This window comes from Typopeltis vanoorti, unplaced genomic scaffold, assembly GCF_054136105.1.
Source record: "Typopeltis vanoorti isolate ZY-2024b unplaced genomic scaffold, IOZ_Tvanoo_1.0 HiC_scaffold_489, whole genome shotgun sequence".
NCBI classification, from domain to species: Eukaryota; Metazoa; Arthropoda; class Arachnida; order Uropygi; family Thelyphonidae; genus Typopeltis; species Typopeltis vanoorti.
Genome location: NW_028328116.1, coordinates 14953 through 87041, shown reverse-complemented (window position 1 = coordinate 87041; position 72089 = coordinate 14953). Strand labels below are relative to the sequence as shown.

Sequence of the window (72089 nt, the reverse complement as noted above, 5' to 3'; positions counted from 1 at the left end):
ATAGAAGTATTCATAACTAATGACGAAGCGACTGCTTTCCAAATTCCAGGCTTCCAACAACACAGATCATGCCGTCAAACAAAAAGAGGGGGTGGAATAATAATATTTATCAAACAAAAATTAATAGCAAAAGAAACGGCCTATCAGTTTGAGCATGCTGAAACCCTTTGCCTCGAAATCACTAATACCACGAATACACAGCATTCCATAATACTAAATGCTATTTACAGGCCACCAAACCTAAACATGATAAAATTCTTGCACGAACTCAATTGCTGGCTTTCAAGCCAAGAAATATGCTCAACCGAATACCCAATGATAATTGGCGACATAAACATAAATATTGCAAACGAAAACCAGAATAACACTGTACAATACCTAGACACGCTATCCATGTGTAATCTAATACCAACAATAACATCATGTACTAGAGAAGAAATATTAGGAAATATTATCACTGCCTCCTGTCTAGACCATATAAACGTCCGAGCACCACCAAACAGTTACACTGCATCAGTCATAAAATGCAAAGTAGCAGACCATTACTTCACCGCTCTAAACCTGCACACCAAGACAATGTCCACGCAATGTCCCCCAGAAGAAAAACGACATAAAACAATAATAGACGAAGAAATAGTCAACCACGAAATACGAAAAACAGACTGGGAACACCTAGCATCAGATTCAGCAGATATCTTATACAACAACATTAAACACACACTGGAGGAAATATATAAGAAATCTACAAAGAAAGTCAGAATTCGTTCAAAAACAACACAAAAAAATTTGGGATAACACAAAACTTAATCGTAGAAATACACAGAAAGGACGCTTTATGGAAAGAATTAAAGCGATATCCAAATAACACAGCTTTAAAAACTGAATATAAGATAACAAGGAATCGCCTTACAACACAAATCAGAATTGCAAAAAGAAGTTACTACAGAGACAAACTAACCTCTGCACAAAACAACATGAAACAAACCTGGCATCTGATCAATGAGATGCGAGATTTTGTTCCCAACACCATCGCCTCCGAAACCATAAAACACAACTTCATGAAAGACGCAAAACCTATTCAACAAGTAGCAAATGACTTTAACCATTACTTTGCAGACCCCATCCAAGAACTGCACAGAAATATTCCCCAATCACAAAACGAGGCTCTTCACTTGGAACACAATCAAAACAGACATTATGGTTCCCAACCATAAAAGAGGCAGAACTCCTCTCTGCAATACATCAATGCAAAAACAAAGGCCCAGGAATTGATGGTATCAGACATAAAGATATAAAGCAACATGCAACTAGTTTAAGTCCTATCCTACTAAAATTAATAAATAAAATATTTAAAACAGGAGAGATACCAAGTGTGCTAAAGACCACCATAATCACACCCATATACAAACAAGGAAAAAGAAATTCAGCAATTACAGATACACTGAAATCTTTCATATTAACCCAAAAACACAATATGGTTTTCAGAAAATAAAGGGAACAACATCTCTCTTGGAAGACTTTACAGACGTAATTAATACCGCCTTAGACTAAAACAAAATGGCCATAACTAAAACATTCGATACACTTACACATCAAACCTTGTTAGAAAAGCTGAGGCATGTTGGAATAGACGGGTCTCTGCACAGGTGGTTTAGAAACTACCTTCAAAATAGAAAGCATATCACATGTATCTGGTCAAACCGAAGCAGAGAGCTACCAGTAACCTGAGGAGTACCACAGGGAGCTGTACTCTTCCCAACTGAACATTTACACGCACGATATTAATCAGCTACCACTGAAAGGTAAGATATTCCAATATGCAGACGATACAGCAATAATATCCATCCATAATAACGCAAGCACAGCCCAAACAAATATGCAACATGACATAAATCTGATCACAGACTGGCTCACCAAAAACTCCATACACGTAAACTTAGATAAGACAAAATTAATGATGTTCAGGAATCCACTGACTCGACAAGTTGATAACAAATATATAACCATCAAACATCCACTTTCCAACATAAACAACACACACAGAACAGCAAAACAACTACAATCACTCAGGTTGAAACAATACGATACCTTGGAATTTACTTCGATGCAGATGTGAATTGGAATAGCCACATAAACCATCTACACAACAAAATCCGAACAATAAGTGACAAACTCTACAGGTTAAAGACATAGTTCCCCTACGCCTAAAAACACTAATATACAAAGCACTATGCAAAAATATACTAATATACGCTATAAAAACGTATGCTTTCTGTGCACCGTACAAATTAAACAGGTTAATGTCGCTACAGTTCAAAATGATAAAACTGACCTTTTGGGAACAAAGAGAAAATAACGACATTATATACATTGCAATCTCAGAACACAAAATATTGACAGCAAAACATTTATGTCACTATGCGGTTTGCTAAAACATTATTTCGATGCCAACTACAGGACAGTATGAAATACATAGCGCATAACAAGACCTCAGACTTCTAATTATATCACATATAAATACAATAATCACTACGAAAGGCCACTTCTACATCCCAGACATGATAAACAAATTACCTTTTGAATACAGAAACCTTACAAACTACAATAGCCTGAAAAGAGCTCTAAGGACATACTATGAACAAGAAACACGCGCCCAAAATACCATACAAACTTAATGAAACACAATATATTCGTTAAGGCTTCCAGTTCAGCGACGCATCAATACATTCCAAGTTATAGTGTGTGTGTGTTTGTGTGCGTGCGTGCGCGAATTTCTCAATAATAGATTTCGTAGATTCCCAACACAGAAAAAAAAAATAAATAAATAATAACCAGCTGCTGTTATGCTCAGATAAGCTTACATATAAGCTTCGAGGATGAAAGCAAAGATATTAATTCTCATACAAGATGAATCATATAACCAAGTGCATGTAATGTACGCATCATATGTAAACCAACGTATGTAATGTATGTATTATATGTAAACAAATGTATGTAATGTACGTAATAACTGTAACAAAAGTATGCAATATAGAGTGATTATATCCATTGATATTGTATATATAGAGTGTAAAATTGCAAAGAAACATCTGTAATAATCATCATGATGAATATTATAATAATATATGTTGTAAACAGTTATTGTTATTATTATTATTTAAAAAAAACTTTATGTACGAGAAAGTATTTGTTATGCATAATTGTCTTCATATAATGTATGTAATTTATCTGAGAAATAATAATAATAAAAAAAAATTATTATGTGACACCTCCAGGGAGTCCAAAGACTGATCGAGAGAGAGTGTGCCAACAGCATCGAACGATTGATCTCCTTCCAACTATTAACCCCGCTAAAACTTCCTTACGTTTTTGCGAGCGATTAATAGCAGAGGCTCTATCAATCGACCAATCTTCGATGACTGGCTACCTCTACGACGGATCGGAAGGTTGATTGCAAGCCAATGCAAAATCTCCTGATATGTGATCGATCTTACAAGTGCTCTTCTGGGAGAATGGAAAGGAATAACTGCAGAAACCCTAACAAAATCCAGTGGAAAGGCTTAAAGAATGAATGTGCCTTTACTTCTTGGAGGTATCACGTAAGAATGATAATAAAGATTATAATTTGGAACTCCCAACTCTATCATTTTGCTCTTCCCAGTGCACGGTTGACCAATGCACGTTTTTGCCACCAGTGACACACTTAAGAGGAAGTCATCTTCCTCCTTATCATTTCGAAAGACTAGAACCATAAGGACGGCTGTAACCAAATTTGCAAATCTTATGTATGAAATTAAAACAAACTCAGAAAGTAACGATCCTTTTTTCCCCTCTTTTTATTCTTGTAATTTCATGAGATGGTGGAAGTGTCCAGTTAAAAATTAAATTTCCCATATTATATATATATAATCGTCCACCATCTCACGAAATTAAAAGAATAAAAAGAGAAAAAAATGAGAGTTACTTTCTGAATTTTGTTAATTTCATGTGTAGCTGCTGTTTTTTTCCTCCCCTTACAATTTCTTGAAAGAGTTCGCCTAAACATTCATAATTAGAGAATGTCACGTTTTCAGAGCGAATGATGAATATAACCACTCTTCTTAACGATGTAGAAAACAGAAAAAAAAAATATGTGTATCGGTCACCAACCTACGATAAGAGATTCTCCCCAAAACACAAACATATTTTTCAGGTACACTAATTCTTTATTGCAGTACCCTACATGTACATATGTAGTTTGAATATTTTAATACAATTAAGCACGTTTCAGAGTGCAATACCGAAATCGAAATATATTAATATTCTTTGTATGGCAACCATATGCCTGGGAAGGAGTGTCCAGGGTTCGATTTCCGTCGACCACGAAACGAGCTTAAGGATCTTCGTCAGTCATAGTCAATTTAGCCGGTCTTGGGCGTGGAGATCGGGTTTTTCCCCTAGTTAATCTGGGTTTTTTTATCATGCAAAACGGCCTTTCGTAAATACATTTTTGTCTGAAAAATTTCCAAGTTGTTTCACAACCTGTTAATCAACATAAGAATAGAATCGCCTAAGAGGCACCTTTAATACACACCTCATAAGAGAAGTAACCACTAGAGTAAGTCTTATGCAATGAACTATTTCTGGTATCGTATACATATAATTAACAATCCGTCTTTTTGGTTTTCTCTCAATCTTGGAATTCATCATTGAAGTAATGCGTTTGTAGATACTGAAGTCACAGTGTAGTCATAGTGTAGACACTGGCTTTATTGGCATATAAAATGAAATCAGTGAGCTCTTATTGAAATGGAGAATAAAATAATCGGTGGCGTTTGTTATTGATGAATAACAAAACTATTCAAGTAGTGCTTTCATTTTGGAAATAATGGACTTTACAACGGTGTTGTAAACTCCATTATTTATAAATAACTATTTTTTAATTTCTCGACGTTTCGATCTTCATATCAAGGTAATGGTCTGGAGTACATACAAATATACAAGGACAAGCTGAGATGCATCTCGCACAGTGAGCTAGAGAAACAATGATTTCATCACCGGTTATTCTACTGACATGACCTCTAGTGAAAAAATAAGATACAGATAAAATTAAAAATTAATTAAATATTTAGGAACTACATCAAAGCTAAATTCTACTTAAGGTAACATGAGAGAAACATTCTTCCATATTGATAGTTTTCTTACAGTAACAATGATGTCCTATTTTCTAACATAACAGTTTTTATATTAGATTTAAGATTCTGGATTATCTAGCCCTGATTATAGTTAGCTCTTAGGCAGAAACGTTCCGTGGGTAGAATATGTGCCTTCTATGCTTGGGAATTTTTAGAACATCATCATTATTGTTCAAATTTGGATGGTTGATATATTAATCTCACAGGCTTCCTTAAATTTGTGTTCATACCTTTTTTTGCTGTGATGTAAACAACTGGTGCTTTTACAGTTAATTCAGTTGACTGGAAAAGTGTTCAGGGCATGATCAGAAAGGCCAGCTTCACCATAGTTATTATATTTAATGTGTTGTTTATGTTCCTTTTGTCTGAGAGGAATTGTACGCCCTGTTTCCCCTATGTACAGTAGATTACAGGTGCAATAAATACGGTTTACTCCATGGTGGGCCAACGGAGGGAGTGTGTCTTTGGATGACTTGAGTAAGCTTTTTAATTTTTTAAAAGAAAACAAACAGTGAAACTACTAAAATCAATTACTTCATGGATTTGGTAGGTCATTCCACCTACTATATCAGAAACACACAACACTTCATAAACATAATCAAAGACATTACATTAGAAAAAGATGATTTATTAGTCGGTTTTGACGTCTCTGCCCTCTTTACGAATGTCCCAATCAAAGACACGATCCTTCTTTATCAGAACAAATTCCCTCCAGATACCACGGCGCTCTTTGCGCATGTAAAACGCTTTCTACCTACAAAAAGAAGGCACAACCATGGGATCGCCTTTCTCTCTCTCCCCATCCCCCCGTTGCTAACTTTTATATGGTATATTTGAGCAACGTGCTCTTGATTCCTCTCCTTTAATAAAGACTGGCTTAGACACGTTGATGATGTTTTCGCGATCTGGCCCCATTGCCGCCAGACACGAGACACTTTGCTTAGCTACTTTAAAAAGCAACACAAACGCATACAGCTCACAACTGAGATTGAAAAACAGAACACACTTCCATTTCTAGATACACTTGTCACACGTCTTCCTTCTGGCAGTCTATCCTTCATTGTTTACCGGAGATCCCCCCCCCCCCCACACACACACTGGCCAATACATACACAAAAACTCCTACCGCCACCCAACACACAAAAACTGGGTGTCACTAATACTCTATAAATATATAAATTTGCTTCCTAAGAAACACCTCTTTTGGACATGGAAAGAACTCTACTGACGCATGTTCAGAAACCATTTTGAAAATATTTATTTCTTCCTGATTGTATATAGCGACATCTATTGCTATCAATGCAAACTAAAACGTACACGAAGACTAAAATTATCCCCAAACGATCTTGATTATTCGTTGTTCTTTTCATATGGATAATAAACAGAAATACGCAGTGTAATACACGACTTTTAAATGTGACGAGGAATTAATCGAAGTGAAAAATATCTTCTTGTTTGGTAGCAATTGTGAGTCGAGGAAAGAAATTAAAATAATTCTTTCTTTTCTCCATTAAAATATTAATAAGAAATTTTTTATGTTTAGTTGTTATAATCCATCTACAACTAAGAAAGCAAATAAATGATGAGTGAAGAAAATTGAACGAGGCTTGAACTAGTGACAACAGCAGTTAGATTTAAATTAAATCTCGTACAACCACTCTTCGCTGTAGTGTGCCTTTTTTCGATAATTTCACTTGTAGGCGGGAAGTAGGATTGAAAAAGAGCAAAAAAAAAAAAAAAAAAACCGCTGGATTGCATCTGTGGTTCTAGTAGTTCACATGACTTACGAAAGAAGTATCCACTAGACTAAGCCAGTCGGCTGTCTGAAGAGTGATATTTTTTCTACATATAGTATAACATAATTCTAGATTTTCTAATTTCTTTAAGAAATAACTTTTATAGTTATTTAAACGGAGTTTGTATTAATATTTAAACAAAAAAAATTAAGCAATGAAAAAAGGCGCATTATAAAAGCAGAAGCGGAAATATGGGAGGAACATACAAAACGAAACAATATCAATCACATGACTTGAATCACGTGATCATCATGACACTAAAAGTGAAAATCGCAAGAGGGCGATATATTCGTCTGTGTGATTGGCTGATAATTTCATTTCGATATTTCGTGATGTTCTTATCTAAATGAGATATTTATTCGTTGGAAAACTTTTATCGCTGGTTTTTCAAGTTTTATTCATAGTTCGAATTTATATGGACACGTTTTTTCCCTGTAATGACAACTCGCTTCTTATGTTGTGAGATTAAAACTGGAAAAAAAGACATAAAAGTCAAATAATTTACTAATCAATTACTAGTTTCGTTCAACAATGTATCTTCATACTAATACAACAAAGCAAAAACATGAAACAGCTGTTAACATTAAAACAGGTTATATGCCAAAATACAAAGTTGGAAATTATGATTAACTTAGGAGATTACTGTCTTTGATCCCATGGTATCAGTTGCTGAATGGAAAAAATGTGAGCAATGCATGGGAATCTTTGAAAAGTGCTTAAATGATGTGGTATCTGAAAGTATCCCTGGTGTTCCAAGAATAAATAGGTTGGGAGTGAAATCGAAGTCCGAACTTATTAATCAAGATATCCACTAGTAGACGATGTGGAAAGAATATCGTGAGAATAAGAGTGAGAGGAATTATGAAATATATAAATTGCATATATAAAGCTCGGGCCAGAAAAGCAACGAATATTTTGATGTAAGCTAAATCAGAGTTTGAAAAGAAATTGGCCATGCAAGCTAAAGACAATGCAAAAGAATTTTATCCTTATGCCGCAAGGAAAAGAAAGAATGAATGTGGAAGAATAACTTTATTGAATGCAGATGGTACACGAGTGTCGGAAGCTAAGGAGATTCTTCAGTTAATGAGTGCTCACTGTGCTAAGATATATCAACCAGGTGTTTGTAGTATGGTGCACATGCTACTGCTACGTTGGATGAACAGCTAGAGGTTCATGAAAATGAGGTTGAAGAGCTGTTGCATAAACTGGATAAGAATATGACGATACGGACTGATGGAATATCCCCTACAGCTGAACATTCCTTTGTTAAAGAAATGTTCAGCTCTTGGGGATAGGCCTTTCACACATTTGTATAACTTGAGTCTCAGCTCAGGAATGACACCACAGAAATGGAAGGAATTTATGTACTTCCATTGTACAAGGGTGGTGCAAAACCTGATGTGTCTAAGTACCCACATGTCAGTATCTCTAGTGTGGTAGTGAAGAGTTAAGAGAAGTTGTTCAGAACTTGCATACAGAAATGGGTAAACAAACCTGCTATACTCTGCAAGCAACAGCATGGGCTTACTAAAGGAAGGTCATGTTTTAGCAATTTGCTCATATTTTATAACAATGTTAAGGCAGAGTTGGATAAAGGGAATGGATACACTATGATAATGCTGGATTTTTTAAGGCATTCGATAGGATACCACACGAATGGCTGTTGCATAAACTGGGGAATATGGGATTGGTATATAAACTCTTGACTTGGATCAGGAGGTGGTTGACAGACAGATATCAACAAGTGCTATACAGTGGGTATGAATCTTCCAGATTTAAGGTGATAGTGGTGTACCTCATGATTCAGTGCTTGGGCCTTATTGATCAATCTATACATTAATGACATCAGGAAGGATCTATCATAAGATGTGCAATTGTTTGTCAATGATGCGAAGATAGCCAGGGCAATCAGGGATGCCACTGATATTCAGCAATTCTAAAATGATTTGAATAGGTGGAAATTTGGGCAAACGAAGATGGCTGTCAAAGTTATGCACTTTGGTGTGATTAGAGTTCCAGCGGCATTTAATATTAGCAGGGTTATGTTACAAGAAACTGAAGAGGCAAGGGATCTTGACGTGTTGGTGGATAGGAATTTAAAGTTCAAAGATCACATAGCAAAGTTGCAAATACAACTCAGAGGATAATTGCGATGCTGAAGCGAACCTTGATATGTAAGATTACGGAAGTGATTTTGCCACTTTATAAGGCTTTTATAAGACCACCCCAGGATTATTGTGTGCAGATGTCGACTCCAAGGTGCAAAGAAGAATTACAAAGATTATATCTAGATTATGTGATTTATATTATGAGGAGACAAATTTCGAGTATGTGGATTGCAGACTCTGGTTAACAGGAGAAAAAGGGGTGGAATGATAGAGCTTTATAAACGTTTGAATGGGTGTTGTAGGGTAACAACTGATGAAATGTTTCGTTATATGGAAGGTGGGAAAAGAACCCGGAGGCATCCATGGAATTAAATTTATTTATTTGCAGTCAGGAAAGCGGTATATCTGGGAGAAACGCCAGGTGTTTCTCCCAGAGAGCAGTGAGTAGAATAATTTGCCCATAAGGGTAGTGAGTGCATCTAGTGGGAATGAATTTAAGGGAATTCGTGAGCCCTTGACTCCCTGGAAGTCTCAGATAATAATAATAATAATAATAATAATAATAATAATAATAATAATAATAATAATAATAATAATAAAATTTAAAAAATAATAATTTACATTTTTAAAAAAAAATTAAACAGTTTATTATTTCTCAGATAAATTAAATACATTACATGAACACAATTATGCATAACAAATACTTTCTCGTACATAAAGTTTTTTAAAACAATAATAATAACGATAACTGTTTACGACGTATAATGTTATAATATTCATAATGATGATTATTACAGATGTTTCTTTGCAATTTTACACTTTATATATGCAATATCAATGGCTATAACACTCTGTGTTGTATACTTTTGTTACAGTTATTACATACATTACATACATTTGATTACATATGATACATTACTTACATTTGTTTACATATGATACTTACATTACATACATTTGTTTACATGTAATAGGTATATTAGAATAATAATAATTTTTTTTAATATATTTATTGATTGCTAAAATATATATACATACAATAAACATCTTGTGTGACATTCCACCTTATAATTTTACAGAGTTCAGCACTAAATGCTGCAATTCCTACATTGGATTACAATTAAAATTTGAATACTTTTTTTGCCTTTATATTATGTATTTACAACACATGTTCTTCTAATATTAACAATGAAGTTTATACAGAATTTTTGTATAATTTTTTATTTATTTATTTTATTTTTATTTATTTATTTAATTTTTTTTAAGTTTGAGAAAGAGTGATTATACAAACAAATTTCTGCATTTGTTTATAAGGCTTACTTGTAGATGAGTGAGACAAGTTAATCCCACCTACTTCGAAGCTTGGGTTAGCTTTTATGAAGAGAGTGGGATTTAGCCTTCACTATTTGTGTTGTTGCTACTGTTTATGTATGGGATGTAGGCAATGGATGCTAGTGATTTGTGATGTGTATATTAGTGTTAATGGTTTTTTAACTTTGTTGGTATATTTTCCAGAATTCGTTTTTTAATGTTCTGTAGTTATCTACGTGTTTTAACTTTCTTGGTACGTTGTTGAGTTGCGAAGGTATCTGATGTGATCTCACAAAAGAACCGTATGAGTTATTGGAGGGTGTGGGGATGTAGAGAGTTGTTGTAGGTCGTGTTATACGATATGTGTCTCTGTTGTTTCGATAGGTGATGTTGAAGTAATTCCTTGTCAATGTTATGTAGTGTTTCAGGTTTTTAATGCTCAGAATTCGGTGTATCGCCATGTGCTTGTCGGGTATTGGTTGTTGCGTGTAAGGTGTCCAGATCACTGTTGACACGATTTTCCTGTGTAGTGTTTCTAATTTTGTTAGGTGACTGTTTGATGTATTTGAATAGACTGTTATTCCGTATCTGAGTAGGGATTCGCAGATACCGTGATATAAGAGTTTTTTTATGTTGGGTGGAATAATGTCTTTAACTTGGAAGAGTTTTGCTGCGATGATCCGGAGTTTGGTGTGTAGGTATTTTATATGTTTTGTCCATTTAAGGTGGGAATCTATATAGAGACCGAGGTATTTTGCGTGTGTTACAGGTTTGATTTCAGAACATTGGCAAGTATTTTTGTTGTTAATGCAGCGGTATGTGTGACAATGTAGCGATAGTGATGCAGGACATATGATTCTTGGGTTGTGTATTATCAACATGTGTGTTTTGGTGCCGTTGATTAGAATTGCGTTTTGGTGGAAGTATGTTGTGATTTCGTTTAGGTCTTGTTGTGCTTTGTAGAGAGTTGTGTTAATGTCTGTGTGGATTGCTAGTAGTGCAGTGTCATCTGCGTATTGAAATATTTGACTTCTTATGGATATGTTATGAACATCGTTAATGTATATGTTGAATAGAATGGGTGATGATATGGCACCTTGAGGTACACCGTGTTTTACTTGTATACTCCTATTTTTGTTACTTGTGGTCTGTTTGAGAGGTAGTTCTTGAACCATGTATGCAGTGTTCCTCTTATACCTATTGAGTATAGTTTGGTGAGTAGTATGGCATGTTCAAGTGTGTCAAATGCTTTGGTTAGGTCCAGCAGTATGAGGACGGCGTACCTGTTTTTGTCGAGAGCTTTGTTTATTGTGTCGGGATGTCTTCTAATAAAGTAATGGTGCTTTTTGTTTTCTGAAAGCCGTATTGGTTTTGTGAGATGACGTTGTACTTCTGTAAATAGTTCTGTGGTCTGGTGTGTGTTATTTTTTCTAGAATTTTTGAGATGACTGGTAGTGTAGCTATTGGTCTGTAGTTCTGAGTATCGTTTCTTTTACCGTGTTTGTATATTGGCGTAATTACTGCAGTTTTTAGTTGTTGTGGAATAATGCCTGTGTCGAATATTATGTTCACGAGTTTCAAAACTATTGGATTTATTTGTTCAAAGTGTGTTATAAGGTCTGTGAGTCTTATTTTGTCTATTCCTGGAGTGGTCTTTGGTTTTAGTTTTAGGAGTGCTTCTTTCAGTTCCTGTTTTGTTATGGGTGGAAAATACATCGTTTGTTGTTGACTTTGTGTGGGTAGTTTTTTGTTGATCGTTGGTAATTTGTCTTTTTTGAGTTGTGTGATGTTGTTTGTGAAAGCATGGTTGAATGAGTCTGCTAGTTCCTCTTGGTTTGTGTCCTGACCGAAGCTTTTTGCAAAAAAATCTTGTGTTGAAGTTTTATTTTTTCGGGTTACTAATTCGTTGAGTGTAGCCCATGTTTGCTTAATGTTGTCGTTATATTTCATGAATTTTTGGAAGTAGTAGCGTCTTTTTGCCCTACGAATTTTTGTTGTTAGTTTATTTCTTGTGTTTTTGTATAAAGTTTGTAAATGTGTGTTACTGGGTGACTTTTTAAGTTTTTTCTATAGATTTTCTTTTTCAGTAATAGTATTTAGTATGTCGTCATTTATCCATGGATTGTTGTCTATTTGTCGCCTCGTTTGTGTAGGTTTTGTTGCTTTTTTGTATATTTCTATGAACTTTAGTTGAAAATTCTCGTATAATGTTACAGGATCGCCTATTTTAAGTAGAGAATTCCAGTCTGTACTTTTTACTTGGTTATCGACAATGCTCTTTAGTATGATCGAGTTTTGTCGACTTTTGTAGTGGTGGGAGGGGGGGGGGTAGGAAGCGTAATAAAACGAAGTTGAGACAAAGTAGTGTTCGGCAATTTTTACGTTAATTACTGATGATGTAAATGTATGGATTGGAGCCCGTATGTTGATATGATCAATGCATGATTGTGTTAGTGAGTTATTGAGTATTTCTTCTCTTGTTGGGGAGATAATGGTAGGGTTTATGTTGTACTGACTTAGTATATCAAGATATGAGTTAGTGGTTGAAGAAGCGTGGTCAAGAGTATTTATGTTAATATCTCCTATTAGGATGAGCCTGTGTGTTGTACGCGGTTCGATGCCGCTTAGCCATGTTTCTAACTCGTGAATAAAACTGAGTGGATTATTATCTGGGAATCTGTATATTGTGTTTATTGTGTATTTGATACTATTGTGGCTCTTTGTTAGTTCCAAAATTAGTGTTTCCGCCTGTTCGAAGTGAATTTGTTTTTCTGTCACATTGTATTTATCTTTGATAAATGCCACAATGGCACCTCCTCTTTTGTTTGGTCTGCATAAGTTGTAGGTTTGATAATTATTAATGTTGTATGCGTAAATTTCTGTGTCGTTTATTGCAACTTCGGTCAGCGCATCTATGTTTATCATGGTATAATTGAGTTGTGTTATCAATGTAAGCCAGTGTTTTTTTATACTTCTTATGTTTGTGTGTATGATTGTGAAGTTGGTGGAAATGGTTTCTGACCATTTCTTCAAAGAGTCAAAGACCAACTTCACAATCATACATACAAACATAAGAAGTATCAAAAAACACTGGCATTGATAACACAGCTCAATTATACCATGATAAATTCTTGAAAAATATCTGGGAATTATTTGTCCACAGGAACTTGTCGTTTTTATCAGTTTTTGTCTTCCTTGCTTGGTATAGAAGATTTTTGAAGCATGGAGTCCAGTGTTCCGTTATATAGATTGGTGTTGGGAGTTTCTTATCAGTTAAGATCGTTGTTGTCGGCTTTGTTTTCTTGCATGCTGTAAGAATGGAGTCTCTCAGATTTCTGTTGGTAAAACGAGCGATGATTGGTGGCGGACTCTTTATTTTTTTGTGGGCCTCGGTTGATATAGGTGATATCTGTGGTTGCGATTTGAATTCCAATTTTGATGCCGATCAGTTGCATTATGTTGCTTAAGTCTTCTGTATTTTCTTTCGTTATTCCCTCAATTTGAAGTTCTTTTTTTCTTTCTTTTTGTAGCATGTGTTCCATTTGACACTTGAGTGTGTTTACTTATTTCTGCAATTCTTGAATTTCGCGTTGGAGTGTTTCTTGCGTTTCTATCGCTACCGTTAATTTTGTCTTTATTTCTCGCACGGTTCCTAACATTTCTTCAGAGGTCTCGTTATTGAACTGTATGTAGTTCAATAACGAGACCTCGAATTTCATACTCCTCGAATTTTTGGTTAATTTGTTCCATGTGTGCATTTAATAAGTCTTTCACCATTAGTTTAAATGAATCAAAGTTATCTATAATTTTAGAATCAGGAAGTGGCTTACCTTGATGTGTGTCGCTACTTTTCTTTGGTGTCTGGTCTTTGTTCTTCGTTTTCTCACGGCACTGTTGACATCGCCATTCGGTCCGTTTCACAGCTTCTTTTGCTTTCCACGTGCTTTCTGAGATCCCTGAACAGTGGAAGTGTTGTTTTTTGTTACATCCGGAACACTGCAGCCCGTCCCCTTCATCGTTTAATGGCTTATTGCATTTGTTACAGCTCATTTTGCTTGAACTTCATTTTGGTGACCTTTAGCCTTTCTTCCCGTTAGCGACTATAATGGGATTTTTAAAATGGCGACGTCCTTTGTTCTTCGTTGGTTGGTGACTGTGTGTGCGTATGATTATAATAATATTATATGTACAATAATAATAATAATAATAATAATATGTGTTATCCAATTATGTCATATGAAACTAGGATTACTTATTGGTTGATAATGCTGGTTCTATTTTCAGGTTTTAGGTAACTATGATATATAGAATTTTTATTCTATATATCATCTGAATTATTAGTTTTATTTGTATTCTTATAAGCTTCTTAAAAAGTTCTTAGTCGTTGAACATATGATGGAATCCTACTTATTTCGTTATTATCTATTGTTAATTGTTCTTCTGTTTTTCTTCAATATTTGTTATTATTTTAGTTTTTCATAGTTTATTTATAAGTTTATTTGATTTGAATCTGTATTTCGTTCTGTGTAATTCTTCCAGATGACCACAACATCATTAGCGTGTTGCAAATAATTTAGTTTTTAGCCACTCATATTGATATTCTGATCATGATAATCTAGTTCACTCAGGACGAATTCAAAACGCCGCGAAAAACTTGATGAACTATTATCTCCTTGATACTCCTTTATTTTGATATGACATCTTTTTACACATATAAGAAAACTATCAGTCTTTTTCACATATATATTGTTTATTAGCTGTATATAATATTGACTTAGGCCACATTCATTCATAGCAATTTCGATTACTTGTTTTTAAATGAATCAAAGGCTTTCTATAGTTTTTAAACCTAAATACAATAGCAGATTGTATTCTCTGCATTCTTCGGTTAGTTGATTCAATATTGTCTTCAAATTGTTCACAGAGCTACAATCTCTTTCTGAAACAAAATTATTGATTAAGCTGAACTTAATATCTTGTGATAGTATTACATTATAATTTTTACAAATAGTTTATGTACATTTCTTGGAAAGAAGTAACATATACACAGTGTGAGAAACAAACAACCATGTGCTCATTTTAATAACATGTAGCATATTTGTTTGCTTATTTGTCTATTACTTAACTCTTCAACTCTTCAGTTTTATAACTGTTGGATGCCCAATATATTTGTATAATTGCAGTTGATTTCTTTTCTCACATCTCTACTATTATGCTGCTATCCATCCTCATATTCCTTTATATTCAGCAACCTTCTTTCATATATTTGTGTGTACGAGGACACCCTTTGCTGTGTTCATATCACAGATCTCACGTTAAAAGTTTTAATTACTATATTATAAAAATATCAGAAACTCTTTATTCCCTTATGGAGAAGAGGAAAAGGAGTTTTAGCTCTAAAGTTTGGCAACTGAGTTGGCATTTTAATCTCCACTGGCAGCCAATCAGATATAGCTGGAACAAGACCATCACAATTAAAAGCAGCAACCGAAGAAGAGACTGGAAAACGAGTGCTGCCACCTCGTGGTCTTTAACCCTAACAGAATATGTTATTGTCTGAAATAGTGTCTGTTCTGCAGTCGATTTTCTAATTATTAAGTGAAAATATAGCTTTTGATCATATATAGTATGTGCGATAATGCTTCCATTCAGTAATAATTCAATAATAATAAATTCAATAATGATCGGTCGTTATTGCTTAATCGATATACAGCGCCATCTCTTGAGTACAATAGGAATTAAAAATCAATTTGTTCAGAAATTGGTAGAAGCTAATTAAGAAAGTTGTGTTGTTAATCACTTTCTTCAAGTGGCTACCTTTACGTATTATACAGAATAATAAAGAAACACATAATATTCGTCATTGTAGGTTACTCTTTCAATCTGCAGAGGGCGTTTACTTTCATTCGTTAATCAACTTCATATAACAGAAATTCCCTAATTTAAAAAGGAGTTTTAAATTAGGCTAGTTCATGTGGAATTTTGAAATAAGAATCCTACATTATATTTTCATATAACAAATAGATTTAAAAACATTATTTTAAACTTTATTACACCTTATAGACAGCATATCACTAATGATACTGAAAATAAATAAAAGATAGAAATAAGAAAAGGAGAAATCAAAGCAGTTTCGAACTGCGGACGAAATTTAACTGATTTCTGGTAAGTTCCCCAAATATTTCCATCCTTGTACGTTGACTTTTTCTCTCTATCCATTTGGGGTTTCGATTTTACATTTTATCAACACTGCGTACCTGAATAATAAAAAATGAGAAGGTTTGGTAGGATGGCGCCAGCGGTTGAATTGTACTTAGTTTGAGGTAACCACACAGCAAAGCCTACACAATTAAATATTGCTTTAAGTCCTATATAAAGTTAACAATGAATTCATATCAATGTTGAAAATATCAACATTGGTAATTATAATTTTCATTTATTTCATTTGACATCAAGAGATTCCGTATGATCCATGACATGATTGGTGATGTGCCACACCAGTCCACGCCACGAGGTCCTGTTGTATGCTTTACTCGGGGATTCAACTCTGAAGAACAGTCGCTTCAGCCACACTATCCATCCATCCATCTCACTCATGGTCTACTCCTTCCTCTTTTTGACATCCTTCGACTAGACTGTTTAATCACTGTCACTGCTAGGTTAGAATCTCAAGGAAAGAGAATTTTTGGTTGGGGAGAGGTGAACACCAGTAGATTTACAACGTCTGTTGTGTGTACTTTGTCGCTTAACAAGTTCAAGGCGAAATATGATGTGTGTTATACAGGTATTGTATAACATACAGGTATTGTATATTTCAGGTGTTTGAATTAGACTCTGTCGCGATGTTCTACGGACTGCTTAAGGTGTAGATATAAAAAAAAAAAATTAGCTAACGCCTTTTTATTCCCGTATATACGGGAGTAGGCGAGGCCATTTAGCCCTATCTAACTTTTGGAGACTGAGTGGGCAGTTCAATCTCCACTGGTACCAATCAGAGACAGATGGCCCAAGGCTATCACTAATTAAGCGGTACGCAGTGAAGAGAGAGACCGCTCGAATGTGCCGCCATCTCGTGGTCCCTAACCCTAACACAATATATTTAATGTCTGAAAATAATGTGGGTTCTACGGTCGATTTTCTTGAGTTTACAGGACGAAAAACCCGAGTTTCCGGGAGGAAAAGCCTGCTCGCCCGTGCCAGAGATCGACTAACTCGGGAACCGGTCGAAAAATTTCCTTTAGTCGCCGACTAGACTCGAAACCAAGATTTCCTTCGTGCGGCCAAGCGCAGTGGTATGCAAACGCCACATCCAAATTATAATAATAATTTTTTTAAAAAAAGTAATAATTTATTACATATGATACATACATTACATAGTTTTAATTACGTACGATACAACACTACATACATTTGTTTTCATATGAAACAACATTACTTACATTTGTTTACATTTTATACATTCATGTATTCTGATAATAATAATAATTTTTTTCGCAATAATAATTATAATAATTTATAACATATGATACATACATTACATACCTATCATTACATACAATTGTTTACATGTGATACGTACATTACATGCATTTGATTACATATGATACATTTATTTATTTATTTGTCATTTTTTTTATGTTGGATGAGATGAGATGTATTTTCTCAGCTTTCATCCTCGAAGCTTATTTGTGAGCTTATCTGAGGATGACACCAGTTATTATTTATTGGTTTATTTGCTGTGCTGGAAGCTATGAAATCAAATCTATGATACATACATTACATAGTTTTAATTATGTATGAAACAACATTACATACATTTCTTTACATTTATTATTATTAATAGTAATAATAATTATAATTATAATAATGTAACAGTATTTTGCATTGCAATTATTCTATTGGTAAATGGAAAACGACAGTTACTTTAAGAAGAAATGAAGAAATACAGATGCGACTTCTTGGGCATGTCAGAGTGACAGACCTGAAAAACATTTTTCATCAAATTAAAAAAAAACCGTAGCCTTTATTCTAAAGTATTTTAAACAACCAGACGATTTTTAAATTTTTTTAAAAAACGTTCTGCAGGTCTGTGACTTATCTAAAGCAATTTGAATAGAGAAGCAGAATAAAAGCCAAAAAACCCCCACTTAATTATACTTGGATATATAAACGATCCTATGCAGATACAGGTTGACAGAGGAAAGAATTTTCGAAGAAAACATGGGCGTGCTTTACTTGAAAAAAATGGTTTCTGAGATACTTAGTTTTATACAAAAAATGTTACTACCCCTGAATAAGATATGATGAAAATAGTTTTATTTTTTATTTTTATTGATGCATTTGGATCTCCTGATGTATGTAATAATAACAAATAAAAATGTTCACGCTTTCCAGTAGAATTCTAAAAGATAGAAGACAATTAAAATGAGATTCTGTGCTAAACAAAAGTAGCTGGAATTGCTCCAGCAATAAAGTGATTTGACCGATTTAAGTACTATTGATAGATTTAAACCAAAGAAGGTTTAGAAGGTACAGACAGAGGAAAAGAATTTTGGAATAAACACGTGCGTGCTATACTTGAAAAACGAGGGATAATTTTTTTTATTTATTTTCTAAAGGTGACACCAAAGCATCCATAGTAGAAAGATTTTCCCCGTCCTTTACGAGGACGCATGTGCCGTTATTTCACTAATAAAAATACATACGGTTATGTATTTTTATAAGTGATTTTGATTTTATTTTGATGTGTAACCTGTAATTCCAAAAGGGTATAATTTATCTAAACATAGATTCGTATCTGTAGGTATCTGTAGCTAAAGCTAATACACGGAATGAGATCACATTTTATACTGAGACTTTCGAAGGCGTGGGGAGATGAATTCCTCGAAAAAAAAAAGATTTAGTGCCAAAAATCGCCGACAGGGGAAATTTTTGCGCTGGCGGAACCGAAAACAGGCAAATGTTTGCAGTAAACATTGTTAAAAAGGATTATTAAAAATTTAATGTGTACTTAACCGTATATATATATATATATATATACGGTTAAGCAGCTACATATGATTTTTGCATTTTATAGCAAAATGTTTATTTAATCGTAATTCGAATATCTACAATTTTGCTGAATTTGTAATGTGAAAATATTTTCCATGTGTGAGTTTTATTTTACATTATTTATTTATTTTTGTGTTTTATTCTGTTCTCTATGCATATATAGAGAGACATCTCTTGATAACAATTAAAACTAAATAACCAACTAGAAGTTACGTAAGTTTTTCATTTTAATTGATTTTATCTCGTATATATGTATACGAGATAAAATCAGAACGAAAGAAAGCAAAAGGGCTTATTTTCAGCAAATATTTGGCGTACAACGTTATATTTTCTTCCTCTGTTTTTAATAGCATTCAACTAAGTCGTTGTGTTTGTTAATTTCAAAAACACCAAATTCACTAATTATCAGATTTTGTGAATATTCATTGAAGAAAGTGTGTATTTAAATTTCAATTTTCTGTTATTTATAAATCTCAGTTTAATAATGCATTAAACAATGCAGAAGAGAACAAACATTAAAATAAAAATAATTATAAAAGAAGGCTAGCAGTGGTTTTCAACCACTGCCGAAACGAGCTATAGTTGTAATTAAATTATGAAAAAACACTCACATTTTTCAATGTTAGTCGCTATTTTACTATATTTCATAAATTTCGTGTGCAGGAGGAAATGTGAGACCATACACGAGAAAAGAAAAACAGAGCAGGGCTGCGTAAGTGGCACTTTTAGGTACAAACCTTGTAGTTAGAAGTAGCCACTATACTAAGCCTGCTCCTCTGAAGAGCTTTTATTGGTTTTATATATACTTAACAATGCTATGCAAGGATTACGTTTTACTTGATAATTTTTATGAAATTCGAAGTTCTAGTGTATATATATATATATATATATATATATATATATATATGGGAAATTTCATTCTTAATTCGACACGTCTACCATCTCACGAAATTACAAGAATAAAAAGAGAAAAAAAAATGAGAGTTACTTTCTGAATTTGTTTTAATTTCATAAGTAGCTTTCTTCCGTGATTCAACACAGCAGCTGTTTTTTTCTCCCCTTACAATTTTTTGATGGAGATCCCCTAGACATTCATAATCAAAGAACGTGATTTTTTCAGAGCGAATGATGAATAAAATCACTCTGTTTAACGATGTGGAAAACAGAAGAAACAATGCGTATTGTTCACCAACCTACAATAACAGATTCTCCCTAAAATACAAAGATATTTTTCAGTACTCTAATTCGTTATTGCAGTACTCGACATGTACTTATGTAGTTTGAATATTGAAATAAAATTAAGCACGTTTCAGAGTGCAATACGAAAATTGAAATATATTAATATTCTTTCTATGCGCTTCGCAACCATATGCCTGGGGAAGGAGTGTCCTTGGTACGATTCCCGTCGACGACGAGAAGGCCTTAAGGATCTTCGTCAGTCATAGTCAAGTTAGCCGGTCTTGGGCGTGGAGATCGGATTTTCCCCCTAGTTTATCTGAGGTTTTTCATCAGGCACACCGGCCCTATCGATACATTTTTGTCAGAAAAATTTCCAAGTTTTTTTCACAACCTGGTAATCAACAAAAGAACAGGATCGCGTGAGAAGCACTTCTTACGTACAAACCTGGTAAGAGATGTAACCACTAGAGTAAGTCTTCTGCAATGAACTATTTCTGGTATCTTATGCATATAATTAACAACCCACCTTTTTTGATTTTCTCTCAGTCTTGGAATTTTTCATTGAAGTAATGCGTTTTTGGATAGTTAAGCACTGACTTTATTGGCATATAAAATGAAATCAGTAAATAATTCAGCGCCTTCACGACGAGGTCGAAATGCGAGAAGAATCTTAACTTTGCCTCTAAATTCCAGTATTAAGCGTAAGTGACACGCACTTTGATTAGAAAAGTCCTGTGTTCGCTTTTCGTTCATGGCAGGTAGAATTTTGATGCTCTTCTTTCTTCAACCAAAAGTAAGTTAGCTGATTTTCAAAATATCATTCCAAGAAAAAATTACTTCTTTTTTTAGATTACTCTAAACTGATCGAAGTGCACTCTACTATAATCAAAACAGCTGTTATTTCAATAAGAGCTGTTATGATTATAGTTGAGTATAGGAGAATAAAATAATCGGTGGCATTTATTTTCTATGATAACAAAACTATTCAAAAAATGCTCTTTTTTTTTTATTAAAGTGTTTTAAACACTTTAATTTAAAAAATTCAACCCAGAGATTTAAGTAAAAGTGTAACTTATCCACTCTGTGATTTCCCGCACGCTAACTGGACAAAAAATGTTCAATACCCTTATAATGATAAGAAATACCTAAGAAACACCTCTTTTGGACATGGAAAGAACTCTACTGATGCATGTTCGGGAAACCATTTAGAAAATTTTTATTTCCTCCTGATTGTATATAGCGACATCTATTGCTACCAATGCAAACTAAAACGTACACGAAGACTAAAATTTCCCCCAAACTTTCTTGTTTCTTCGTTGTTCTTTTCTTATGGATAATAAACAGAAATATGTAGTGTAATACACGATTTTCAAATGTGACGAGGAATTAATCGAAGTGAAAAATATCTTCTTGTTTGGTAGCAATTGTGAGTGGAGGAAATCAATTAAAATATTTCTTTCTTTCCTCCCTTAAAGTATTAATAAGAAATTATTTATTTTTCATGGCTGTTATAATCCATATACCACTAAAAAAGTACATAAATTATGAGTGAAAAAAAATTGAAAGAGGATTTGACTAGTGACAACAGCAGTTAGCCTTCAATTAAATTTCGCACAACCTTTCTTTACTGTTTTTTGCCTTTTTTTCGAGAATGGACAATTTCATGAGTAGGCGGGAGCGTAGGATTGAAAAAGAGTAATTAAAAAAAAAAAAACCGATGGATTGCGTCCGTGGTACTTGTAGTTCACATGACTTACGAAAGAAGTAACCACTAGACTAAGCCAGTCGGTTGCATGAAGAGTGATATTTTTTCTACATATAGTATAACATAATGCAAGATTTTCTAATTTCTTTGAGAAATAACTTTTATAGTTATTTAACCAGAGTTTGTATTAATTTGTGAACAGAAAAAATTAAGCAATGAAAATAGGCGCATTATAAAAGCAGAAGCGGAAATTTGGAAGGAAGATACAAAGCGCAACGATATCAATCACGTGATTTGGATCACGTGTTCATTATGACACTTAAAGTGAAAATCGGAAGAGGACGATACATCCTTCGTGTGTGTGATTAGCTGATAATTTCATTTCGACATTTCGCTATGTTCTTATCTAAACGAGATATTGGATATTTATTCATTGGAAAACTTTTATCGCTTGATTTTTAAGTTTTATTCATATGTACGGATTAAAACTGGAAAAATAAACACATTAAAGAAAAATAATTCACTTATCAATTACTAGTTTCGTACAACACTGTTTCAATTTGCTAAGATATATCAACCAGGTGTACGTAGCATGGAGTACAGTGCTGCTCTTACGTTGGATGAAGAGTTAGAAGCGCATGACAGTGAATTTGGAGAACTGTGGCATAACCAAGTGAGGAATTTGTCAAAAGGAGCAGATGTGAAATATCAACCCGTTTGCTAAAGGAATATTCAGCCGAATTGGCTACGGCCATTAGAGATCAAGTTATAAACACTTGATCTCTACGGCCGGTAGAGATCAAATGTATATAACTTGAGTCTCAGCTCAGAAATGATACCAGAGGAATGGAAGGAATGTATGATAGTTCCATTATACAAGGGTGGTGCAAAATCTGACGTGTCTAACTGCCGACCTGTCAATTCTGGTGTGGTAGTGAAAATTTTAGAGATGTTGGTAAGAACTAGCATACATAAATGGGCAAACAAAACTGCTATATTAGCACATAATCGCAGAGAGAAAACACGGACGGATGTGGTGTGACTTTTCTTTGGCGGTGAGCAACACGTTCTTTGAAAAATCCAATAAGAATGACTCCGTTGAACAGTTGGAGTCATTGAACTAGCATAAACTGAATGCCGCATGAACTCTTTATCTTCGCAGCAAAACTTTGAATGTTAGATTTTATTTAGAGAAATACAAAAGTGTTATATGATGCGTTCTTTATTGATTGATTGCAAGTAATATTTTGTTAGATATATTGTACAAAATGTTGTCCGTGTGAATAAACTGAAATTCGTTCGTAATCAAATGAATAAACCAATCAAATCTCAGTATGTGTTTTGTGATTCAATACGATTTTTTAAAGTCTTTATGCATAAAAAATAAAAGATGTTATTCAAATAATTATAATTATCTTCACAAATAACGATATTTTAAACATAGAACCGAATTCATTATTAACTTTATATAGGACTTAAATGCTTGCTGGCTTTGTTGGGTGGATACTTCCTAGACGGTTGATTAATATCAATTACCACCACTGGCGCCAATCTTCTTTTTTCGTTCCATTTTTTATATTTGCGATCCGCCATATTCATAAATTTCTCAATCGAAACGAAAGAAACAAAGATAGAAAAATGAAAATGTGAAGGAACGAGAATTTTCGGGTTATTACAGCCAATTAGTCAAAATCGATATCAGTTCGAAACTGCCGTGATTTCGTTTTTTTTATCCTCCCTATCATGGACTTCTTTCCAAAATTACTAATAATGTTCCTAATTATAAGATGTATTAGAATTTAATAGAACATTCTTTATATCCATTTCTTTTATGAAAATATAATTTGGGAATTTCACGTTTCTAAGTTCGATTAAAATTCCTTGTTACGTTAGTAAATTTCTATTATATGAAGTTGATTAAGGAAGTGAAAGTAAATACACACTGCGCATAGCAACATAACCTATGATATGGAATATTATGTTTATTATTATTATTAATAATACAAGCGAAATCAACTACATGAGAAAACTGATTAACAACTTTTGTTTTTTTTTGGTCTTTTGTAATTTGTATTACGAAATATACTTATTACTTACTTAATATTACTTAATATGCAAATTTATGATAAAATTGATTTCTAGTTTCTATTGTTCTCAAGAGATGTCGCTGTATGTGGATTAAACAATATGGCAATATGGCAACAACAATATTATCGAATTTATTATTGAATTATGACTGAACGGAAGTATTATCTCACATACTATATATGATTAACAGCTACATTTTAACTTTATTAAATATGATAAAATATTCCATTTTATATTAAATATATAAGTACCTTTAATGCTCGATAAAGCGTTTTCAGCAATCCTACATCAAAATTAATTTTTGATTATCAAAATATTGAACTTGAAATTATGTCTCTCATTGGTTTAGTATATCATACTTCCTAGCGCCTCTAATTAGATAATTAAGAGATAATCATAAATAGAGTTTAGTGCTCCCTTATTTGAAATGGGTGAAAAGAAATTTGCAGTGCCAAAGTACTACTCTTACTACTGGTAAATCGGAAACTGATTTGATTCCATTTCTGTTTTTAGACGGTGAAGTATCCAATGTTTTTAATATATCAGACTATTTATATCCTTAAATCGTCTGGAGGTTGTGGGAAGTGGCTTAATACGATGTGTATATTTATTGTTTATTTATTTCAATGGGCACAACGAAAGTTTCGTTTTCATCCTAGGCATTAGGACACCCGAAGGTGGATTAAGTTCAAGTGAAGTCGCTGAGAAGAGTTATTTTTTAAACAATTTTTCGACCTGAGTTTCAGGGAGAAGAACAGGTTTTTCGTCCGGTCAACATTAGCAAATCGACTGTGGAACAGACACTATTTCAGACAATAACATATCCTGTTAATGTTAAAGACCACTAGATGGCAGCACTTGTTTTCCAGTCTCTTCTTCGGTTGCTGCTTTTAATTGTGATGGTCTTGTTCCGGTTATATCTGATTGGCTTCCAGTGGAGATTAAAATGCCAACTCAGTTGCTAAAATTTAGAGCTAAAACTCATTTCCCCCCTCTTTATAAGGGAATAAACATCATCACTTGATATTTTTGTAATACAGTAATTAAAACGCTTAACGTGAAATCTGTGATATTAACACAGCAAAGGGTGTCCTCGTACACACAAATATATGAAAGAAGGTTGCTGAATATAAAGGAATATGAGGTTGGATAGCAGCATAATAGTAGAGATATGAGAAACGAAAACAATTTCAACTCTTCAACTTCATAACCAGCAGTTATGAAGTTCAAGAGTTGAAGAGTTAAATAATAGACAAATGATGATTGAACTAAATATAGTATAAAATTACTGAAGATATTCCTATATAGTTACATGAAATATGTATTTATAAAAATTATAATGTCATACTATCACAAGATATTAAGTTCAGATTAACCAAAAAGTTTGATTTTGAAAGGGATTTAGCTCTGTGAAAAATCTGAAGTCAATATTGAATCAACTAACCGAAGAATTCAGAAAATACAATCTGTATTTAGGTTAGTTATTTATTTCTAAACCTAAATACTATTGTATTTAGGTTTAGAAAATCTAAAAAGCATTTGATTCATTTAAAAATAATTAATCGAAATTGCAATGAAGGAACGTGGTCTAATTCAATATTATATACAGCTAATAAACAATATATATGAAAAAGACTGATAGCTTTCTTATATGTGACGTCATTTCAAAATAAAGGAGTATTACTTTAACAAATTATTCGCGGCATTTTTGAATTCGTCCTGAGTGAACTAGATTATCCTGATCAGAATATTAATATCAGTGGTTAAAAACTAAATAATTTGCAACACGTTAATGATGTTGTGGTCATCTGCAAGAATTACACAGAACGAAATACAGATTCAAATCAAATAAACTATGAAAAACTAAAATAATAACAAATATTGAAGAAAAACAGAAGAACCATTAACAATATAATAACGAAATGAGAAGGATTCCATGATATGTTCAATGACTAAGAACTTAGTAAAAAGCTTATAAGAATAAATAAAACTAATAATTCAGATGGGCCGTATGCTCTGGGACAAAAAAACACTGAAAAATATTCTATATGTCATAGTTACATAAAACCTGAAAATAGAACCACATTATCAACCAATAAATACTCCTAGTTTCATATGATATATGTGGATAGGAATTATTATTATTATTATTATTATTATTATTATTATCTGAGACCTCCAGGGAGTCAAGGACTCATCGAGGGAGGCTATAGATCACCCACACCAGCTATCACTAATTCACCTAAATTCATTCACACTAGATACACTCCCCACCCTTAATTAAGGGCAAATTATTCCACTCCCTCACTGCTCTCTGGGAGAAACACCTAGATCATACCACTTTCCTCACAGCAAATAAATTTAATTCCATGGATGACCCCCCGTGTTCTCTCCCCACCTTTCATATAACGAAAATTTTCATCAGTTGATATCCTATAACATCTCTTCAAAATATTATAAACCTCTGTCATATCACCCCTTCTCCTTCTGTTAACAAGGGTCTGCAATCCACATACTCGCAAATTCTCTCCTCATAATCTAAATCACCTAATTTAGATATATAATCTTTGTAATTCTTCTTTGCATCCTTTCCACAGCATCTTTATCTCCTTGGAACCATTCAAATCTGCACACAATAGTCCAGGTGTGGTCTTGTCAAAGCCTGATAAAGAGGTAAAATCATAACTTTCGTAACGTTACATGTCAATGTTCGCTTCAGCATCGCAATTAGCCTCTGAGTTCTATTTGCAACTTTGGCTATGCGACCTTTGAACTTTAAATTCCTATCCGCCAATACGCCAAGGTCCCTTGCATCTTCAGTTTCTTGTAGCATAACGCTGCTAATTTAAAACGCCACTGGAACTCTAATCTCCCCAAAATGCATAACGTTACATTTACTAACATTAAATTGACAGTCACTTTCGTTTGCCCAAATTTCCAGCTATTCAAATCACTTTGTAATTGCTGAATATCAGTGGCATCCCTGATTGTCCTGCCTATCTTCGCATCATCGGTAAACAATTGCACATCTCATGATAGATCCTTCTTGATGATATTAATGTACAGATTGAGCAATAATGGCTCAAGGAATGAACTGTGAGGTACACCACTCTCACCTTAAATTTGGCAGATTCACACCCACTGTAACCACTTTTTCATATGTGTCTCAACCATCCTCTGATCCAAGTCACGAGTTTATATTCCAATCCCATATTCCCCAGTTTATGCAACAGCCTTCCGTGTGGTATCCTATCGAATGCCTTAGAAAAATCCAGCATCATCATAGTGTATCCATTCCATTTATCGAAATCGGCCGTGACATTGTTATAAAATATGAGCAAATTGCTAAAACATGTCCTACCTTTAGTAAGCACATGCTGTTCCTTGCAGACTATAGCAGGTTTGTCTACCCATTTTTGTATGCTAGTTCTTACCAACCTCTCTAAAATCTTCCTATCGCACCAGAGATACAGACAGGTCGGTTGTTAGACACATCAGTTTTTGCACCACCCTCGTACAATGGAAATATCATACATTTCCTGTGGTATCATTCCTGAGCTGAGACTCAAGTTATACAAACATGTGAAGGGCGTAGTCAATTCGGCTGCAGACAAATTCTTAGACAAATTCTTATCCAGGTTATGCAAGTGCTCTTCAACCTCATTTTCATGAACCTCTGACGATTCATCTAACGTAGCAATAGCACTGTGCACCATGTGACATACACTTGGTTGATATTTCTTAGGAAAGTGAGCACACTCATTAACTGAACAATCTCCTTAGCTTCCGACACTCGAGTACAATCTGCATTCAATAAAGTTATTCTTCCACGTTCGTTCTTTCTTTTGCTTGCGGCATAACGATAAAATTCGTTTGGATTGCCTTTAGCTTGCACGGCCAATTTCCTTTCATACTCCGTTTTAGCTTTTCTCACAATATTCGTTACTTTTCTGGCCTGAGCTATATATATTTCATAACTCCTCTCACTCTTATTCTCACGATACTCTTTCCACATCATCTACTTGGGATCTCTTGTTTAATAAGGTTAGACATCCGTTTCACTCCCAACCTATTTATTCTGGGAACTATAAAATTAACTATAAAAGTTATTTCTGAAAGAAATTAGAAAATCTTGAATTATGTTACCCTATATGTAGAACAAATATCACCCTTGATACTTCTTTCGTAAGTCATGTGAACTACAAGTACCACAGACGCAATCCAGCGGTATTTTATTTTTACTCTTTTTCAATCCTAGGCTCCCGCCTACTCATGAAATTCTCGAAAAACGGCAAAGAAAGAACACTGAAGATGGGTTGTACGAGATTTAAATCCAACTATTCCACTGTTGTTTTCACTAGTTGAAGTCTCTTTCAATTTTTTCTCATAAGTTTTCTCATTTCACTCATAATTTATGTACTTTTTAGTTGTAGATGGATTATAACAGCCATGAATAATAAATAATTTCTTATTAATATTTTATTGGAGGAAAGATATAAATATTAAAATTTCTTCCCTGGACTAACAATTGCTACCAAACAAGAAGATATTTTTCACTTTGATTAATTCCTTGTTACATTTGAAAGTCGTGTATTACACTGCGTATTTCTGCTTATTACCCATAAGAAAAGACCAACGAAGAAACAAGAAAGTTTTGGGATAATTTTAGTCTTGCTGTAAGTTTTAGTGTGCATTAGTAGCAATAGATGTTGCTATGTACAATCAGGAGGAAATAAACATTTTCTAAATGGTTTCCGGAACATGCTTCAGTAGAGTTCTTACCATGTCCAAACGAGGTGTTTCTTAGGGATGGGTGAGGATGCAACAGAATTTATTCATTTATCAGCAGAATATATCATTTATCCCTACATTTCTTCGACATTTCGGTAAAAGTTGAGAAGGACAGAGTTGTGTGCACATCAGCAATGGGACGCCAATGGAAAACAAATTATAATTTGTCTCTAAATATCCCTCTTATTAGTATTCTTTGGTTGCAAATTCGATTTGATACCACATCGTTTCAATAAAGTTTTTTTATATTCGGGAGAGTGCAAAGATTACTTACGATAATGGTCTTCATAAAAAGGGATTTTTAAAAAAAAAAAAGTTTAATAGAAAGGCGCAAGTTTAAAACATTTTAATTCAACAAATAGCATTACTTGAATAGTTTTGTTACCATCGATAACAAACGCCACCGATTATGATACCGAAGACCACCGTGTTAGTTTCAGACACTTCAACCTATCGCATATTAGATTTTGATCCCACTTTAAAAAATCAAAAAGAGACTAATAACCTATTACGGAACATGACAAGTTGGTCTTCAGACATACAACGAAGTCTAAAATCTCTACCTCTACTCACGCCACGCTTATATGGTGCCCCAAAAGTGCACAATATTGGAGTTCCGTTCCGCCCAATCGTCGACGGAAGAAATTCTCCTACATATCTATTAGCTAAACATCTAGCCCGTCCATTGAAAGAAAATATAGAAAAATCAAATTCCTTCATAAAAAATTCCAAGCATTTCACTGAAAAATTAAAAGGCATTTCAATCTTAAAAACAGACATCCTCGCAATCTTAGACGTGGTTTCGTTATTTACCAACGTAACTGTTGAAAAAATTATCAAGATCCTAGATAATCTTTATCCACATGACACAGCTCAGCTTTTTCGTCATTGCATCAAATCGATTTTTCTCAAAGTGAATGACACATTCTATGAACAACTTCATGGCTTAGCCATGGGCAGTTCCTCATCACCTCCCTGCGATGATCTGTTCATGGAAAACTAGAAGCTGGTATCCTCTCCAAATTAAATCCAAAGTCGTTGGATTGGTGGAGATATATAGATGATGTTTTCATAATTTGAAGAGGCACAGAAACAACCTTATTTGAATTCCTTACAAAAAATAAATTCCTTCCACCAAAAAATACAATTCACGTTAGAGCTTGAAAAGAATAGCCAATTGCCTTTTATAGTCAATCAAGAAACACTAATCAAGAAACAAGAGATTGTACAAATCCAGCTATCTATCAAAAACCAACACACACACACACACACACACACACACACACACACACACACACACACACACACACACACACACACACACACACACTGGATGTTACCCGCACTTCAAATAGACTCACCATATTCTACAAAAACTCAGTATAATACATATCCTTAAGAATAGAGCGATCAACATTATCTCAGAAAACAAAGGATCTCCTTGTTGAACTCACACTGATATCTCAGGCTCTAGTAAACAACGGTTACTCAAGAAATATAATCTAAAAGATCCTTCATAGAAACCATCCACCGCAGCAACCTCCTGTCACGCAATATACATCGTCTATCGTCATCCCTTATGCAGGCTCAGGGTCAACAAAAATTGCCAAACTCCTTAAGTCTGCTATCGTCAGAGTTGCTCTCAAACCTATCAAGACATTACCCATATTTTATGATCACCATATTACGCACATGGTCCGTTGCATTCCCTGGTCTATTGCAGAAGCCAATGAAATAGACTGTCGTGTTCGTTTGTATCTCACTTCAGACAAATTTGAAGGTGCTGTTTCCTATTGTACTACCATTCTTTTAGACTCAGCTCATCTGATATCATCAGTAATACCCCTTACCCACCCCATTTGCTGTATCTTTATGGTTCATATATTTTTGAAAAAAAAATACTGGACACTTTCGCTTTATAAACCAACAAAATTTTATTGCTTTTCTTACTTACGAACATCAGCAGGGAAAAGAATTTAATTAATTATAGCAATCTTAAAATTGAACTTTAAGCAATACTAAATCATAGATCTTTGCCCGTGATATACTTCTCAGATGACTGTATTTTCTCAAGTAAAGAATGATTATGTTTTACCAAGTTATGAAATTCCACACAGTCCTTATTGAAAAACACTTTAACAATGAGCATAGCTTTCACACTTTCTACAGATAACCTATTCTTTTCGTTTGTCCATAAGGAGTTCACCCGGGAAAACAGTCTTTCAATACTAGCATTTGTGTCAGGAATGCGGCAGAACTCAACATTCTTCTTCAAATTTATTAATTCATTTACTCAACACTGTTGAATAATTCATACCAAATTTCTCCTGTAGATTTTGCTTTAATTTCTTCTTTCTTCTCTGTAATTGCCTTTTTCAAAGATCATCACCTCATCAAACAGTTCAGTTTCATTGATTGTGTTTGGGCAGACCTCTTCAATGGTGGTTACACTTTTCTGCACACGTTTCCAACTGAGACTGGCTTCTGGATTCTTCAATAAAATCCAAGACAAACTTTCGATCGTAAGAGTGTCAGAAGACCATTCTTAGATGTATCCTATACAGGTGTTATAAAATTCATTTTTAGAATTACCATAATTCTTCTCAGTGATGAGTCCATCTTCAATTAATGCCTTCAGTAAGGACTTGTTGCAAAATCATTATCTCGTCTCTGCTGAAGTTTCTCTAAGAGGCTTTCAATAATGGATTTTGCTTCATCAAGAGTGATTTTCTCACCTTCAATTGCACAAATTGTTGCATGAAACATTTCAGATCGGCATTCTAGAAATGTGGCTATTAGCTCTGAAACTGGATTACTAAAGAAAGTTTTTAGAAGCAATGGTGGTTTATCAAGTGAAAGAACATATGATTTGAGAACTTCGTACATGTACATCTCATTGGTCCTTTTGAGAGCAGGGTACAGAGAAAATCATCGCGTTTTTGAGTGCCCTAACACTGTTTTGTACTCAGTATTTAAAAAGTCCCAAAAACCTTTGAGTGTATGCACTCTAACAGTATAAATATAAAAATGCTGATATAATTTTACAATGACAGTTTGAACGTCCATGGGCAATGTATCAGCTGCACACTGTATGGCATTATTTATGATATGGAATGAACAACCAACTTCTATCAATGTACGATTCAATTTTGATTACAATTTATGAAAAATATTGTTCTTTCCTCTTCTGGAACTTCCACCAAAATTTGTATTAGTATTATCTGCTAATAAGGCAACAACTTTCCTTTTCAATATTACACTTTGTCACTAGTTTCCATACATATTCTGTAAGTTGGTCTGCAGTTTCACACGGTAAATCTAAAAACTCTACAACCATAGGTTCGATGGCCTCTTCTGGTATGAAGTGTCGAACTAAAACTGGAACTAATTTCAAAGCATCGTGGTTAGAACTGTCTACCATTATTGACATATAATTAGTTTTCTCAAGTTCGTTTCTGAAAAACAGCCATTGCATAAGGTGCTAATACACTCACAATTATAGCTTGAGTCTTCTTTTGACCGCAAGTGAACTTTTTGTCGTATAGTTTCCGGATTGTTCGTTCGACGTGCAGTCCATCGAACTGAAACTCTGGTTGTGAATGCATACATGACATGCAAATGTAGCTTCATCAGCTGCAAGATTTCTTTCCATTTCACCCATTGTATTTTTAGAAAAATAATCTGACACTTTACTACTTACACTTGCATTTTCTGCTAATTTGTGTCTCTTCGTAGCGATGTGCTGCGTAATTTTCTGTCCGACCGCCGTGTTGTATGCTTAATATAATAATAATAATAACTTAGGGTACTTAGACTCATCGAGGGAGGCCCTAAACAAATACTCAGCATCCACACAGTATCTATCATACTTTCCCTTAAACCCATTCACAGTCATGACACCCACAACAGATTCTGGCAACTTATTCCACTCATTCACCACTCTCCAAGTAAAAAACCTAGTTCTAACACCCTTGCGAAACTCTAGCCCAATTTCCATGGATGGCTCCTAGTCCACCCAACACTAGTCCTGTTCTGAAAAAATATTGCACTACATTGTGTACATTTCACTTTCTCGTCGACTTTTCCGTCACAATCATATGGATTAATAAAAGGGTATTCAATCCTTAGCTTTTCTGTGAGAACACACTTTCTCTTCGGCATTTTAAAGGCATATAAAATAATAAAACTAATTACGTTTCATAACAGATCTGTGTCATTTCAAATAAGCATTGCTTAGTTATTACGAAAGTCCGCTAGTAGCACTATTCTCACAAAATGTCAGTATTGTCAATTGACAATTTTATGATCAATAACTATCGATTTGTTGGCAATTACATGTTTTATGTTAAAGAATGGGAAGGTTAAACATAAATCCACAAATTACGGGACAATTCTGCGTCCCGAAGAGTTTTAGCGGGACGCCAGGACACAAACTCGTAATAAGGGACAATTCCGTAAAATACCGGACATATACGAACCCTATCTATCTTCCCTAAACGAAAAATAACGTATGCTTTCCAAACCCATAATCTCGTCATCCTCAGTTAGCTGCTTCTGATTAATACCAATAACGTTTGACCTATATGAAGTAGCCAATACTAAAACTGCTATTTCTTGTTCCTAATACTTCTGGCATCAGTACACAAATGATATAAACCTCATAGGACCATATTTAACCCTTCTCTTTGTATCCTCACACTCACGAACTAAAATCTGCATTTTCTCTCGAATCACAGAATCAGTTGCTCGATTCCTCTTTGTATGCACCCTCACCTGAATCTTCCGTAACGAATCCAGTTTCCCTGATTGTGCGCATCTAATTCCTAATACAATTTCTCTAAAAACCTAACACCAAATCCATTTAACATATCTCTGCACATATTGTCTCCACACACAATCTTTACATCACATTATAACAACAAAAAAATCAGCTTAATTTGAGACGTCAGTATCATTGTGTGTGCGAGAATAAGACGTTATACACGATGCACACATTAATTTTAATTTAGTGAGTTAGCCTAATATTTCCATTTAAGAGAGAATTAAATAAAATGAAATTAAATTCTTAAGAAATGAAATAAATGAAGTCTTAGTGTGTGTGTGTGTGTGTGTGTTGTTAAGTAATATGTTTTATATTTTTTCTTGTCTGAGTGAATGAAAACTGAAGTTGTTAAAAAATAATTAAATTCATATCCATCAAGAATGATATTTTCAACATTGACATGAATTCATTGTTAACTTTATATAGGATTTAAAGCAATAAGCAATCGTGTAGGCTTTGCTGTGCGGTTACATCAAACTAAGTACTGATTTACTACCTAACGAGACCGCTAGCGCCATCCTACCAACCCTTTTTTCTTCTATTTTTTTTATTCAGATACGCAATGATAATAAGATGCTGAATCGAAAATATATATCGAAAGAAAGAAAAATTCAACGTAGAAGTAAGAAATACTTCGCGAAATTTACCAGCAATCAGTTAAATGCCATTCTGAGTACGAAACTGCTCTGATTTCGTTTTTTTTTTTTTTCTTTCTTTGAATTATTTTCAGTGTCATTAGTGATATGCTATTTATGAGATGTAATAAAGTTTATAATAATGTTCTTAAATCGATTTCTTATATGAAAATATAATTTTGGATTCTTATTTCGGAATTCATTTAAAACTCCTTTTTAGATTAGGGAATTTCTGTTATATGATGTTGTTTAACGAATGAAAGTAAATGCCCTCTGCAGACTGTAAACGTAACCTACGATGATGAATATTAAGTGTTTCTTTATTATTGTTTTAAATATACATAAAGCCAGCTACTTGAGGAAAGCGATTAACAACACAACTTTCTCAATTTCCTTCTACCAATTTCTGAACAAATTGATTTTTAATTCCTATTGTACTCAAGAGATGGCACTGTATATCGATTAAACAATAACGACTGATCATTATTGAATTTAGTATTGAATTATTACTGAACTGAACCACTACCTCACATAATATATATGATTGTTAACTGTATTGTCAGTTTCTTAAAAATGATCAAAATGTTCCATTTTCCATTAAATATCTAACTGCTTTATAATACACAGCAAAGCCTTTTTAGTAATCATGCATCGCAATTAATTTTTGATTTTAAAAATATAGAACTTGAAGTTATGTGACATATAAGTTCAGCATATCTTACTTAATAGTTCTGATGAAATAATTAAGAGAAAATCATAAATTGAGTTTAGCGCGTCCTTATTTAAAAACGGCAGAACGAAATTTGCAGTACAAAAGTACTACTAAACTGGAACCTGAATTGATTCCAATTCTGTCTTTCGATGGTTAAGTATTCTCTGTTTGTGTGATACCAGGCTACGTATATCCCAAAAAATTCAGGAGCTCGGTAGAAGTGGCATATTGCGATGTTTATATTTATTGTTTATTTAATAAAATGCCCTCAGTGGAAGTGGTGTTTTCACGAAGACAGACGTAAGATCATTTCTAGTAGCTAACAAGAAGAAATTTTACTCTTTTCTTCGACCGATTCTGGAGTAAGTCGATTTGTGACATGAGCAATTGTGTTTTTACTCCCAGAAAGTGGGAATCTCCTACACTTCAGAAAAATCGACTGTAGAACACACACTATTTCAGATGATGACATATCCTGTTAGGGTTAGAGATCAAGAGATGGCAGCCCTTGTTTTCCAGTCTGTTTTACTGTTGCCGCTTATAAATAAAGACAGCCTTGTTTCATCTGTCTCCGATTGTCTATCGGTGGAGTTTGAACTGCCAACTGATTTCCAAAAATTAGTCAAATCTAAAACGTCCTCGTCTTGTCAATCCCAGCTAAGGTGTGGGTTTCAGCATCTTTTTTTGCTCCCATACACGAAAGGTATATTTGGAAATGTTTAATTCCTTCGCACTATTGGGCGACTAAGAAATCTCATCCATTATCATAAATTTTCATGCATAGTATAGTACATTGCAATGACATCTCTTCCTTCCGACGTGCACGACCTCACATTTGCTCAGATTACTTTTTTCACCTTTGTCCATATTGCCAGCCTACTTACGTCATCCTACAGGATCTCTTCTTCACCTTCATTTACCATTGCTCTTCCCAGTCGTCCGTCATCGCAAACGACTGGATATTTCGTGTGAAATCGTTTAGTATACCATTGATATACACATTAAAGAACACATTAACAAGAACTGGACCCTGAGGAACACCACTGTTCATCTGCCTTCTACTTGACTCGACTCATCCATAACCGATCTTTGATATCTTTCCATCAGCAACTTTGTACCTTTCCACTCTCATATGCTCCAACTTATGCATTCAATCATTTCATGACTTTTCAATGACATTTCGATGCATTCAGTTTATGCAAGTTCAATGACTCCAACTGTTCTTCGCAGTCATTCTTATATTCAACATTGGATTTCTCAAAGAACGTGCTGCTCACTGCCAAAGAAAAGTATGCATCACATCCCTCCGTGTTTTCGCTCGGCGAATATGTACTGAATGCAGGTTCGGTATCCTGCTGATTCAAGGAAGATGAAGGAACATTTCCAAAGGTTTAAAGCCAAATAAGTGAGATTATTTCAGTACAGTGGAATGCTGATATGGGAAGGGGAATTTGGAGGACTGGGGTTGTAGAGATCGTGAGATGAGCAGTGATATTAGATTGAGATATAAGTTCACGGCGGGGGGACCTTTATAGCTCAGATGTCTAGATGAAGTTTCAATACATTGTAGGAATGGGAACAAGAACGACAGTTCTTATCATGAAAGTTCAAGAAAAGAAAAGCCTGCGAATGAGAAGGTTTTTTGTTGCTTTTCACAGTGCAGGGAATCCCGTCATTGACATTCACGAATAAAGAAGCAATGGATAGTTGTAAAAATAGGTATGATTAAGTTGCGTGAGGTGGGATGGTTATTCTGAGAATAGTTCCGGTAATTTTCTTTAGTAATCTGTTTTTTAGTCTTATTCTGGTTGCTTTACTTTTTTTTAACTCCTTCTTGTTATATGCGTTCCCTATTTGTGTCCATCTTTCTCTATTGATGTCTTCTCGATTACACCATTAGAAATCAATTAGTATACCATATCAAGAACTTGGTCCCGTTTTTCATGTGCATGCTATTAGGCGAATTTCTTTGATCTGACCATCGATCGTTTATCATCGATGCAACATGTCCTATCCAAACCATATCAATTTTAATTTTAAAATATTTCCGCGAATGCACAAAGTTTTCAGTTTCTTTTGTTATATCTTCTAAGAATTATAATGTCTTGTATTCTGATGTATAACATGGCAACGGTTCACTTTACTCGTAGTCCTCATTCTGTCCATTATTTGTGTCCTTGCTGACCACCTCTCTCCGATCCATATGAAACTAAGATGACTTATTGGTTGATAATCCTGGTTCTAGTTTCAGCTTTTATGAAACAATATAGGAATGTTTTCAGTAATATTATATGTTTAGTTCAATCATGATTTCTTTCCCAATTAAATCTTCCAGGTGACTACAATATGATTAGCGTGTTTCGAATGATTTTCTCCCGTCGAGTGAGGTCAAACCCTCGAACCTGAGCACATCAAACGTTCTTATATCGATGACGTAATCGATCCATAGCAGTTATGTTGTCAAATATATTTGTAGATTAATACAAATTTATGTGCCAACCAGTTATTCAGCTTCAGAACTGCTGGTCGGCATATAAAGTTATATGACTACAGTTATTGTTTTCTTAACATCTCTCTTTTTATACTCCTATTAATTTATATTTAACAACTTTATTTCATATATTTGAGTTAACGAGGACGCCATTAATATCATAGGTATCACGAGAAAATCGTTAAAAAGAGATAAAGGAAGTCGCTGTTCCTCTTCATAAGGCTTAAAATAGGTCCACATCTGGATTTCTGTGCTCAGGTCTGGTCGCCTGGGTTTCTTTGGGATGCAGAAGCAGTGGAAACGCAGGAGAGCGACCAACATGGTGAATGGTCTGTGAATGTTTCCTATGAGGAGAGATTGAGGGTGTGTGGATTGCAGAAGTTGTTGATAGGAGACATGATAAAAACACTTAAGTTGCTTAAAGGATTTTATAGAATTGATGTCGGGAAAATGTTTCAGCAGTTGGCTAGAGCGAGCCAGAACATGGGGTCGCCCTTGGAAGTTGAATAAAGTTGTAGTTTTGTTTGGAGAGTGTGAATGAGTGGAACGGGTTACCAGAGTCAGTTGTGAGTGCTTGGTCTGTTCATGGGTTCCGAAGAGGTGTGATGGATTGTATAGATAGTTTGGGTCTCCCGCGATGAGTCTTTTGACTCCATGGAAGGGGCCCGTACAATAGTAGTAATAATAATAGTAATAATAATATTTATTATATTTACGCAGGCCAATTCATGTGTAAGTACCTGTAACATGATTTAATTCTTCCGTTTTATTTTCATTTATTTTGTTCTCCTTTTCAAATACTTAATAAACCTCAACAAATATACGATATTTATTTAATTATGAAAATAATAATTTGCATGTAGAATTAATGTTTTCTTATCAGCATAATACTGCGACTGCACTGAGGTGCATTTAATAAACGAATGGATTCCTGTGATAAAAAATAAAGAAGCATTATATAAGTAAAATATATACTTCTTCTTTATCTTGTATCACAGGAATCCATTTGTTTTGTTTCCTACGTCATCATAATGTTATCCGTTACAGTATTCACTATATCGTACAGCTGAAACCTATTCTTTACAACTTATTATTTAAAGGAAAATACCACATACCATCACCACCATCATCAACAACAACATGAAAAGTTAATTTTGGAATTTATTATTACCGAGCACGCAAAATACGCAATTTAAATGAACTGAAAAGCATAAAAATTAAAATACTATTCCAAAGCTGCGTGTGTGATGGCGTCGTTATAAATTGTTTTATTTATTCAAATATATGCGAATACAAACGAAATAATTTGTTTATCGCATTACATTCACTATGAGAAATATTGAAATATTTATAGTTAATATTGTTATAAACATTATATTCCCAATAATAATCATTTACGATGTAAAAACGTGCATTGTTAACTATATATATAAAATAAAGAGAGCTTTATTCGGACTGGGCTTAGCATGGTGGTTACTTCTTAATAAACTGATAAGAGAACCGTTAGCGCCATCCCACTCTTTTCTTTTCCATCTCAGCCCTCTTCATATCGGCATATGTGAAACTGAAAATTGCACAAAAAGTAGACGACTAATAAATAGTAAATGATAAAAAATATTAATATGACGAAGAAATAGTACTGTGCAACTACTGAATTTCATCTCGTGTTCAAACCGACCCAGAGAAGTTTCATTTTTAAACTCTCCAAATAATTTGGCATTTACTTCTTTACAATTTTAATAGTGATATGAACATTTTAGTTTCTTTTAAAGCTATAAAAATAATTTCTTTGATAACTATTGGGAATCTGAAAATGTAATTTGAGAATATCATAATTCTCGCTTCGACTAATTTCTTAATTTGTTACCGTAATATCCATTGAAATAATAAATCAAAATAAATATACTTTGTTCAAATTCAATAATAAGCCCGTGAAATATTTTTATGTTTATTATTGTTTGAAATTTATGTTAAGTCTGCTGACAAAATTAAAAATCTTGGTTAAAAAGTTTCTTAATTTGCTTTAGCCAAAGCTCGGTACACTGTTTAGTTTCAGTATCTCTCAAGAGATGTCTCTGCATAGTCTGTGAATACGTATATCAATAATAACTTAGATTATATAATTGATTGTTTTAAAATTGCCTCTTTCGTCACATGCATGGTTTCCTGCCGCACTCAGGTTTAATTTACAGATTGTTATTAAAATTTTTGTGCAGAGGTGTACAGTGATGAAGAACGACGGAATAATAAAGGACGTCGCTATGGTTAACCAGTAATAACAATAGCTCAAAAAAAAAAAAAAAACAGATTGAATGTGAGTCACGAATAGTAAACAAATGCCTAAAAGATCTTTAGTTCAAAAGAAATGACATAATTGCAGAAAATGACTTCAAAATCTACAGGTGATGACACGTTCTGGCATTTTGATTGGATGGATGAATTTCCCAGGAATCGGATGATATTGATACTGCTTCACATACTAGTATATAAATTTCGCAGGTCATTAACAAAAATAGCAATAGTATAAAAACAAACAGTTGATATTTTCACAATGGTTCTTAATTTTCACCTGCAAAGAAAGAATTCTTATTGTTAGTGATGGAAAAGTTAGCAGATAGTCTGAAAGAGGTTGGAAATGAGTGGATATGAGTCGGTCATATTCAAGATAACACACCTTTGAAGAACACTGCTGCGATAAGATGTGATTGATTGTTTATAAACTGTCTAAACTAAAGTTCCCATAATTTGTGGGTGATATTTATCTCTAAATATCACCCACAATTCCATACGCGAATCAAACCACAAGACCTGACGTCACTGACACATATCCCCAGGGAAATTCCAAACATCCAATCACATGATGTTAGGGACAGCATCACACACAATGAAGTCATCTTATCAACCAATCACGTCACGATTCCTTATCTTATCTTGATCTTGATTTGGTTTAAATTGACCGGCCTACTACTATGGCATTTTGGTCTCTCGATGGATCTGGTTGTTTTTAATAAACCATGGTGCATCTAGAATCATCCGCACGCATTTGTTTTGTATCCTCTGTAGTTTCAGGATATTTGATTTCGAGATATCGCTCCACGTTGGGGAGGCTTAAGTAATCACAGGACGTATCACCAACATGTATATTAGCAGTTTGTTTGATATGTGTAGTTTACTTCTTCGGTTGATCAAAGGGTAAAGCTGAGGTATGACTCTGCATACACTACAGCAAATAAATTTGATGTGGCTGGTAAATCAGAGATTTTTGTCAAGTTGCACTCTCAGATTTTTAGTTTTTGTCTGCCATGGAATCTTTTTTTACAAAGAGTTGGATATCTTCAATGAAGGGATCTTTCCTTCTAGAGAAAAGTATGGTTGAGCTTTTGAGGGGATTGACCTGGATCCTTCGATCAGAGAACCATTTTGCCAGGAAAGAGATGCTGTCCTGGAGTCACCGGATTACAAACTTGGGGCTGAGAGATCTGTCCAATATTGCCGTATCATCATCATATAGGACTGTGATGCTTGACTTTCTGTTTTGCGGGATGTCTGCCACATAGATTGAGAACAGTACGAGGACCAGTAAAGAGTCCTGAGGAACAGCTGCCAGGATTTTCCATCTGGATGATACAATTCCGTTGATCTTTACTTTTATGAGTTTGAAGAGAAGGCCCTGGTTCCATACCTTATCAAGAGCCTTTGCTAGATCTAAAGACATGGCGGCAGTGTAAAGGTTTTAGTTGAAACCCTGCGTGATATGTTCCATTGTTCTAACTGTCTGTTGAACGGTACTATGCTCCCTTCGGAAGCCAAACTCTTCATTAAGAATAATTCTTGGCTTCTCTGTGGTTTCTAGTAATCTTGAGAAGATTACTTTTTTTTGAGTAATTTTACTGAGATTGAACAGCAAAGTGATGGGTCTGTAATTTTGGGGGAGCTGTGGATTATTTCCAGACTTTTTTACGGCTGTGATATCAGCAGTGTTCCAGTCTATGGGAAAGTGTTCTAGTCCTATAATTGTATCTCTAATGTTAACTTAATGCATTATGGCCTTTCAAGGAAGACTCTTTATGATCTTATTGGTGATACCATCTGGTCCTGGCGCTTTATTGGAATTTAAACACTTGAAGTTGTTTATTTCTGCTGGAGTAGTAGGTATGATTGGATTAGAGTTGTCCTCTATTTGTCTTAAGGCACGCGTGACCTGTCCATGATCTTTATATAATTAGTCGATATTCAGGATTTCATATGACGGGCTGCACTGCTCCTCTAGTATATTGTCTACCGCTTCAGCTTTATCAGAATGTGCCATTCCGTGTGACTAGTTTATTACTTGAATTGATTTTGTAAATTTTCAGGTTACTATATTGCTCACGAAAAACAAAGCCGTTCTTTATAATAATAAAGAAAATTTATAATTACTTTGTATTCAGTTAATAACTCAAATATTTCATAGAAATATAATTAAATACTTTTAAACTTGTGTTTTTATTTGTTTATTTCAGTAATCTTGAAAAGGAAAAAGCAGACATTGAGTCTCGACTTCGAAAGAACTTGAAAGCCGTTATTTTTTCCGACGTTTTGTCAGACAAAATTATACCCAAAGAATACAAGCAGGATTACGATCTCTTGATTTCTTCACTGTGCTTGGAAGCTGCGTGTCCAGACATGATTTCTTACGATATGGCAATGAAAAGATTTGCTTCTTTAGTTCGTCAAGGAGGAGGTCTGTTCCTAATGGGATTTCTTGGTAGCGAATACTGGGTAGTAAACGACCATAAGTACAGCGCTTTGAACCTCAATAAGGCGAACATTGAAAAGGCACTCACAGAGGCAGGATTTGGAAATTTCGATTGGACAATTCAAAAGAAAATGGATGGGAATTATGGAAATAGGAAATTTGATTCTTTGTATTTTGTGGCTGCAGAAAAGTTATGAAAGGTTTCATTGGGACTTTAATAAATAAACAAATACATAAAACTCAATTTCCTAATCAAAAATTGAACCTGCAGCCTTTCATGGCGTATTTTCTGTAGACATAATGTAAATTGCTTCTTTTTACCATTAAAAATCCCATTCAACTCCCGCAATGGTCCAACTGAAGCAAACATTTAAATGATTTAGCAAACCTTTCACAGAATCCCAAGTATACGAAATTACTGAAATTTCTCCGGCAAATTCAGACAGAACGTACCTACACCTGGAAGGTCAATGTAGAAAAATTACTTGACACTATTTTGGTGACTGGGATAAAAAGTCCTCTTAATTTTTCTGGGTCAGTGGATGGAGTCGATTAAATGGCCTCCCGTTCATCCACACGACTCGGTATTATTTCGGTGATTCACAACCAGGATTTCCCGGGCGCCATGAGATTTTTTTCGAAATATCGAATATAAATAAAAACGCACATTTTGTAAAAAAATATATACATAGATTAAAAGATAAAAGATGAATTTATATCATTCATTTTTTTTTGTCCTGTAAGAACATTTTTATTTACATATATTTACATATAATTTTTTATATGTAAATATATTTACATATAATTTTTTTTTAATTAGAGTATTTCCATTATTATTATACATCTTACTGACTGTTTTGTTACATAATTTGCAGTCTGATTATGAGGATTACGTGTAGATGAACGAGGCCGATTAATCCCACCTACTTTGAAGCTTGGATTAGCTTTTATGAAGAGAGTGGGATTAGCCTTCACTATTTATGATGTTTGGTACTGTTTATGCACGGGATGTAGGCATTGGATGCTGGTGATTTGTGAAGTGTATATTAGTGTTAATGGTATATTAACTTCGTTGGTATTAAATTTCTTGGTAGGTTGTTGAGTTGCGTGGGTATCTGATGTGATCTCACAAAAGAACCGTATGAGTTGTTGAAAGGTCTAAGGATTTAAAGAGTTGTTATGAGTCGTGTTGTGCGATATGTGTCTGTTTTTAGGATAGGCGATGTTGAAGTAACTTCTTAGTAACATTATGTAGTGTTTCAGATTTTTAATGCTCAGGATTCTGTGTGACGCCATGTGCTGGGCGGATATTGGCTGTTGTGTATAAGGTGTGTAAATTACTGTTCACGCAATTTTCCTATTTAATATTTCTAATTTTGTTAGGTGGCTGTTTGATGTTTTTGCATAGACTGTTCTTTCGTATCTGAGTAGGGATTCGCAGATATGATATAGGAGTTTTTTTTATGTTAATTTTGCAGCGATGATCCTCAGTTTGGTATGTAGGTATTCTATATGTTTTGTGTATGATATGTCTATTTAAGGTGGCAAACTATGTAGAGACCAAGGTATTTTTCACGTATTACAGGTTTAATTTCGGGACATTGGCAAGTTTTTTTTTTTGTTGTTGTTGTTAATGCAGCGGTATGTGTGACAGTGTATCGATAATGATGCGGGCGCATGATTCTCGGATTGTGTGTTATTAACCTGTGTGTTCTAGTGCCGTTTATTACAATTGTTTTGGGAGAAGTATGTTGTGATTTCATTTTAGGTCTTGTTGTGCTTTGGAGAGAGGCGTGTTGATGTCTGTGTGGATGGCTAGTAGTGCAGTGTCATCTGCGTACTAAAATATTTTACTTCTTATGGCCATGTCATGAACATCGTTAATGTATATGTTGAATTCCAGTCTGTATTCTTTACATGGTTATCGACAATTCTCTTTAATATGGTCGAATTTTGTGGTGTTGGGTGGGGGGATGGGTAACGTACAAACACGAAGCTGACACAAAGTAGTGATCAGCAATTTTGACGTTAATTACTGATGATGTATATGTATGGATGGGAGCTTGTATGTTGATATGATCAATGCATGATTGTGTTAATGTATTGTTGAGTATTTCGTCTCTTGTTGGGGAGTTAATGGTAGGGTTTATGTTGTACTGACTTAGAATATCAAGATATTTGTTAGTGGTTGAAGAAGCGTGGTCAAGAGTATTTATATTAATGTATCCTATTAGGATGGGAAAAGCCTATGTGTTGCACGGAGTTCGATGCCGCTTAGCCATGCTGCTATCTCATGCAGAAAGCTGAGTGGATTATTATCTGGGGGTCTGGATATTATGTTTCTTGTGTATTTAATACTATGATTGTCGCTATTTAGTGTTTCCGCATGTTCGAAATGGGTTTGTTTTTCAGTCACAGTGTATTTTTCTTTGATAAATGTCACGATGCCACCTCCTCTTTTCTTTGGTCTACATAAGTTGTAGATTTGGTAATTATTAATGTCGTATGCGTAAATTTCTGTGTCGTTTAATGCATCTTAGGTCAGTATTAAAAGCATCTATGTTTGTGAAGGTGTAGTTGAGCTGTGTTATCAATGTAAACCTGTGTTTTTTTATACTTCTTATGTTTGCATGTACGATAGTGACGTTGGTATTGGTGGAAATGTTGTCTGACCATTTCTTCCAAGAATCAAAGACCCTAAGGTTTATATTGTCTGACTGGATATGTTCTCTATATTTGAGATCTCCATTATATTGTTTTTAAGTGATTTCTAATCTTGTTCTTAAGGATGTGATGGGTTAATGTTTTATATTGGTAGGATGCGTAGGTGGGATTCTTTTTCAATTATATAAACTCGAGTGTTTTCATTCTTTCTCATCAATATCTGTGAATCCTTAGTCCACAGCAACTTGTAGTTTTTCTCTCTTTTTGTCTTCCTTGCTTGATATAAAAGATTTTTCAAGTATGGAGTCCAGTGTTTAGATATATAGATTGTTGTTGGGAGTTTCTTGTCAGTTAGGGTCGATGTTGTCGGCCTTGTTTTCTTGCTTGCTGCAAGAATGGAATCTCTCAGACTTCTGCTGGTAAAACGAGCAATGATTGGTGGCGGTCTATCTTTTTTTTTTTTTTTTTTTTGTGGGCATCGGTTAATCGAGGCGATGTCTGTTGTTGCTACTCGAATGCCAATTTTGCTGCTGGTTAGTTGCACTATGTTGCAATTCTGCGATTGAGCAGGTTATTCTCTTACTAGCAAAAACTTTTCTTCACTCTCTTCTTCTCTGAGCCTTCTCTTCAAGGTTGTGTGCCTGTCTCCATTCAGCATATCATCTAGCATTGTTTTCCTTTCACTTCCTCTGGGTCTTTTTCCCTCTATTTTTCCTTCGATGACAACTCTGATGATTCCATTCCCTCTCAGAATATGTCCGATCTAGTTTCCCTTTCTTCTTTTTTATCCTCCTTAACAGACTTATTTTACTCTTTTTAAGACCTCCTCATTAGTTATTTTATCGTTCCATTTGATTTTTTCCATCCCTATTCAAATCCACATCTGAAATCTTTCCAAAATCGTAATTTCTTCTTTCTTCAATGTTTCAGCTGCATAAATAGCAACACTCTACACATAACATTTTATTAGTCTTTTCTTTAGGTTTCTGTCCATTTTACTTTTGAATAAATTCGATTTTCTATTAAAGGCATCTCTTCCCATCGCTATTCTTGCTTTTAAGTCACTTTTACATCTTCCATCACTGCTAATCACACTTCCTCGATATTCAAATGTCTTTATTGATTCAATTTTTCCCCATTTATTTTGATATCGATATTTTCCTCTTTCCTTGCTATTTTTATTACCTTGGTTTTTCTGATATTCCATAATTGATACATGATTCCAGTAATCTGTTCAACAGATGTTGTAGTCCTGTTAAATATATTATACTATGAAGTATAATATATTTAATTTTCTTCTTTTTTTTATGAATTCTTTCCGCTCAACGTTGTAAACTATAACCCAATAGCATTTGGGTAGAAGGCTAAGACGACCATCCTGCGATGTTACATTGAAACTCTTAACTTTTCATCCTAGACAGTGATTTAGTTGCTCTTGTACTGAACTCCAAGTGAACTAAGAGATGAAGTTGATCATTCCCTAAATAAAGAGATCCGATTGCACTAAACGAAAAAAATAGACATAAATTGACCAACTTTTCGTCACATTCCCTTTAGTATTTTTTCCTGCCATTTCTATGAATATTTTATCACTCAAATTTATGATACTCCTGCCATCTATTTTTAAAATACTTCCAGCATCCATGTACGTGAATATTAAGTATTGTGATTGCATATTAAGCTAAAAGGAAACAGAAAATACATACTTGCATAGATATTACACTTTCTGCAATAACTCATAGATGACTGTAAAGTTAAGCATCTTTCTTTATGTTCTAACGTATCGTTTATTGCTTTACTTTTGTTGGTTTTTATTTTTAAAGATAACTACATACATGAAAAATAAGAATTGTATAGAGCAGTGTGTTAGGTTGGATTCAGTACACTACAAATCTTATGAATAGATGTGCTTAATCTTCACTGTATAGGATAGAATGAAACTGGCTGTATATCTTCGGTTTGTAGAAAAAACATTACACTTACTTGTCTTCCCCCCCCCCCTCTCCCTACATAACTTAACCTTCAGAAAGTTGAATCTTTTCTTTATTGCAAATATTTAAAGCACTGTCACATTTTATTAGCAAAAAGTTATTTCTCTGATTTCATCTGAAATATGTCTGCGATAAACGGCATTAGAGGTATGATACTACATACGATCTTGGTCTGTAAAGAATATTTTTAGGAATAAAAGAGTTTTTTCAAACCGAAGGTGAGTTGGTTCATCTCATGCAGAAGTAGCAACATTTTTCTCTCTGGAATAACTGGATTTTTCACCCACAGACAGACAAATCATCCCCAAAACACACCGTGACGTCACAAGAGAACATCACGGAATATAAGTGTCATACTAACATCAAAACATTACACCAAAAACTTACAAAATGCATTAATGTAATAACAATGAAAGAATTAAAAGACAATCTAAGTCAAATAAAAAATGGCAAATCAGCAGAACATGGCATTAACTCTGAACTGAATAAATTTGCGGGGAAACAATTCGTCAGACATTATTAAAATTTTTAAATAAAATCTATACAAATGGACCCATACCAATAGAATGGAATACAAGTACAGTAATACCTCTATTTAAAAGGGGGATAAAACAAAACCTGCTAAGTACAGCAGTATTAGTTTATTGAATACATGCTACAAAATACATACTAGAATAACTTAATGAACAATTGAAAATATGAATTATTAGAATGTCAAAATGAATTTAGAAAAGGACACTCTACAATGGATGCAGCTTTTTGTATAAAACTACTTATAGAAAAAAAAAGAAGAGAATTTAATTTAGAAACTCATGTTTTGTTTATAGATTATGAAAAAGCATTTGACAAAGTTAAAAAGATATGCGCCATTTGATATATGACAAAGAATAAATGTACTTAATATTTTAATACATTGAATATTGAGTATGAAGATAATGCAATGAAATTAAAAATAAAGGAAAAAATGTCGGAAAAACAATCCACAAACTAAGGAGTAAGACATGAATGTCCTCTCTCCAATACCTCTTAATATTTATATTTATACAGTGGAACACTTTAAATAACTCAAGCGTAGATATTTCCAGGAATAATAAAATAAATACGCTACTATTTGCAGATGATCAGGTAATAATATCAGATAAGGAAGACAATTTACAAAGAGCAATATATAATTTAAGCCTTATAGTAGAACAGTTTGGATAAAATTAAACCAATGACATTTTGTGGACAAACTCCAGTTCAAAGTAAAATAGTTATTAATAATACCCAGTGCTTTTTTCCTGGAGATACGCAACGTTACGCAGTACCGGCACCTTTTTTTCTTAAGTTTTTAAAAATTTGCCATTTATTGACAGCCAAATGTATTATAAATATTCCGGTAGGTGGCACTGTGTTCACGAATTGAATTTTTAGTTTTTGATTACTCCTAAGTTGGTACCCTGCTTTCCTGTTTCGTAGGTTGGTACGTAACCGGAAACAGGAAGTTATCTTCACTTCCGATTGCTTCCAATATCAATTTATCAGTTCTATATTCACTCTGCAACAGGCAGGTGTTCACGTGAGTTTTGAATTAATCTAAGTTAAATCAGTGCAATCATTGTTGTAAATGAGTAAAATAAGTAGTTATTTTATGCCAACGAGAAAAAAAGGAAGGCTAAAGAAGCAGAAATTGTTGAATCTACTTGGGATCCTGTAAAACAGAAAACTAGCACCTAAAATACACTTGTTGAAGATCACGAAACCAAGATCAAAGAAAAAAAGATGCCGTATATATTAATAATAGCATACACTATACTATATATAGAATAGTGTATATTATAAAATTAGAATGGTATACACTAAACGTCTTTTGTTTGTATTTATTAGTTTCCTTAGCTTTCCTATAGCAAATACAATATGAACATATATTTCCTTAAGACCCTTTTATATTTCAGTTTTATGTCAGCATTTATATTTATGTCGTTTTTATGTCATTATGTAATCACTTTTATGTTTTATTTTAATGTTTATATTTTAAAACTTTAAAAACTACTCCGCAAACTTTGTACCTTAGATCATCAGGGTTTTTTAATAGTTTGAGCAAAGGGATGGGGGAATATCAGCTCGTAAAACTAGGATGAATCTCTAAGCCAGAATTCGCACATATATATACACTTATGTTGGAATATTGTACGAGTTGATTCAGTGCTTTTTGTGCAGAAGGCATTCGTTTGGGAAGAGGCTAACCTAAACTACGTAAGTCTCCTTTTTGTGAAGAAAATACTTGCGTACATGCTTTCTATATTTTAATTATATTTCAGGGAGAAACCATTGTTCAATATGATAAATTTGTGTGATTGCTTGATGTTGAAGGCTTCACATTTTAATGTTATTTTTACATACAAGTTGACTGTTGTCGTTTATGTTTTCATTAATAGGTGTCCTTAAAGCAGCAATCACCAAAATTGTATGTCTGTGGATAAGTAAATGTGAGCCTTCACATTAGAATATATATAAAATTGATAAAAATGTGGGGAATCCTTAGTCAGCAATGGTACAAATGTACTATAGATTTACTAATAACTTTAAGTGGGTGGGAACCACATGAACAATAACAATAATAATATCTTAATATTAAATGCCAAAAATGCTTAAAACATTTCAGTTTGTAAGTCTCAATCATATCACTCCTCTTTCTCCTGTTTGATAGTGTCTGCAGTCTGCAAACTCTCAATCTGTCTTCATAATCTGTATTGCAATCTTGATTTCATTTTTGACTCTCTCTCTCTCTCTCTCTATTATAATTTTTACTGTATGACTCTTGAACTTCAACTTCCTATCTACTAAAACTCCAAGATCCCTAGCCTGATCAGTTTCTTCAAGCATAATCCCACCAATATAATACGACATTGGATATCTAAATACGTCGAAGTGAATGACTTTACATTTAGTGACATTGAACTGACATCCATTTTCCCATGCCCACAATTCCAGCCTATTCAAATCATTCTTCAAGTATTACATATCATCAGCATTCCTGATTATTCTACCTATCTTTGCATCATCAGCAAATAACTGAATGTCGCTTGTCAAATCCTTCTCAATATCATTAATGTACAGATTGAATAACAGTGGATCAAGCACTGAACCTTGTGGTACACCACTTGTTACCTTAAATCGTGCATATTCACACCTCACATATACGACTTTTTGATATTTGTGAGTCAGCCTGTAATCCATGATAACAGTTTATAATACAATCCCATATTCTCCAGTTTAATCAACAGTCTTCCATGCTGTATTCTGTCAAAAGCCTTAGCAAAATCAGTTTCATGTTGTATCAATTCCCCCTTGTCTAACTCGGTGGTAACATTATTATAGAATGTGAGCAAGTAGCTAAAGCGTGATCATCCTTTAGTAAGTAAAACATGCTGTTCGTTGCAAACTAGAGATTTACTGTCAATCCATTTCTGAACGCTCTAACCAACTTTTTCAAAATCTTAGATACTAATTGGTCGATAGCTGGAAACATCGGTCTTTACATCACTCTTGTGCAATGGAATTACCATACATTCTTTCCACTCCTGTGGAATCTTCCCTATTCTGAGACGCAAATTACATATCTTCATCAATGAAACAGCCAGTTCAGCTGAACAGTCTTTTAGCATCTGTGCTGATATCCAATTATGGGATTTCATACGATTGAAATCCTTCTGCTTTTCGATAAGTAGAAGGAACAAGTCACAAAAAACGTTTACAAATATGAATATTAAAATTTAGGCCACCGTAAAAACCAAGAAACATCATAATTTATTAAACGAGATCTCTGAGCTGTTCCAGAAATTTAACTCTTAAAATTGTCCGGCTATCTTTTAAACAAACAGGATAAAGAAGAGCTTATCGTAGACAGTCTATGAAAAGGAAGATCATCTGTAAACGGACAGGATTCCCAGTAGTTTAAAGTAACGGTGTCACACTATAATGGGAACCTCTGCAGCTAAATGATATTCAGTCTCTAAATCGGCACAAAATGCTATAAAATAAACCAGGATTCTGATAATCGAGATGCTAGATGGATTTCTAGACCAGACACCCCTTTAAATTTATAAAATAATTTGATCAAGGCCTTTCCACGAATCAGCAAAGACTGAATCCTAGAAAATCAGAAAACGTTCCCTCCATTCTCAAACACTTAACCTCCAATAGGACAAAAAAAATCGGACATTTTAGTTTCCAATCATGAGAATACCAGAACTGTTCACTGAAATTAAACAAATTAATCCAAGCAAAGCTAGGATTCGATACCATAAGTCCCAACGATATCAAGTAACATGCAGTTAGCCTGGGTCCGGTCATCCTCAAATTACTGAATGAAATCTTTGAAACAGCAGGAATAGCCAACAAATTGAAGAACTCACTGATCACACAAAATTGTTAAGGTGGTATTTATTGGCCTGTCTTAAGCGTTTGTTACACTTCAACATGAAACACTTTTAACAAAGCTAAAACATATTTCAATAAGTGGGTCTCCGTACAATTGGTTTAAAATTTGCCTCCAAAATAGGCAATATTCATAAAACAGAGCTACCAGTAACCTGTAAAGTTACTGGTAGCACAATGACATTCAGAACCTGCTCAACCAGCCATCTGGCAGCCAGTACATAATAATAATCCAGCATCCGAACTCGTAAATATAAGGCGAATACATAGGTAAATCAATTCCATTAACAAATTGAATGAACGCCTTACGTGGAGATTTCCTTGAGGCAAACGGTGAATAATAAAAATTGGTACGGTGTGAAAATTCTTGAATTTTTTGAACTTGAATTTATCTATCTCGCAATTTCAGTATCTCTCCATTAGAAGCAGGTATCATCAAAGAATTATAAGAAAATAATTAATAGTAGTACAAATGCATTATTATTATTATTATTATTATTATTATTATTATTATATTATTATTATATAACATATCGGAATTGGAGGTCGTCTACTCCAGTGGTTTAAAGCATACACGAAAAACAGAAAGCACATCACACGTATAGGATCAGCACACAGCAAAGAGGTACATGTAACCTGTGGAGTACCACAAGGAACTGTCCTATCTCCCATTCTATTTAACATATACACACACGACATAAGCCAACTCCCCCTAAAAAGTAAAATCTTCCAGTATGCAGACGACACTGCCATAGTATCCATTCACAACACTGCAAAAATCGCTTACAAAAATATGCAACACGACATCAATCAAATCACTAACTGGTTATCCGAAAACAGCATATATATAAACCCTGGAAAAACAAAGCTAATGATATTCAAAAACCCTCAAACCCTGCCCATAGAAACTAAATATCTCACTATCAAACATTCATCCTCCTATACACAAAGTGCAGAACCTAAAATCACAACCATCACACAGGTGAAAACAACACGCTATCTCGGACTTCACTTCGATGCAGACCAAAGTTGGAATAGCCATACAAACTACCTACATACCAAGCTTAGGATAATAGCAAGCAAACTATACAGATTAAAAGACATTGCCCCAACCCACATAAAAATACTAATCTATAAAGCATTATGTGAAAACATTTTAAGATATGCAATCACATCATACGCATTCTGTGCAGACTACAGACTTAACAGGCTACAATGGTTGCAAGATAAAATGATAAAACTGATATTCTGGGAACAACCCACTCTTATGCAGGAAGCATGGACAAAACACAAAATATTTAAGGTGAAACAATTACGCCACTACACAGTCATGTTAAAACACTACTACAGCCCAACATATAGAGTAACCAGAACAACATATCAAATAACAAGACCACAGTCAACAAACTACATAACATATAAGTACAACAATCACTACGGTAAAGCCACCCGAAACTTCTACGTACCTGACATGATAAACAAACTGCCATTCGACAACAGAAACCTAGGAACATACAGAGAGCTGAAACAGGCACTATATAAATATTATAGCGAGAATGAAAATTAGAGCAATTCCTGTTTCTCTCTCCCCACCACACATACACACACACAAACCTATGACAACCCCCCTCTCAAAAAACTACCACTACAAGAACACAAAGAAACAAACACACCACGTCTAAATCCAACCCTATTTTCACACACAAAAAAAAAAGAAAAAAAAAAGTAAAACTGTAATAGCAGTCGAAGTCTATCAAGCACGTACCAACAAACAGTAAAATCAACACCTGGCTTGTGATCACTATAGGAACACAACCATGAAACCACCACCCTCTGTCATCTATTATCTTCCTCAGATAAGCTCTGCTAAGCTTCGAGGAAGAAAATTACTAACTTGCAAGTATCTGTTATAACACTTGTAATGCGTTATAAATATTATATACATATAATTACTACAGTAACTATTTATGCAATTCATCCGAGACATAAAAAAAAAAAAAAAAAAAAATTCTGTATAATCCTTATTGTAAATAGTGTAAATATTATTATTGTATGTAACTTATACTGAGACATAATAAAAAAAAAATAAAAAAAAAATAAAAAAAATTATTATTATTATTAATGCATTACACAAAAAAAAAAGAAAAGAAGGAAAAATCTGTACGAATTTCATTGTTACAAAAAAAAGAAAAAAAAAGAATTAAACCTGTTGTAAATATGTAATCACAATATATAATCATAATTTTAATAATTAAAAAAGATTACATTAAAAAATATTTAATCAATGTATATATCATATGTAATCAAATCTATGTAATGTAATGTATGTATCATATGTAATCAAATGTATGTATGTACTCAATGTATGTATCACGTGTAATTTAAATATGTAATCATTAATTTTAATTTCAATGATTATTGTATTTATCTAATTTATCTGAAAAATAGTAAATGTTAAAAATTATATGTAATGCATATGCATATGTAATGTAAATATATATGGATATATACAGAATGTACTTGTACAGTATACAAAAAAAAAAAGATTATAAAAAAATATATTAGCAGTACGTGTAAATATATGCAGATTAGTGTGCAAGTATGTATTGTAAATATTATATGTAAATAATAATAAAGTTGTTTATTATTTTAAAAAAATATTATTATTATTATTATTATTATTGTTGTTGTTGTTGTTGTTGACCAGTTGATAACAAATATATAACCATCCAACATCCACTTTCCAACATAAAAAACACACAGAACAGCAAAACCACTACAATCACTCAGGTCGAAACAATACGATACCCTAGAATTTACTCCGATACAGATATGAACTGGAATAGCCACATAAACCATCTACACAACAAACTCCGAACAATAAGTGGCAAACTCTACAGGTTAAAAGACATAATTCCCATACGCCTAAAAACACTAATATACAAAACACTATGCCAAAATATACTAAGATACGCTATAACAACGTATGCTTTCTGTGCACCCTACAAACTAAATAAATTAATATCATTACAGTACAAAATGACAAAACTGATCTTTTGGGAACAAAGAGAAAATCACGACCTTATAAACATTGCAATGGCAGAACACAAAATAATGACAGCAAAACATTTATGTCACTATGTAGCCTTGCTAAAACATTATTTCGATGCCAACCACAGGACAGTTAGAAATACGTACCGTATAACAAGACCTCAGACTACTAATTATATCACATATAAATACAATAATCACTACGGAAAGGCCACGCAAAACTTCTACATCCCAGACATGATAAACAAATTATCTTTTGAATAGAGAAACCTTACAAACTACAATAGCCTGAAAAGAGCTCTAAGGACATACTACGAACAAGAAACACGCACCGAAAATGCCATAAACTTAATGAAACACAATATATTCGTTCAGGCTTCCAGTTCAGTAATGCATCAAGACATTCCAAATTATTGTGTGTGTGTGTGTGTGTGTGTGTGTGTGTGTGTGTGTGTGTGTGTGTGTGTGTGTGTGTGTGTGTGTGTGTGTGTGTGTGTGTGTGCGTGCGTGCGTGCGCGTGTTTCGTGTGAGTGCGCGCGAGGGAATTTCTCAATCATAGAATTCGTAGCTTCCCAACATAGCAAAAAAAAAAAAACAATACATAATAACCAACTGGTGTCATCCTCAGATAAGCTTACATATAAGCTTCGAGGATGAAAGCAAAGAAATTAGTTCTCATCCAAGATGTATCATGTGTAACGAAATGCATGTAATGTACGTATCACATGTAAACCAATCTATGTAATGTATGTATTATACGTAAACAAATGTACGTAATGTAAGTATCATATGTAAACAAATGTATGTATTGTACGTATCACATGAAAACCAATGTACGTAAGGTAAATATCACATGTAAACAAATGTAAGTAATGTATCATATGTAAACAAATGTATGTAATGTATGTAATGTAAAAAAAAATCTTTTAAATGTAAATCATGAGTTTACACCGTATGTTTGTGAGAATAAGGAAACATAATATTTAGATTGCATATGTGTAAATACTGTTGTATAATCACACCTTTTCAAACTTGAAAAAAAATATTAAAACTACAACATGTAATATTATACAACTTATGTAACTCTGAACAATATAATTGTAAATTATTATTATGATTGTTATATAAAAAAAACTGTTATCATCATTACTATTTAAATCTCATTTATGTAGCAGAAAGTGCTTAACCTTGTAAAATAATATACTGAATAGATGATCATTGCACATATGTAAATATTTGAAAGAACAATAAAAAAGTATTATTATTATTATTTTATTCACATAATTGATACACAGTCAAAACAAGATATGATATAAATAAAAATTTGACTGGTGATTCAGAACAATTCAGATTCTACCCAAGAATCTAAGAATAGTCCGTCAGGTAGCGTCGTAAAATATGGACAGTTCCAAGTAATGCTGCTTTTTGTAGGTCATATTGGGTCACTTCCTTGATGTTTAATTGCTGTATTGCTGTAAATAGTTGGACAGCTTCTTTGAAGTTGCGCCAAGTGCACCGATAACTATTGGGATGACTTTGGTGTGTTTAAGCCACAGTCGGCCAACTTCGATTGCCAGATCTCGATATTTAATAATTTTTTCCAGTTCTGTGTTGTTAATGCTGTTATTACTGGGCACTGCAATATCGATAATCCAAACCTGTCGATGTGCGATAATTGTGATGTCAGGTCTATTGTGTTCCAAATGCCGATCAATTTGTATTCGAAAGTCCCAGAGAATTTTTGCTGTTACGTTTTCCAATACGAAACAGCAAAATTTTATTTCATGCTGCCACCCAGGGCCGGCAGAAGCGGGCATCGCTACGAAGGGGGCACCGCCGCCCGGGCACCGTTCACAAGTTCATTTTTCAGAAACAAAATTTTTATCATGAAAACAAAAAAAAATCTTAGAACGATCATTATTAAAATAAATATTGGCCGGATACACCGAATAAAAATGTAAAAAAATTGCATATTGCCACCTCTTTGATCAGCCGGCTGTTTACAATTTTGCAGAGAGAGAGCAGGGTAAATGCTTGCCTAAAGAATGTTGTGTCTACTGCAGGCTATCTAAAGTGAAACGATGAACGGTTTTTATGCGCAGAAACAAATTTTCGTACAAAACATTTGTTGCTAGTTAACCAGTCATATGGTACGCATCTCAGTAGGCTACTGACAGTAGCGCAGTGCGGACTATTATTTCGTCTCTGTGTCGTGTTGTGTAATAATTTCTTGTGGGTATAAAATAGAAACGGAATCAAAAATTAAAAAAAAAGTTATTCGGTGCACAAAATCGTAAGTGTCATGCTGCGAAAGAAGCAGCTGTTAAGAAACAAACTGGAGCTCTTAATAAATTTATTAAAATGTTAAAATGTTCTGATGCAGATTATAACCAACTCGATACATCAGAAATCAGAGTTGAAGAACCGTGCACATCATCCAGTTTTCATGAACTATTGAACAAGATAACAAATTGCATGATTTAAGTGAAAAATAGGAGAAGATTTAGTTGTAGTTGACCACGAAACTAACACATTGTTAGTCTCTGTAAATTTAGAAGATCCAGGTGAATGGGGAAATGCTGATGAAAAATGACGAGCTGTTTTAATTGAAATGTGGCCTGTTCGAAATAAAAATATAATATATCCTAGAGATACATATGGTCATTAATTTGGCGACGCGTATTATAATTGAAAAATGGAAAACGGTGACCTCGTGCCAAGAACATGGCTCATTTATTCCGAAACTTTAAATTCTGTTTTTTGCTTTTGTTGCAAACCTTTCGCACCTACCGAATCAAGTAGTCTTGTAGGTTATAACGATTGTAGAAATGTAAGTACAACTTTGCATAGACATGAGACTAATTTAACCACATGAAAAATTTCTTAAAATGGAAGGAAGTTGATAAAAATTTAAAAAACAAAACTACTATTGATTGCCAGACTCAATTGAAAAGACACATTGGACGAGTGTTTTAGAACGCTTGATTGAAATTATAAAATTCCTTGGTAGCCAAAAAATAACTTTTCGCGGATCATCTGATAAATTATATGAAAGGAATAACGGCAGTTTCTTAAAATTAGTCGAACTGTTTGCGAAGTTTGATCCTGTTATGGAAAATCATGTTGAAAGGGCCCTACAACGAAACAATAGAGTACACTGTTTGAGTAAAGACAGTCAAAATGAAATATTGGAAACTTTAAGTAACGCAATCAGGGATACAATTTTATTATCAATTCGAAAATCTAAATATTATTCCATAATTTTAGACTACACACCTGATGTAAGTAAAACAGAACAAATGACCAGTATTATTCGCTTTGTTTCCTGTGACAATGGAATTGTTAAGATCAGGGAAAACTTTTTAGGTTTTGCAGATATATCAGCCCGTGTAAGGACACCTGTAACCCCCATCGGGCGCGTCCCCTGGTGGCGGATCAGGGAATGCTCGTCATAGTTTACTATGAAGGGTAGGAGGGAAATAAAATACCTCCCGCGGACCAACGGGATAGCACTTCCCTCATAGGCCGGTCTGGGGGCCTCGAACGTGGCAGCCCCACCACCAGACTCGGGTGCTGAAGGCTAATCCCCTGCACACCTTAAAATTTCACTCATTAAAAGAAATAACAAAGAGATAGCCGAACTGCCTAAATGGTTAACGACAAAGCGAGGAAAAAGGTACATGAGATACAGAACGGGGAACGTTAAAAGTCTACATGGAAAAGAAAACGAATTAATAGATGAATTTAAAAAATCAAGATTGGATTTGCTAGCAGTCACAGAAACAAAAAAGAAAGGTCAAAGTTGCCATAAAATGAAAGATGGGTATATACTTTTCTATTCATGGGTAAATCCAAGAGAATGGGGAAAACAAGGGGTAGCTTGCATAATTAAACCAGATCTCAAAGAATATATTACTAAATGGCAACTAATAAACGAAAGGTTGTTGACAATTACTATAGATTTTAAATGAGACAACCAAGTATTCATTGTAATTGTTGCATATGGCCCAAACGATAATGCCAATAAAGAAATTAAAGATGAATTCTTCGAACTCTTACAAAAAACAATTGAAGAAGTTCAATGGCATATCATACTACTAGGAGACCTTAATGGCCGTGTAGGGAATCAAGTAGATGAAGAAACGAAACAAGTGTTGGGATCACAAGGAGAAATAACACGGAATAATAATGGAGAAAGAATAATAAATCTTTGCCTTACAAATAATTTAGTGATAGCGAATACTATGTTCAAGCATAAAGAAATCCATAAGTTTACCAGGGAAGAGCCCAATAGAAACGAAAAATCTATAATCGACTACGCCATCATAAGCAGATCGTACTGGAAGTATACAAAAAATGCAAGAGTCTACAGAGGTCCTGAAATAGGCAGTGACCACTGCTTATTAGTATTGGAAATAATCCATAAAATAAAAGTTGAAAAATGTAGAAAAAGTACCAAGGAAATAAATGTTAAGATAAAGAACTACAAACTAAAGAAAGAAGAAACAGCCATTGAGTATAAAAGTAAAATAGAAGAGAAGATGAAAGAAATAGAAAAGAGATATATGAAGACCAAGATGTAGAGAACCTATGGTACAGGTTCAAAGCACTTCTAGAAACAAGCAAAGAAATTTGTGGTGTATCATTAAATAATAAACAGAAGAAACATAAAACATCCTGGTGGACTGAAGAACTAAAAGAAGAAATTAAAAAGAAAAAGCAATTATGGAAGAGATATATAAAATTTTAAAGGAAACCAAAAACTCTTCTATAATGTTTTAAGAAGAATGAGGTCAGAGAAAGAATGACCCATAAAGTTTATCAAAAATAAGGATGGAAAGTTACTCACAAATTCCGAAGACATCATGGAAAGATGGAAACAGTACTTTCAAGAATTATCGGAGGATGCAGGACACGGAAAAAATAGAACCCTAAGAGCAAGACACACAAGCAAAATAGAAGATCAGAGTGAAGAAATTCATGCAAATGAACTGTTAGCAGCAATAAATAAAATAAAACTGGGCAAATCAGCAGGCCATTAACAAATAACACCAGAAATGGTAAAGAATTTAGGAACGAAAGCCATAAAATTTCTTTTACACCTATTCAATGTTGTATGGAAAAAGAAAATTATTCCCAAAGACTGGGAAGTAGCTATAATTATCCCTATATTTAAGAAAGGAGACAACCGCAAATGTGAAAACCATAGAGGAATTTCGCTTTTAAGCGTTCCAGGAAAATTATATACCCGCATTTTAGAAGCGAGGCTTAGGAATCAAATAGAAGACACACTGAATGAAATGCAATATGGCTTTCGAAAAAATAGAAGCACACAGGATCTTATCTTCAGTCTTAAACAAATATCAGAGAAAACATTGGAATATGGAAAAGAACTACATTCATGTTTTATAGATTTTGAAATGGCCTTTGACCGAGTTCCCAGACACTTAATATGGCAAACATTAAAGAAAAACAAGACACAAGATAACTTAATAGCAGCCATACAAAGCCTCTACAAAAGTAATAGAAATTATGCAAGAACCTGTAATAATAGATCAAAAGAATTTGAAACAAATGTAGGAGTGAGGCAAGGCTGTATCCTCAGTCCTCTTCTCTTCATCGTAGTAATGGATGAAAATTTAAAGGCATGCCAAACAACAACAAAAAGTTCCACTTAGGATACAGGAAACTGAAAGAAACCAGGATTTCATGGCTTTTGCAGATGATGTAGTGATTCTAGCAAATACAGCTGAAGATCTGCAGTACAATATCAACATTCGGTATGAAGAAACAAAGAAAAGGAATATGACCATAAATATAAATAAAACTAAAACAATGATCATATCTAGAAATCAACAAAAACACACAATAAAAATAGAGAATCACCAACTGGAACAAGTCCACTCTTTTAAATACTTGGGATCATATATACAAGAAGATGGTAGACTAGACACAGAAATTAACAACATGATAAGAGGGGGAACAAAGCTATTCTACCTATTCAGTGTTTCTACCAACATTAACATACAGTTGTGAGTCTTGTATAACCGAATAAGAAATCAAACCATAAGTGACAGCCTTCAAGTTGCACCTCTGAATCAATTCATAACACAAGCCCAAATGAAATGGTTTGGACATCTCAATCGAATGGAAGAAGGAAGAATAGCAACAGAGGCAGACCCAGGAAAGGCTAGCAAAAGGAAATTAAAAAAAAATGGAAATGAAGGGAATTAACTGGAAAGAAGCAAAAGAACAAACCTTGGACAGGATGGCATGGAAATCTCTTTGGCAAAATCTCGACGCTTAAAAGCATAAGAGATCATAGATGAAGAAGAAAGAAGAAGCAGATATATCAGATTCCACAGGACGTGATTTATGCTCAACAATAATGGAACAACTGGAAAAATGGAACATTCCCATTGAAGACATGCGAGGTCAAGGGTATGACAATGTGACAAATATGAAAAGGAAAAAATATGGGGCTCCCAAATTTGCTTTTAAACAAAAATCCTGGCTCTTTTTACGTGCCATGTGCTGCTCACATTCTAAATTTAATCATTAATGATTCGGCCAAAGTGAATGCAGATACAATTAGTTTGTTTCTTTGCAATTATTCAAGAAATTTACAATTTCGTTTCATTCTCTTACAAACGTTGGGCAATCCCTTTAAAGTTCGTAAAAAAATTAACATTGAAACAGCCATCAGAAACGCGAAACGAAAAGAAAAATGGGAAAGTAAAATTAATGCAATCCGCCCTCGACGATATAGTTACGAGAAATTTATGATGCACTTTTTGAAAATTTAAATAATAAAAATTTTAATAAAGAAACTCAGCATGAAGCACAAACATTATGTGCTAAAACAAAGGAGTACAAATTTATTTGCTCTCTTATAACTTGGTATGATTTACTTAACAGAATGAACCCTGTCAGTAAAATGCCTCAAGACAAGAATATGAACATTACACTTGCTTTAGAATCTATCGAAAATTTAAAAATATTCTTACAAGAGTATCGATCAGATACAAATTTTAAAGAAGTTCTAAAACGGCAAAAGAACTGAGTGAAGAGGTGGATGGAGAACAAGAATTTAAAACTGGTACGGAACTTCGACGACGAAAGAAGACACGACAATTTGACTACGAGCTTCAAGACGAAACGCCACAATCGCCAGAAGATAAATTTAGAGTGAATGTGTTTTATATACTTCTAGACGTTGCAATGTGTTCGGTAATAGAACGTTTTGAACAACTAAAAACATATTATGATAATTTTAATTTCTTGTATAGAATACTACAAATTAATAACGAAGATTTACGAAAAAAGTATTACGATTTAGAGATTCTCTTGAAGGACGGCGACAATAAAGACGTAAATGCAATAGAACTATATGACGAGTTATGTACTTTCCGGGATATTTTTCGAAAGGATAATTTAAATATTCAAAATCCGTTCGATATTCTTAATTTTATTTTGTCCAATAATTTATCTTTCCCTAACTTTTCAATTGCTTTAAGAATACTATTAACCTTACCTGTTAGTGTAGCGAGCGGTGAACGTTCCTTTTCCAAGTTGAAATCGATTGAAACCTACTTAAGAACAAGTATGTCACAAAAAAGGCTTGGTAGTTTGGCGTTAATAGCTATTGAAAAGGATATATGTGCGGAATTAGACGTTAAGACCATTATTTCTAATTTTATGAATATGAAATCGAAAACCCTAAAATTTAATTTAAAAAAATGCAAATATATTTAAGTAATTTAATTTATTTTCTGTTATTCTGTAAAGATGTTATTTTTTGAATACTTATATTAAATGTTCTAATTATTTCTGAATTGTTTTCTTATTTTCTCATCTATCTTGAGTTTCTTTTATTTCCCTAAAAGATAGTTCCACTTATAAAAATTATTAAACATTTTTTTCAACTTACTAAGAATTTAGTAAAATGCAAGATTTTTTTTAAATTTTAGTTCAAATAAATTTTAACTTTAATTAAAATTCATTTTAATTTTGTTAGTGATTCGGGTCGGTGAGAAGGCTAAATTCCCTGTATCATTATATTCAACGATTAAAGTGAGGTGGCTTTATCAAAATTTGCTTTAACTTTTGAGAATTTTTTGAATATTCTGGTTTTTAACGATTATCCTGCTTAGTCAACACCCGCGGTTCATTACATTTAGCGAACCAACGTGTGGCTGTTCTGTCAAAATTTATTTAAGAAATTTCAAATAATTAAAATTTTTATTATCGTAAAAGAACCACACAAGCCCGGATCGTTACAGGGGCGCTTAGATAGACATTGCACGCAAGCGACAAAGAGCCTAGCGCCGGCTCTGCTGCCACCAGTTATCTGAAGTAGGAAAGCCATATTTTTTGCATGCATGCCAATGAACTATTTTGGCCACTTGATCATGACGGTATTTATAGTCAGTTTGAGCTATTTTGCTGCAGGCACTGATTAGATGATATACAGTCTCATCTTTTTGATCGCATAATCTGCATTTGCTGTTATTTTTGATGTTGAAAATTTTTGCTTTGATTGCATTAGTTTGTAATGCCTGTTCTTGAGCTGCTAAAATAAATCCTTCTGTTTCTCTTTTAATGTATCCGTGTTGTAGCCATTGCCATATCTGGTTGACGTCGATTTTGTCCTCAGTATCTCCAAGAAATTGGCCATGCAAGGGTTTATTTTTCCAGCGCACATATCGGATATTTTGTTGTTCCTTTTTGTAATCGGATTTGTTTCGTGTTGCTTTTAGAAGGCCCTCTTGTGTAATTGCTTGAAGCATTGGCTGAAAGCTATTGTCGATGTAATTTCTTAAATCAATTTCTTCTTCCACAGTCTGTCTCACTTGCAGCAGACCCCGTCCACCTATTCTCCTCGGTAGGTACAACCGGTCAACATCACTTCGTGGATGTCATGCATGATGCATAGTCATTAGTTTTCTAGTTTGCGGTCTAGTTTGTCCAGGTCTTCTTTTGTCCAATCTATTATGCCAGCTGTGTATCGGATCACTGGTATAGCCCAAGAATTCATTGCTCTAATTGTGTTTAATTCATTTAGTTTTGTTTTCAGAATATTTCTAACTCTTTTGATGTATTCTGATGCTGCCTGTTATTTAACTTTCGAGTGGAGAATATCATTGCCTTCTAATATTCCTAGGTATTTATAGTGTTCGTCAGCTGAAATTTCTTTTATATATTTCTCTTCATCAAAATTAAAATTGCTACTGTCATTAATTTTTCCTCGTTTAATAGATAAAATTGCGCATTTATCTAAACATAATTCCATTTTGATGTCCTGACTGAAAATATGAACTATGTTCAATAAAGAGTCTGTTTGCTGGATCGATTTTCCATATAGCTTCAAGTCATCCATATAGAACAGATGGCAAATTTTAATATTATATTTAGGAATTTCATATCCAAGTTTTGTTTTCTTCAGAATCATAGACAATGGTATCAAAGAAATGTTGAAGAGCAATGGTGACAAGGAATCACCTTGGAAAATTCCACGTTTAATGCTGATATCTTCAAATCGTTGATTATTATTCACTATTAATGTTGTTTTCCATGATTTCATAGCAGTAGCCAGAAACGAACCTATGTTTTTGCTAATTACAAATAGTTTTAATGATTTTAGGATCACTAAAAATATTTGTGGTAGTGTGGGAGGGAATCGAATGCAATATTGTAGTCTATCCATGCCATGTTTAAATTAGTTTTTCGTCTTTTTCAGTTTCTGAGAATCATTTTAACAATAAGGATAAGGTCTTTTTTTCCTCTAGATTTTTGAAAATTGCCTTTTTGTTCAATCGGATAAATCCGATTATCCGATAAGTAACGATATATGGAATTTGCTATGATTGCGGTGAACATCTTAAGCATAGTTGGTAGGCATGTTAGGACGATAGTTACTTGGGTCTGCATCCTTATCTTTCATAAAGAGAAAAGTGCGCCCAGATATCATCCAGTCTTCCACTGAGCTAGTCTGCAACAAATAATGAAATTGTTCTGCCATTCGATCATGTAGACTGGTTAGATGTTTTAACCCAAAATCCATGTAGTTCGGCTTTGCCAGGTGCACTCCAGTTTTTTAATTTTCTAGCTTGATAACTGACCATTTCTTTAGTGATAATGTCATTTTGCATTTGTTTTTGTTTCATTTCTGATTCTATTTCCTTAATCCATGAAGCATCTTTATTGTGTTCAATAGGATTATCCCAGATTGACTTCAAAAATTTAAGTGTTTCTTCTTTTCCGGGTGAATGATGGTTAGCATTTGTATTTCTCTGGAGAGACTGGAAGAACTGACGTTTTTCCAGTTGTCGGAACAACGTCAGTCGAAATTTCATATTTTGTACATATTGGTTTATTCTTGCTTCATATCTTTTAATTTTCTGTGCAGTCGTTGTAATTTTTTTTATTAGCTCTTTGGTAACTGTAGCCATTGTTTTGTTGGCCAAATTATATGTGTTAATCAGTTTGTTTTTGATGTCATTATTTTTCAACCCTCCTTCTTTAAAACTCTTTAAGTTGCTTAGATCAACTCGAAGCCTGTTAACCTTTCGTTCTAACCGGATTTTCCATGGTTCAGATTGTTTCATCCTCGGCTTTTGCTCTTTCGGTTTGCAAGCAAGCTTCACTGAAATGATGTAGGCTGTGCTGTATAGAAGCTGATTTGTTTCCTTTATACTGTTGGTTGTGATGGTTTCAATTACAGCATTTGCGTCTAAGAGGAGCTGTTTTAGCTTAGATTGTTGTAAACCGGATTTTCCATGGTTCAGATTGTTTCATCCTCGGCTTTTGCTCTTTCGGTTTGCAAGCAAGCTTCACTGAAATGATGTAGGCTGTGCTGTATAGAAGCTGATTTGTTTCCTTTATACTGTTGGTTGTGATGGTTTCAATTACAGCATTTGCGTCTAAGAGGAGCTGTTTTAGCTTAGATTGTTGTAAAACTTTTAGTGGTGGTAGTCTTATACGGTCATTTATGGAGTTCATATGTTCCAATATCCCTGACTTCATTTTACACTGCCCTTCTGTCAAAACATTCTGAGGTATGTCGTCAGCTTGATGTTTACTGAGTTGAATTCAAAAGCTTGATATAGCTACTTCCTGATGATTTTCTGTTACTGGAGTTGTTGGTTTATTACGTAACTCTTGGGGCTCAAGTTCAGTAAATATTTTGTTACGGAAAATGAAATTCTTTTGCTCCAGAAGTCTTTGTTCTGTTATTGCAGATTCTGGGAATCTTTGTTTCCTAATTAAATGCACACGCTTCCTGAAACCTCGTTTTTCTGGTGTTAATCTGTAAAAACATTTCATAATGTATGTTTTCTTCTACAGTCCATTTGTTACGTTTCGTTTCTTCCAGTCGCTTTTCAGCTTCCTGCCCTGATTGCCCAGCAAGGAGAGCTGGGTGCTGTAGCCCACTTGTCGCCTGATGCCCAGGATCCCCAACATCTGACGCAGTCCTTGATGACCCGGGCGTCGACTGATCCGATATGGATCTCTTCTTCCTTTTCACCATTAAGATGGGGGATGGAACACTGTTAATCTGGCTCCTCAGTTGAGATCTGCCTGACAAGGGAGATCTCAGGCAGATTCCTGAGATCTCCCTTGCTAGCAGCTATGCAACCATCCGAATAACTCTCAACATCACTGAAGCAATCAAGCCCCACCGCCACGACAAGGTCGTGTTCCTTCGGGGGATTATTATTATTATTATTGTTGTTGTTGTTGTTGTTTTATTCACATAACTGATACAGTCAAAACAAGATATATAAACAAAAATTTGACTGGAGATACAGAACAATTCAGATTCTACCCAAGAATCTAAGAATAGTCCGTCAGGTGGCGTCGTAAAATATGGACAGTTCCAAGTAATGCTGTTTTTTGTAGATCATACGTGGTCACTTCGTTTAGTTGCTGTAAATAGTTGGATAGCTTCTTTGAAATTGCGATAAGTGCACCGATAACTGTTGGGATGACTTTGGTGTATTTCAGCCACATTAGGTCAACTTCGATTGCCAGATCTCGGTATTAAGTAATTTGTTCCAGTTCTTTGTTGTTAATGCTATCACTGGGTATTGCGATATCAATAATACAAACCTGTCGATAATTTTGATGTCAGGTCTATTGTGTTCCAAATGCCGATCAGTTTGTATCCTAAGGCCCCAGAGCATTTTTGCTGTTTCGTTTACCAATACTGTCTCTATTTTATGCTGCCACCAGTTATTATAAGTAGGGAAACCATATTTTTTGCATACATGCAAATGAATTATTTAGGCCACTTGATCATGGCGGTACCAATAATTAGTTTGAGCAATTTTGCTTCAGGTATCGATTAGATTTTCTACACTCTCATCTTTCTGATCGCATAATCTGCATTTGCTGTCATTATCGATGTTCAAAATTTTTTGTTTCATCGCATTAGTTTGTAATGCATGTTCTTGAGCTGCTAGAATAAACTTTTCTGTTTCTTTTTTTAATGTATTCGTATTGTAGCCATTGCCACGTCTTTTTCACGTCAATTTTTCCTCAGGATTTCGAAGAAACTGTCCATGCAAGGGTTTATTTTTCCAGCGCACATATCTGTTATTTTGTTGTTCCTTTACTCGGATTTGTTTTCTGTTGCTTTCAGAAGACCCTCGTGTAATTGCTGGAAGCATTGGCTCATAGCGGTTGTCGATGTAACTTCTTAAACTAATTTCTTCTTTTGTACAGCTGTTCTCCTCGGTAGGTACAACCGGTCAACATCACTTCGTGGATGTAATGCATGATGCATAGTCATTAGTTTTCTAGTTTCGCGGTCCAGTCTATCCAGGTATTCTTTTGTCCAATATATTATGCCAGCTGTGTATAGGATCACTGGTATAGCCCAATAGTTCATTCTTATAACTGTGTTTAATCTATTTATTTTTATTTTCAGAATATTTCTAACTCTTTTAATAAATTCTGATGTTGCCTGTTGTTTAACTTTCGAGTGGAGAATACCACTAAGGTATTTATAGTGTTCGTCAGCTGAAATTGCTTTTATATATTTTTTCTCTTGATCAAAATTAAACTTGCGTGTGTTATTAACTTTTTCTCGTTTAATACGAGGGTGGGCTGAAAAGTTCTCCGCCTAAAGATGAAAAAAAAACTTTACAATTTCGAAATTATTTTTATTTTAAACGTAATCTCCCTTAAGACTAATACATTTATTCCAGCATGCTCCAGGGCCATCATCCCATCCCTGTAGTGGTTCTCATTAAGATCAGCAAAATATCCCTCTCCAACTGCAATCACCTCTTGATTCGAAGAACAACGCTGACCAGCGAGGAAGAGTTTTAGTTTTGGGAAGAGAACCAAGACAGAGAGAGCCAAATTTCCCATTGCCAAAACACCTTTGTGGGCAGGTGTATTGTCCTGAAGAAAGATGATTTTTTTCTTTTGCAAACGAGGTCTTTTCTCATGAATTTCTTCGTCTAGTCTGGTTAAAAGATCGGAATAACATTCCCCGGTATTTGTTTGACTCTTTTCAAGATAATTAACAAAAAAAAAAAAAAAAATTCAATCTGCTGATGGAACCCGACCTTGTCTTCTTTGGCGCTGAACGACCGGCTTCTGTTCACTGTTTTGACTGTTGGTTTGATTCTGGTGCGTAATGGTGAATCCAAGTCTCATTCATAGTAATAAATCGACGCACAAAATCAGTTTTATTCTTGTTAAAACGCTCCAAGCACTGCTCAGAGATTTTCATGCGAGTGCGTTTTTGATCTGCTGTGAGCAAGCGCGGCACCCATCTTACGCAAAGCGTTTTCATTTACAATTCTTCATGCAAAATATATCTTACACGTTGTTTTGAAATGCATATAAGCTCAGAAATTTCATGCACTTTGACTCACCAGTCATCCTATACAATATAGTGCAATCGATCAATGATTTCTGTTGTTGTTAGACTTTTTGGACCTCCTTCATGTGGATCATCTTGAATGATGGTGCGGCCACGTTTAAACTAGGGAACCTCATTTCGTAATTGTCGAAAACAAAGAAGAGTGCCCATAAACGTTTACGAATGATATTCGAAAGAATTTCTTTTGGCGTTAAACTTTCTTTTACAAAGAATTTTATAACCGCACGATACTTAATTTTTTCCATTTCAAGGGATATAGACACCACTTCTGATTCAGTCAGCTGCATAAAAGAAACTACTTGATAGAATAACTTGCAGTTTCACATCGATACCCATTTTGTATTTCTATGAAGATACTGAAAGAACAGACGTTGGTTCTTATGATTATTAATAATTAATTAGTATCATCATGTGGTTTACAAACTACCTTCAATATAGAAAGCATATCACAGTATTTGGTGAAACCGAAGTAGAGAGCTCCCAGTTTCTTGTGGAGTGCCACAGGTAGCTGTACTCTCACCAACTCTATTCAATATTTATATGCACGATATTAATCAGCTCCCACTCAAAGGAAAGATCTTGCAATACACTGACGATACAGTTATAATATCCATCCATAATAACGGAAGCATAGCCAAACAAATATGCAACATGACATAAATCTGATCACAGACTGGCTCACCCAAAACTACATACACCTAAACTCAGATAGGACAAAATTAATGATATTCAGAAATCCACTGACCCTACCAGTTGATAACAAATATATAACCATACAACATTCCACTCTCCAACATAAAAAACACACAGAACAGTAAAACCACTACAATCACTCAGGTTGAAACGATATGACACCTTGGAATTTACTTCGATGCAGATATGAGATGGAATAGCCACATCAACCATTTACAAAAGTTTCCACACGCCTAAAAAATATACAAAGCACTATGCCAAAATATACCAAGATGCGATATAACAACGTATGTTTTCTATGCACCCTACAAACTAAATAGATTAATGTCGTTACAGTACAAAATGTTAAAACTGATATTTTGGGAACAAAGAGACAATATAGACTTTATATGCACTGCAATGTCAGAACACAAAATACTGACAGCAAAAAAAAATTATGTCACTATGCAGCTTTGCTAAAACATTATTTCGATGCCAACTACAGGACAGTCAGAAATACATACAGTGTAACAAGACCTCAGACAACTACCTATATCACATATAAATACAATAATCACTACGGAAAGGCCACACGAAGCTTCTACATCCCAGACACGATAAACAAATTACCTTTTGAATACAGAAACCTTACAAACTACAATAGCCTGAAAAGAGCTCTAAGGACATACTACGAACAAGAAACACGTACTCTACACACCTTACGAACTTAATGGAACACAACATATTAGTCCACGCTTTCCAGTTCAGCGATGCGTCAAGAAAAAATTATCGCAAGACATTATTACTAAATGGGTACTTTCACTGATTCCAGGTCTGTCTTCTCATGGTGCAATGTTTGCTGTACATATACACCTACCATCTAAAATCGGTGCTTAATACCTAAAATACCTGAAATGAAATACTTAATACCCAAAGTCTTTATAAATGAGGCAGTAAAAAGGATACGTAGTTCACTGAAAACGAACAGGTGATATCCAAAACAGATATATATATATAGAGAGAGGAGTTTAATTCTTAATAAATAAAAGCACTGCAAAATGCAATAGTCCCAAAAAAGAAAAAAAAATATATATATATAGATTATCTTCAGAAGAATACCACCAGAAACAAAAATAGACACCCCAGTGAGATAGGGAATCTCTTTCCTATCTTGGGCGAAAGATTAAAATGGATTTCCTGCTACCGAGGCGCATACCTCCTCAGACATGAAAAATAAAATAGAATGGCCTCTTGTATCTACCACTTCCCTCTTAAAAACCCTTTTAAAATACCTCTTATGCAGTGGCGACCGGTGAAAATTTTAATTTGAGGTGCTGCATAAACAAAATGAAAAAAAAAATTATTTTTTCCTAATCGGTAACGAATTTATTAATAAATAAATTTACATATTAAAAATTGCTTTATTAAAAATATTTCACCCTCACCACGAACAAACACCAATAATAAAGTTTCATATCTCACAGAAATAACGCGCGCATGCATATAATTTAACTGTTAGCGGCACTGTCCAAACGAGCAGTGTCGGAATCACTTGTAACGTGCAAATGACAAGCGTAAACGAATATCGGCGAGTCTAGCTGCAATTAGCCCGATAATTCTGACATTTGTTTCGTGTAACGATAATTGAAAAAATATAATTCTTTTCATATTTTCAACAGTGACACTCGTCATGATTCAGCCTTGTATCTATAATAAATAAATAGTTATATGTTATTTTAACAAAATAAAATAAGATTTACAAAAAATAGTTCTAAGTCTAATAAAAATAAGTCTAAGGTAACTTGACTTTACTATTTACTTTACTTTAGTTCCTATTGTTCTCATGAGATGTCTCTAAGGAGATAGCATAATACAGTATATGAATAGCAATTACTATGAATTTTATGACAGACTTATTATATAATGGAAGCAAACTGCTCTCATCATAGGCCTAGCAGCAGTCCTTGATGTTTACTGATTTTTATGCAACAATGCAAAAATGGGTTGTGTCGGCTGTTGTTGTTAGGAATTATTAAAAAAGCACAAGAAAAGTATATTCAATATTTTGACAGATATTTCAGTTTGGCAATAACAAACTATCATCAGTGGCATGACAGAAAACGATTTTTAAAAGGTATAATACAAACAATTGATCGTTCAAAGTTAGAACGAGCCGCGTGATGTTACATCACTAATCACGATATCATTTATATACAGTACTATCCAGTTTTAAACATAGCATATGTGAACAGTCCGCCATTTTCAGTTTTCCTTCAGGAATACTTCCAGTTGTTCGTCGAAATATCCACATACTTCGTCTTTCTAGTTGCCCAATGCCTAAACACCCCCACTAATATCTATAAGTTTCATAAACTTTTCTATGTAACCGATAAGAAGTAAATGAATTAAATAATAATGTTCTAAAACCTTGGCTATTCATTCCAAGTATCTCTATAAAATGCTCGATGTCTTTATAATTTACTTAATCAAACTCAAATCCAACCTACTCATCACTAAATAGAAATGCCTTCTCGTAAACATAAAGAAAAGATTATATGACCACAAATCAAGATTACTCTTAATCCACGATGTTCAGCATAGACCCAACAACATTATCAGTGCTTGGAACGTGACCTTCTAGTATACGTTCCAAGACAATGATTTGCTTTATTTAAATAAATGAGCACAGCGCTTGTAGCAATCTCAACTATATCACTGAAATGAGTGAAAAAAAGTCTCCTTCACAAGATACGTTTTTATGTATGTGGCCTTCAGGATACTAAGTATTATC

The 72089-nt window shown here is 34.1% G+C and overlaps 1 protein-coding gene across 1 annotated transcript; it reads left to right on the top strand.

The window, feature by feature from the left end:
* Positions 1-16857: 16857 nt before the first annotated feature.
* On the top strand, positions 16858-42801 carry LOC150092135 (nicotinamide N-methyltransferase-like). The gene is made up of 2 exons (XM_090415277.1): positions 16858-17051; positions 42369-42801. The coding sequence occupies exons 1-2, from the start codon at positions 16858-16860 to the stop codon at positions 42799-42801; spliced, it is 627 nt and encodes a 208-aa protein (XP_090271403.1).
* The last annotated feature ends 29288 nt before the right edge of the window (positions 42802-72089 follow it).

Excerpts from the sequence above, each read along its gene's own strand:
- LOC150092135 (XM_090415277.1), top strand. The coding sequence starts at position 16,858 with ATGATCCATGACATGATTGGTGATGTGCCACACCAGTCCACGCCACGA. Across the intron at positions 17,052-42,368 it reads TTAATCACTGTCACTGCTAG|TAATCTTGAAAAGGAAAAAG; the intron begins GTTAGAATCTCA and ends TGTTTATTTCAG.